The 71894-nt window shown below is 39.7% G+C and overlaps 6 protein-coding genes and 1 long non-coding RNA gene across 8 annotated transcripts in view; 4 read left to right on the forward strand and 3 right to left on the reverse strand.

Moving 5' to 3' along the window:
* Positions 1 to 11521: 11521 nt before the first annotated feature.
* Positions 11522 to 16428, forward strand: LOC145450687 (uncharacterized). Of its 2 annotated transcripts, XR_013918565.1 has the most exons (5): positions 11522 to 11785; positions 13128 to 13224; positions 13463 to 13613; positions 15262 to 15434; positions 16328 to 16428. It is a non-coding gene; the product is annotated as an uncharacterized LOC145450687 (long non-coding RNA). The 2 variants fall into 2 exon arrangements; XR_013918564.1 differs by lacking the exon at positions 11522 to 11785 and having other exon boundaries at positions 12842 to 13224.
* A 1585-nt stretch (positions 16429 to 18013) lies between these two features.
* Positions 18014 to 23197, forward strand: LOC145451162 (uncharacterized). The gene is made up of 2 exons (XM_080329660.1): positions 18014 to 21899; positions 22244 to 23197. The coding sequence occupies exon 1, from the start codon at positions 19052 to 19054 to the stop codon at positions 21806 to 21808; it is 2757 nt and encodes a 918-aa protein (XP_080185786.1). The 5' UTR covers positions 18014 to 19051; the 3' UTR covers positions 21809 to 21899; positions 22244 to 23197.
* On the forward strand, positions 23195 to 26176 carry LOC145451172 (ubiquitin recognition factor in ER-associated degradation protein 1-like). Its single transcript, XM_080329670.1, has 10 exons — positions 23195 to 23297; positions 23354 to 23489; positions 23735 to 23767; positions 23832 to 23953; positions 24013 to 24143; positions 24844 to 24918; positions 24973 to 25105; positions 25168 to 25245; positions 25784 to 25942; positions 25998 to 26176. Exons 1-10 carry the CDS (start codon positions 23295 to 23297, stop codon positions 26076 to 26078), a joined length of 951 nt encoding a protein of 316 aa, XP_080185796.1. The 5' UTR covers positions 23195 to 23294; the 3' UTR covers positions 26079 to 26176.
* A 3567-nt stretch (positions 26177 to 29743) lies between these two features.
* Positions 29744 to 34312, reverse strand: LOC145451165 (cytosolic endo-beta-N-acetylglucosaminidase-like). Its single transcript, XM_080329663.1, has 8 exons — positions 33850 to 34312; positions 33321 to 33442; positions 32651 to 32949; positions 32400 to 32591; positions 32225 to 32342; positions 32007 to 32155; positions 31527 to 31718; positions 29744 to 30921 (listed from the first exon to the last, which is right to left on the reverse strand). Exons 3-8 carry the CDS (start codon positions 32923 to 32925, stop codon positions 29913 to 29915), a joined length of 1935 nt encoding a protein of 644 aa, XP_080185789.1. The 5' UTR covers positions 32926 to 32949; positions 33321 to 33442; positions 33850 to 34312; the 3' UTR covers positions 29744 to 29912.
* LOC145449904 (histone H2A-like) lies at positions 33370 to 36047 on the reverse strand. The gene is made up of 3 exons (XM_080328344.1): positions 35938 to 36047; positions 35262 to 35555; positions 33370 to 33442 (listed from the first exon to the last, which is right to left on the reverse strand). The coding sequence occupies exons 1-3, from the start codon at positions 36045 to 36047 to the stop codon at positions 33370 to 33372; spliced, it is 477 nt and encodes a 158-aa protein (XP_080184470.1).
* Positions 36048 to 38158: 2111 nt separating this feature from the next.
* LOC145450789 (proteasome subunit beta type-4-like) lies at positions 38159 to 42739 on the forward strand. The gene is made up of 7 exons (XM_080329296.1): positions 38159 to 38371; positions 39998 to 40204; positions 40786 to 40932; positions 41007 to 41088; positions 41154 to 41273; positions 42377 to 42465; positions 42630 to 42739. The coding sequence occupies exons 1-7, from the start codon at positions 38253 to 38255 to the stop codon at positions 42637 to 42639; spliced, it is 774 nt and encodes a 257-aa protein (XP_080185422.1). The 5' UTR covers positions 38159 to 38252; the 3' UTR covers positions 42640 to 42739.
* A 26740-nt stretch (positions 42740 to 69479) lies between these two features.
* The window catches only part of LOC145450303 (MAP kinase-activated protein kinase 5-like), a 7200-nt gene continuing 4785 nt past the window's right edge, over positions 69480 to 71894 (reverse strand). The window contains exons 9-11 of the mRNA XM_080328815.1: positions 71662 to 71795; positions 70828 to 71026; positions 69480 to 69727 (exon numbers count right to left, since the gene is read on the reverse strand). Of these exons, the coding sequence (XP_080184941.1) occupies positions 69614 to 69727; positions 70828 to 71026; positions 71662 to 71795 (447 nt within the window). The 3' untranslated portion in view covers positions 69480 to 69613. The remainder of the gene's footprint in view (positions 69728 to 70827; positions 71027 to 71661; positions 71796 to 71894) is intronic.

Consider the following 71894-nt stretch of genomic DNA (forward strand, 5'->3'; position numbering starts at 1 on the left):
CAATATTGTTCAGCCATTTCGCAAACTTATGCTGAGCTCAAAAACCATGTTGTAGGCCTATTCGCCACCAAGCAATTATTTCTGGGATGATGTCTGGGATGAGGAGAGCTGAGCACCGATCATGCGACAGAAAAACGAAATTGGACAATGATGTCGAGTCGTCAGCTGGTTACGAAAATATTTCGTAGAGTGTCATAACTAGTACCGCCTTGAGAAGATTTCGGAATGAGATAGAGAGAGATTCTTATTCACCTGTACCATCGAGATGCCTTGGCGACGGAGATGAAATACGGCCGTAAGGTCATCTAGTCTGCATCCCCGTATTTTTCCTCCATGCTATCCGTGGTTGCTGAGCGCCTAGCAGGATAGCGGCGGATATCAATTTTCGAGACTTTGGTATGACCCGGTCGGGGATCGAACCCACGACCTACCGATCGAGAAGCCGGACGCATCACTATTATACAATCTCCCATGGTGCATTTGATGTAAAACTGCCTTTCCAAAATCGTTTTCCCACGCTTTCCGAGTTTGAGGAAGTGTTGGAATGACTCGAGACACTCTGCAAAAAATGACCTTTGACTTGACTTGACTCGGAGTATCATAAATGTGGATTACAATACAATACAATACATTGGGTTATAATACAATGCATTGGGTTATAATTTTCATCTGAACAAGCTACACATACAATGTACAATGCGATAAGACACAATGCAATGTAACGAACAGATAGGAGGATGTCGAACGACACGCATCAGTAGCGATCCTTTACTCTAACATCCACATCGGCCTAAAGTGCCCGATGTCACAGTTCTTTTTCGATGTTGATCTTGATTGACCCGTGACTCGGAGCAAAATTCACGAGTCAATTTCAAATCATCAAGTAATCGTTGCCGATAAAAATCACTGTATCTTCGTATGTTAGGATTGTTCACGACACGCCCTTGTAACCCGTGAGAGCGACCAATCATTCAATGATTGTGCGTTTCATTGATCATCCATTGTTCTCTCACAAAGACATTGACGGGTCAAAATGTGCAATGACTCGAAATGACTTGTAACTCGAAGGTAGTGGATAGATCCCAACACTGGTTTGAGTATCACCGAAAGGGACGAAGTAGATCTTTCCTCACGCATGATTGCTATATTCGTTGCGCGACGGTGTTGGTAATGGGCAATTCCAGGCCTATAAGACCGATGTCATTATCTGATTCTGCTCGGACAAAACAACGATCTTTCGACTCTAGGGAAAAACTCACAATCATAGTAGATCAGGGGCGGGCAACATACGGCCCGCGGGCCGGATCGGGCCCGCGAAGGGATTTTGACCGGCCCGCCGAGAGTTTTTACTCTGAAAGTGAAATTTTATTTTGAAAGTATTGACAAATTTAAAGCGTCACAGAATGAATCCAAGTTTGTTAATCTAAGAAAGATGTATGTTAAACTACTTGCTCTATGCTCGGGTCTACATACACTTTCGACCATGAACCAGTGTTATGATGCCTCGAGTCACCTTTTTCGTATGAATTGACTTGACTCGAGTCACCTTGTAAAAATGACTTGACTCAACACTTCAGAAATACAGATTGACTCGTGACCCGAAGCAAAATTTACGAGTCAATTTCAAGTCATCAAGTAATCGATGTCGACTAAATCGCTGTAACTTGTATAAGTTCGGATTGCCAACCAATGAATCAATGATTTTACGTTTTACCGAACCTCCATTGTTATATCACAAATAAATCGATCGCAAAGGAGCTTATACAACAGCTCACGTTGTCGTAAACTTGCTCACCTCAACCAACCCTCCTGTATATAATTTAAATCAAACGAATATCGCTCATACGTTTATAATTGTATATCAAGGATATGTAGGTGGGTGGGGTATTGAACTATATCATTTTAAAACTTTCTGAGGTTTCGTATGTTATCCTGTATTTTCTGATATTTGAAGACTGAGGCTAATACCGCTATACTTGCGTAGTTGAGCATTTTTACGTATGCGTGACCGATACAGCGCTTTTTGCGCGTTTAATCAACTCTTTATTCGTTCCTCGATTCAGAATAAATGGGTACTTCATCTGTATCTGAAACAGTTAGCAAAATGTAATGACTTTGAATGCTTTGAATCATGTCTAGTACTTTGAAATTTCAACTTGGACTTGAATCGTGACTTGACTTGACTCGGCTCGACTTGACTTGACTCGAGGACTCGAGTCACCTCCAAAAATCGAGTGATTTGACTCGTGACTTGACTTGACTTGACTCGACTTGACTTGACTCGAGTCACTTCCAAAAATCGAGTGACTTGACTTGACCCGATGAGTCACCTTTGAAAATAGTGTGACTTGACTTGACTCGAGATGACTTGTGACTCGAAGGTAGTGACTTGATCCCAACACTGCCACGAACATTAACGAGGAAGGCTGCGTTCCAATATAACTGATGTTCGCGTACAGTCTTTACTGAGGGTTTTCGCATACGACATGCAACCAGAGTTCAAATAACTAGTTGACCGTATTGAACGACCACAGATGTTTGATTGACTTCAATAGCTGTTGTAAATGAATTCAATAAATACTGTTTTTGATATCCATGTTTCAAACTTAGATTTTACATTAAATACAATTCATTTCTTGTATAGGTGGATAAATACGCGATTAAGGTATAAGGTATATATTCTGTAATCCGGCCCGCCAAGTGCTTCATTTTCCCATATCTGGCCCGCCGACCGGAGAAGTTGCATGCCCCTGTAGTAGATTGACAAAGTCTCAAAATAATGATCATTATGACTTAACAATGCTCTCTATATGTCCATGTCGCATAATATTTAGCCATGTTCGTAACCGACCGCCATGCACGGACGGAATGGGGCGCGGTCGGTCAGTAGAAAAGAATGCAATGCTGCACGTATTCACCAGCGAGCAAAAATACTGTGGAATACTGTAGAACCAGAGTGGGTGGCTCATTTGCTGGGAATATCCCTTGGCGGATTAAAAGGAGAATCTGCTAAGCAACTACTTCGCGAAAGCAAGGTGTGAATCATCATGTTGATTACTATTACAGGACAGCGCAACCTGTTCCGTCGAAACTCTTAATCATAGACTCATATTCCGTCGTATGTCGGAGAGGATATGGCGTCAGTTGCTCTGTTGTAAAGAAGATAGTCGTAATTAATAATCAGGAGACGATATATCATTGCTGAGATGCACATCAAGTGGAGTATCGCTATCATTGACTGTACGTATCTGCGGACGATTCATAATACCATGACTTATAATATATTTTCAAGGATATATAATAATATACATGGCCGATTCATGCCTATACGTGGTCATTCATTTTATTATAGCGGAATATAGCCTATGTCTGACACATTTTGTTGCATATATAGGTATGGCCATTCTACTACTACGCGCTGAATGATTTGCGGGATTGGGACCGATTTCCAAGCGAGTTGTTACCTCGCCGTACCACTGCAAGCGAGCAATATCACGAACACAAAGTACGATCGAGAAGAGACACGTCGCCCTATTCAATCAAAACACACGCGGACGTGTGTGATAAAGAAAAGCAAATCTATTCTCCAGCTATTGCAGAGAACTCCAGTGAAATTACTAGCACACGAAAAAGGCGATTTTCGTTTTCGCGACTGCTGAAAAAAGTCTTTAAGAAAAGAAAACTGCCGTGTTTATGAAGATATGCTAAATCTACCGAACGTACCAATGGGATATCCTTATTTGTTTTAGCAATTCCTGAAGTAAGGCAGCCTTTCGACCCAACTTTTTTCCTGTGTGCGAAGTCGATATATAAAATTTAAATTGTAATACTATGATTTCATGGAGGCAGACAGACGGATTGGAGGTTATTGGTTTATTTAGGCTTCCCCTCGCCATCTGATCCGCGTAAGCAGTGTCTTACAAAAAAACAGAAGTGTTGGCCGTGCTACAAGTTAGCGGATACAGAATAAGAAATAAGGAATGTCGGCCAGGTGTAAATGACCGTTGGGTGGTCGACAAACACCATTAATACCACAAACAACAACAACACAAACAACAACAACACAAACAACGGATTTCATCATTCAGGGTCATAAAATAAACACATACGCAAGGATTTTCCTTGGCAGTCTGGCACGATACTGGGTGTCCAAATATGCGTTTAGGAGAAATGTTGAAATACCCTCTAAAGATGATTTTGAAAAATTTCCATCAAGTTTTTGTTCGTGTTTCTTGGTTGCAGTTGCAGTGCTTCTTTCATTCTTCGCTTCGCTAGCATTCTCATTTACTCCTAACTGAGCCGGACTTTCATATGTCAGGACGTATAATTGCGTATTCTGTTCGACTAAATTCATTGGCTTTTTGCCAATTACAGTTAAAACGATGCATTACAATCACAATATATACAATGCGCGATGCCATGAACAAGTCACAATGCGATGTGAATGAACAGATAGCAGGATGTTGAACGGTCGTGTAGCCTACGTTATTTCAATCTGACATCGCCTGTATTTCCTAAACCGTTTTCTTGCTCTTTTCATCAGCTTTTGTTTTCTCGTCCCTCATCGGCCCTTTCTCTGGGCGTTCCTTGATCCACAAGAACAGTGACGAAGGGAAGGAAGAGATTAGATTATAACCTCAGAATCAAACCGGATCTCTCGCGTCTAATTTAGCCAATCGTATATACTGCGAGCTACATTCGTTAATAATTGTGCGGTCGGTCGGCAATCTGATAACATTATGTGTGACAAAAGCTGGAAACTCGTTGTATCAATGTAGTATGAATAAGTTATAGCCTATGCCCAAGAATTCGTATATAGGTGGTTGTGGCTGTGGTCTAGCTAAGGCCCTGTCAATTCAAATTGCATAGGATCGGAATTGTATTTTTCATTTCCGCTTGCCAGTTCATTTGACATGCCCACTCATAGTCCTCCTGTTCTGGCCTTCTATAAATCCAAATCCGTATCCGAAGGCGACTCATACTTACATACACATCTATGATGAATCGTAAATGACATCTTCGATTTACTTTGAATGTTAAATCAAATGAATGACTTGCTGTTTTGAAACTCGTTATTTTGAACGCGAGCCCTGAAAGTTATGTCTCCTGATGGTTGATGTCATCTTATTTTCCAAATTAGCGATACCTCTGGGTAGTCGTTGGTGATACCAAGTACAAGTAGAAGTAAGAATGTCAATTTCTACATAATTAATTAGAAGTAGCGTTTTTGAAGAGGTACCAGACTATATACCTGAGATCTAATTAAAATTGGATATGAAAGGTCTCAAAACTACTCAGGTAGATTTTGGAACGAGTCATCGAAGTCTTTCGTGATGTCAGTCACCGGTGATAAACTTTAAATTTGCAAGATGGATCTTTGTGACATCGAAAGCATGATTACACTGCTACCACGAATTTTGGTTCAATTTTCCACGAAATTAAAATCTGTTATCGCAAATTCGAAGCTATTTCACGGTTTTATGACGTTGCTAATCATAATTGTAATGTATGCCATCCAGAGTTGGATCAATTACAATAATTCAGTTCAATTACAATTATAATTACAATTACTCCCTTGCATATTAAAATTACATTACAATCACAATTACCCAATGCTAAAAATATCAAATTGCAATTACAATTACAATTACTGTTAAAATGCAATTATTTACAATTACAATTACAATTACAATTTTTGTTGAACATGTAATTGATTCGGTAGAGAGGTGTTCTTTGACAACCGTAGCGACGTAATTAGCAACAATCTCAAACTATTCATTCATGTTTCATTCATGATACGTAGAATACCCTTGAATTAAAATAAAATCGAACGTATTTGAACTATTCCTAATCATGAGTACTGAACACTACAAACACAGAAAAATGTTTCAAGCGACTGTTAACAACCAAAAGTTTGAGCGACTACCGCAGCGAATAGGCTACAGGACAGTCAATGAAATGTAATCAAACGATTAGGCTACACAGAGCTGAGTGAGGATAATGAAATGTAATTGGTAAGGCGTCAGCGATAAGAATGATAACGATAAGATGTGTAAAATTAAAATAAATGCAAAAGGAAAGAACCTCCTGATAACTACGAATTACAACATTTGGTTCGCATTTACATTTTCACTTGCTCGGAAACTGTTAGATTGCATTTGATGAACATTGGGGTGCGAAAATTTCTGGCCCCAGTAAATTTGGCCAAGATTGGAGGTAAGATTGGGATAACATCTCAACAAATGCGTGATCAAGTTTGATGAAGCCATGGTTCGAAACTTGAATTTCTTTTTGCAATTGTTGCAGCAAGCTTCGGTACTGGTCAGAGATTAAAAATAAAACTCTGACCGTGGTGTAGGAAATGGTTCTGCACATGTTTCAGAAGAGTTTATTTGTTGTTCATTCATTTTTGAAATATTAAGATTTAGTTTATCCCACTGATTCTCTAACTTTTTAGACACGTCCCCAATGTTCCCTCTAATTTTTGACGAGTCTGCGCACACTCGCCAACTCACTGCGCAGACTCTAGGAAAACAGTGCGTAACGACTAAAAAAAAGGTCATCACTTCGGATTTTTCGTGCGCAACTTAGATTTTCTGTGCGCAGAGACCGTGAAAGCACTGCGCATTTGCGCACGTGCGCAGCTTAGAGGGAACATTGCACGTCCCCTTTATGGCAGTGCAATATTTCCTACCCCACTTATCGTCATATCACACAATGAAACCGGAATGTTAGCAATTCTTACAGATAGTTTAATGGTATGGGAGGTTATGACTGTTGATGAGAGAATTCTCCAATATGAAATTCGGACTATACACATAGCAATAGCTATAAAATAGTGGTGAATCGCGCCAAGCGCGGGAAAAAATTTCAGTTCACCGGAGCTTCCCGCCCCCCTTCAGATGCTTTCACGCCGCCCAAGGAAGGCACGCCACCCAGTTTGAGAACCAGTGGTTTAGCCTACATAGTGTAATTCGCAAAGTTTTCTGTTGCTACTGAAGTATGGGAAACAGTTTAGCATGGCTGAATAATCTACTTATAACGCGGCACGCATAGAACACCGATGTAAATAGGCTTATTATTCCAGGTGGCGACTGTGTGCCAAGGCCTTAAGGCCTCTCGTCATTATCCTGATCCGTACCGGATTTTCACTGGTGTGACGAATAAATGATTGATTGATTGACTAATTTATGTTGTGATTGTCAGGTTTCCATAACAATGTAATTGAAATTGTAATTGAGCGAAATTTTCATCAAATTACAATTACAATTAAATTACACATGATCGAAATGCTTCAATTGCAATTACAATTACAATTACATGAAAAAATGTAATTATTTACATTAAGCTCAATTACAAATTACAATCGATCCAACTCTGATGCCATCTATATATCGTTACACATTAGTTTTACTTGGTAAAATCCAAGATTGAAAATCTGTAAGTAGTCTGTTTTCGATAAGTGTTGAAGGTGTTAGTAGAGTAGTGCAACAGTAGAGGGATTTGGCGGCATTCCTGTAGTATTAGGTTAGCTTTGCTGGCTACATAACCTGGAAGTCCTGTACTGAGGTTTGCGACTTCTTCAATCCACAGATGTTTACTCAAACACGAAGTATATTTGGAGAGAATAAGACGTTGTTAGGGTAGCGGTTATAAATGAGTGTGCGAGTATTTCTCAGTTCTCAGTTTCTCAGTTTCTCAGTTCTCAGTTCTCGTTAAGTACTCGACAATCGATAGAATGACGTCATGACATGCATTGCGTGAACGATAGCTGGGCAATAATATGGCAAGTGTTGTACGTTGTTGAGATATATATCGGGATAATAATCCGAAGTCCAATTCAAGGTGACACAGTCAACTACAGTAGGTATGCAGCGCCAAGGTGAGTATAGGGCCTACTACAAAAGTTAGTAGTTTGTTGAAGTCGATTATTGCGACGAGGAGTCGCAGACCGCTCATGATAGTTTTCAAAATTGCATAATGCATCTTCGCGATGCACGATGAATATGAAAAGAGGAATGATGTTTGACAGTTAACTCTGACACAGTCATACTATAGATATCTAACCTTCGTAGGTTGGTTATTTATAGTCACACCGGTACCGTATTCTCGACCGGTTACCAACACAGCACAAAATTCCAATGTAATCTTGGAATCATCATTGGTTTATTAGCGATTTTTAACAGTTCAAGGCGCCACAAAAATGCGATACAATGAAAAGATAGGAAGGTGTCGAAGCGACTTGGAGTAGTCTATGGAATCAGACACTCACCTTGGCCTAAGCGATGTAAAGAGGAGGCATGCACATTACACAACACACTGAATGAAAAGTAAAAGAAGATCGTATCAGAAAAAAAGCAAGCCAAAAACATGGGGTGGCATGTCATGGAAGGCGAGATCGATAGATCAGGTCGTGGCAGTGTTGGGATCAAGTCACTACCTTCGAATCACGAGTCATTTCGAGTCATTGCACATTTTGACTCGAGTCAAGTCAAGTCAATCGATTTTCGAAGGTGACTCGAGTCAAGTCAAGTCCCTCGATTTTTGGAGATGACTCGAATCAAGTCGAGTCAGTCAAGTCAAGTCACGAGTCAAGTCACAATTCATGTCACGTTGCCTTTTCGAAGTATGAGGCATGATTACGTCATTGCATTATGATAGCTGTCTGAAATACATAATGAGTGGTCATTGAATCTGAAGCTATGAAAAAATATAGAGTTAAATATACACGCAAGAAGGCGCTGTATCGCTCACATATACGTAGAACTGTTAAACTACCTATGTAATTGCATAGACCTAGTTTATTACCAGCCAAAATAGAGAATAGAGAAACGAATTGATAAGATGCAATACATTACCCAATTCCATATTGATATGATACAATACGAGCCTGCGCCAATGGTTGAGGAGTATATAAACTATATTGGAATTCAATTTCAATAAAACAAGAGGTTTGGCTAATGTAAGAACAGAGAACAGAAATATATATTTTTCTATTAAATTACTTTACTACAACTTAACGGCAACTTAAGGTAAGTTGTAAGCTTCGATCACTTCGTTCTTGGTCAATTTAATTGTGAGAGAAAAATGGATACTCAGTACAACATGATCATTGAATGATTGGTCGCTCTCACGGGTTACACCAGCGTTTCGCGAATAATCCGAACATATGCAAGATACATTGATTTTTATCAACACCGATTACTCGATGACTTGAAATTGTCTCGTGAATTTTGCTCCGAGTCACGAGTCAATCCACATTTCTGATACGCCGAGTCAAGTCAAGTCAAGCCATTTTAGCAAAGTGACCCGAGTCAAGTCAAGTCATACGAAAAAGGTGACTCGAGTCTGACTCGAGTCATCCCAACACTGCCATGTGGTCGTAGAGAGGATAAAATTATATAGTACTATATGGAAGAACCAATATTATTGACATAAGTCATTCAAATCATTTAACGTCCAGATGCATATAGTAAGCCCCAGAAGTTGCATCGATTATGATGGGCTCAAGATCAGTGATAATTTGGGCGGGAGGAGGCTGAAAATGTGGCTTCGGCCCTGGTTACAACCTACAACACAGAACAACATACTCCTGAACCGGATCGTGACCACCTCTAGTCAATAGACAAAGCTTTGCTGGTGTGACGTCATATTATCCACAATGTGCTCATACCGCATTGTGAAATCCGCTAGTGGGCGCTAAAGAGCGTCCGCAATTTCGATTACAAAAATATGGTAACCCCTAGAACAGCGGTCCTCAACCGGGGGTCCGCGAAGCAATTTCAGGGGGTCCGCGAGACCTCTAAATTTTTAAAATGGTTGATAAATTAATTTTTATTTTATTTTTTAATTTGAGAAAGCATGAGGCAGTTTCGCACCACAACTGCTAAAACCTCATGACTCATATCACCATAATAATCCTCTGACATGGACTGACGTAGTGTGGAAACTCATTTTCATTGCCAATTTTCCAATAACCTGCTGATACAAACAAATTGCTGCTTAGAGATGTTTTGTTGGGGTTTGTGGAAAAAATAAAAATATGGAGATAGTAACGTCAATCAGGGTGACTTCGTAATGTCTGCGAAACCTTTTCGATTTGAAGTTAGCAGTCTCATCAAATTAGTGAACAGTCGTTTGAAATAAAAATTTCCGAATTATTTCCATAATTTGGCCCAATGCAGGGAAAAGCTTCTTGGAGGTACAGAACTTTATCATACAATTGAATAGCATATTCATATTGAAATGAACCCGAATATTTTCGGCTTACACTCGTCATAAATCGGACAATGATATACCTATACTCTTAAAGCTCGGCTATCAGATTTTGAGCATTCTTATTGCGGATGCCATATCAACAAGGCTGATTTTTTGATGAACAAGGAGTGTTTCGTTGCTATCAAAGCATTACGCTCCAACCCTGAAATTCATATCACCAGTTATATTGGTATGCAGCCTTGTCTTGTTAATGTTCAATTGTTCTTGGTCGAAAATGTTTGCTCGTAAATATATATGTAAACCCGAACAGAAAAAATCGTTTCATGACAGTCTTTCTCTGGTTGGAAACATGGATCCATTCTTTGGTGCATAAAATTTGTCTATACTTCTAGATTAGGATTTCACTTTGACGGTAGGAACTCTCTGCGGGCCGATCAAAATGTCGTTGCAGGCCGAATCCGGCCAGCGGTCCGTATGTTGCCCGTCCCTGCGCCAGATGCTGGACGTGATATGTTCATGAAATATGTGTTTCTTCATTGTGGTGCCATAAATGTTGCGATCACACCAAAAGTATCATCGGAAGCGTTATGCGTTAATATTGCATTAGCCTCCATCTATCTTTGTGGAAATGGTTTTCGGCACTCCTCGTTCATATCAAAACGAAGACGCGGATTTTCAAGACACGACCACGTACTTCAAGAAATACGGCAGCAAAATTAGCTTTGAAATAACAAAAGTCCACCAATTTCTACATAAATAGTATGATGTTATCTTCAAGAAAAATCAATATTTTGCTGTTTATCACAAGCCTACAGTTCATATTTGCACAAGACAGATGAAGGTTGCACCATCCCAGCAAACACAAAACCGTAAAAGGATCATCCGGGATCATCTCGATTAGGTTCTGATTTTCTAAGTGTCGAGGGAATGTCTAAAATACGTAGTAGGATGGTCTTGTGGTTATATTCAATCAGAATAAATTCATACTCGGTGTTGTTCCATCTCATGCATTAGGCTTCGTTATATCCGGTAGTTAACCTAATAATGCAAATTTTCTATCTCTCGCTGGTATGACTAAAATACGTAGAAAGGATAACTTTGTCGGTACATTCAATCACGATGAATTCCTATCCGGTTTTGTTCGATCTCATGCGGTAGCTTCGTTCTATCCATTAGAAAACAATGTTCTCCCTTCGTTGTATTGCGTGAGGATGTCACCGGTGTTGTATATTCGTGTTGTTGCTCTAAATTCGAACAGTTTCGTTTTCTTCTTATATATATGATCTTCATTATATATATATTCGTTCTTTCGGTAATCTTGCATGTTCAACGAGTATGGCTAATAGTTTTATTCAGAGAATAACTAAATAAGTGAGATGTTGTACGTTTAGGAATATGATTATCGATGCGTGACTTCTAGAATATTTCGGCGATTCAAATTTTACGTCATCGCGCCGGACAAAGATTTGACGCGCAACAGGTCGCAGCCAGGCATAGTTCGCTCTTTCTGTATGGTAAATGCCGTAAATATATAGGAATTGTGACTGACTGAGGTAGCGGGTTAAAGGTATATATACGCAGTAGCATATAGCTTATGGGGTATTTCGAATTGCCTGTAGTATATGACGCCTAGAGCTGTTTGACTTTCTGCAAAACAGGTGTAGACAACTATAGAAAAGTTTCAGCTTTTCCAGGCTAGAATTAGAGCTAAACCGTTTTTTCCGAATTAGATTACAATTATATTGCTGGCATTTCGCTCTAATTTAGTGAAATTAGACCACTATAATTATCTAGTTGTCCAAGTCGCTTCAAACATCTGAATTACCGGTACCTATACCTACGGTATATCATAATATTTATGCTTGAATTTTCTAGGTATATAAGTCATATAGATATACATACCTGTAGAACACTGATTCGTGATTTTATAAAAGTTGGTGCAAGAATGGACATTTTCAACTTGATGTTGATTAATGGAGCAAAATTTGATATTTGAGTGCAATTATACCTCGAATCCAGTGACAAGATTATTAATCGTTGAAACCAAGCGCAGCTGGTTTATGTTGGCCCAGAGAATTTGGCTAGCCAGACCATATTGATAGAATATGGTCACAGTAAGATAATATTTTGGGCTAATTTACATGAACTTTCCAACATTTGATTTGATATGTCCGCTAAAACAGTTGTTATTCTGCTTTAATTTATTTTGACTTGATCATGCGAAACATTTGTTGATGAGGAACACTGGCTTGTCGTGATCGATAAACGAAGAAGCGCCGCTTGATCTTCCACAGTTTCGATCTCACATACAACGCCAAGATCCATCTTCTCAAAACTTACACGACACAGGCCTGTCACTCACGCCATCGATTCCAAGCAGACCGCGCGTGGTCGGTATATGAGCGCTGCGTTATTTCCCGCGGCTACGCACTCGTGATCTAATCACGCCGTGACTGCGTGATCTACGGATGCCCTGACCTCCTTACAAGATTGACGAATCACTTGATAATACTATTATTGGTTTAATAATTCATATTAATAGCTGTTAATACACTTCATTACACAATTTCCCGAGGGCCGAATTACCCAAGTGCCGAGTTCATCGGCAACCATCTGCCCACTTATAGCACGGCCCACTCCTAGGCTTTTTAAGACATGGCTATGCGGAGCAGATGGCGAGGAGGAGCCTAGATAAACGGCCAACACTTCGGTAGGAATTATGGAGTCGACGTGTCAGGCTCGAACCCGCAATTCATTGGTGTTTAGCTATAATGGAGGGTACCACTACGTTACCTCGCCATACCTTGTAAAATGGGACCGTAGCATTTGGCATTTCGTGTGGCAATTGACTTTTGTGTGGAAAATTGTGTTCGTTTCAGAAATTATCCGAAACTTTTATTCCGCCATAGATTGTATATGATAAAACGAAGCCACTCACCACAAAGGAGGATTTAAAGAAGTTTGATGACATATTGAATGAAAGCAAAAGCCTTTGCAAGAGATGTGGTATGTTGAATCTGTTTTTTATTTTCAAATGCTTGCCGATAGCAGACGGTATATATAAACGTAAGATGTGGAAGCTATCAAGGTGTTATGTTTATTATTTTAGAAATTCAGTCAGTCAAAGTGGACGATCGTATTGCTTGGATTATATTTAGGCTTATTTTGGCATCTTTGAGATGCAACTCTGAACGTGGACGGTCATGAACAGTCAACTAATTCTGTTCCTAGATTGACATATCAGACATTTGCACTCGTACCGTTGGCGGCGACAATATTGGTCAGTCAGCAAAAAGCATCATGAAGAAGGTTGCCAGTCTGGTGAAATTATAGCAGAGTCGGAAAGAATGGGAAATACGCTTTCATCAACCTCCATTTGAACAAGATCACATATAGTAAGAGACATTCATGATATGCTGCAAATGTCACTGTGTTCTTTGTCTAGTCACCCCACTCATGTAACTATTGAGGCTTCATGCAAGGGTTGTAACCAAGTCACAAGGCTCCGAGTCGCAAGTCAATCTCACTTTTATAGTTTTGACTCGAGTCATATTCAATTCACCACCGAGTCAAGTCCGAGTCCAAGTCAGCGAGCAGAGGGCCGAGTCCAAGTTATGGTATTATGACTCAAGCCAGAGTCATTGTGTTAGCTGCTCAGTTTCCAATTTAAGTCTTGTTAAACCAACTTTTTATATATTTTTTGTGATATCGAGTGGGTCGCATTTATAATATACGAATTTTCCTTACTTTTAGCAGTTTCTGGCCGCATTTTCAAATACCAGTATCAATAGACAAAATCCCAATAGCGATTTGCTGTACTATTCTTTGAAATAATCATGAAATGTCGGTCTTGGCCGTCTGAGTCTCAAGTCATGCGCAATGAGTCGAGTCATTTCAGTACTTTGAGAAGATGACCTGAGTCAAGTCGAGTCAACAGAAAATCCTGACTCGAGTCTTACAACCCTGCTTCATGCAATGAGCATTTACTTTGAAGATAAATAGTAATTAAATAACTGGTTGGTGGTACAAAATTTTAATACTGCTTTCAAAAGTACCTTCATGATAAACGTTATTGAAACCCGAAGAACTTTCGCGTGCCTATTAAAGAGCTACCGGCACGATAAAGGAAGCAAAACAGAGTTGAATTCAAAACCAGATGGAGAATTATGACGCATTAATGTCGAATTTAGAAATAACATCAATGGAGCCAGAACACAGCAACAATGCAGTGCATAACAAAGGTTGCGTAAAACAGTATGACAGCGTGACACAATTCTTTAATTATTTATTATAGTGGTGCCCACCGTAAATACTATTTTATTAAAATCCGAATTTTTCGATGGCAATAACTCCGCTTCCACTTGTTTGAATCGAACCAAATTTGATGAACATCGTTTCTATACATAACCTAACACTTTCATGGGGTGAACAGAAAATTTTCAAATTTTTTTCATTTATTTTTACATAATAAATACAAACTTTCTTTTCCTGTAGCAATGCGGCTACTGGTTGGAATTGAACCAAATTTGGTGTGTAGGCTTGAATTAGGTAACCTAACAATTTTATCAAGTAGCCAGAACGATTTGAGAAAAAAGTCATTTTTTAAGAGCCCTAATGTCCATGTCAGAGAAACGTTTTAGGGTAGGCCTACTCGCATGTCTCGCAGCGTTCTCTACATAATTGTCAATTGCGATACAAACTGTTCGCTTGTATTGGTTAAGCCATCCAACTTCGAATTGTAAAATGTTGGGAGTCTTGATATCAAATTTTTGAAAGGTGCACTTTGAGAAGATTTCGGAATCTGTCAAATTATACAAAAAAATTTAGCAAATTCTATGACATATTTCATCCATTTGGGACTCGATCAACGTAAAAGAATTAGTAATTATTTTATACAATATATTGTATTTGTAGTTGAAGTATAGTAATAATTCTTATGGTTACCGCACTTGTAACGATTCACGGCCATAACTGGAATAATTAGAATGATGTAACTTTCAAATTGTCATGCATTTTGCAACAACATTGTTCTCAATTTTCAAGGTGCTGACCATTGGAGGAAGAATCACCCTTAAGCCGGGAATTCACGATCCGGAAACGCGGCCGACTGTTTCTCTCCTCAAGAGGAAGGAAGAGAAAAAGGGAGCAGAAATAGCAAGAGTGTGACAAGTCGCGTCCATTCGCTTTAATGCGTATTTCCATCCGCGAAGTAGTAGGTGGGAAAACTAATGGGCGTTTGGTTAGCGCTTTATAAGGTTGACTCCGGCGCTGTATTTGCTAAATGTTGCGGTGAAATAGGGGTGGTGTCATTTGGTATCAATATTGACTATTAAAAGACCATTTGTTAGTGGTCATGGATTTGTTCGGCCAGTATGCAGTAATTTCTGATGGTCACTTCCCGGGCTTCTGTTCTCTAACCCCTCATGATTGTTATTCTGCTTCTAGTAAGACTGTCGATACTAATGTTTTATCGTATCATTTGTCGGAGGTTTCGCTCGCTTTTTTTACAACGTTTTGCTCTCTGCTAGGTCAATTACTGGCTGAGTATCACTACAGCCTAAGAAACTGCACTAATTCTCATTTTAATGTCTTGCTGGTTATCTTGCTGTCAATTCTAATAATTTGTTAATGTCTATACCAGTGCCGCCACTCAAATGTTTTGTTCTCTGTACACAATATTGTTAGGTCTTCAGCTTTCCAGGCAGAGTATCATTCCACTTTCTAGACTTGAGTATATCTCTCTCCAACTAGCTGCCAAATAATTGATTCATTTGGATTGTTGAATTGATCATTTTTGACAGAATGTGAAGAAATTTTAGTCAAGAATTCTTTTTGTGTTAGTGGCTGTTTTCAAAGATTGCTGAAGTAGTCATCGTTGATCTTGATAATCAAGTAAAAGTGGCGATTGAAGTCAGTTCTCTAGACATATAATAATAATAAATATAATAATAAAAACTTGAAAACTTGAGTGGAAATAGTCCAGAATCAAATCCATTTTAGTAAGTATGGGTGAAAAAAATGTAGGAGTCATTCGTTACTCGCTACCTCTGCCATTTTCGCAGTACGAATGTCTTGGCTAATAATCGTCATTTTCATTTTATTTCTACAGGGTGTTGAAAAGAAAACGCCAGAGGGATTATCATCATCAGACGATGAAACCTTCTGATTACTGACTGTTCTCATAGTTTCATTCATTGCTACTTGGCTCTAATTAAATTACCGCAAATGTGATTAATATGTAGTAGATAATGTGGTGTGTGTGTGTGTGTACGCAGCCGTGATCAGGTTATGCCCAGTGGTAGAAAACAGGTTATTATATCAGGATGTTCTTTAAATGTAGGATCTACATTCTACTCACCATGTTTAAAGGCTGTAGCATCTGCATAATATTTACATTATTGAAGGACATGGAAAAGACATTGAATTGAGTCGACACAAAATCCCCCTTTCTACGACCTGCCGAGATCTAATATCTACTATATCGGGCTCGGCTTTCTACATCTTTGGTCTGTACTGTGTTTACTGGGATAATAGAGCTAAAATTGTACTAAAACTTGAGGGGGTCCGTGGCGGTCAAAAGGGGTCCGCGAAGCCAAAAAGGTTGAGAACCACTGCCCTAGAATATCGGCCTGGTGTAAATGACCATAGTAGTCGACAAACACCATGAATACCTCAAAACAAACAAGAGAGCTTGGCGATTTGTAGTTTCCGCATATCTTCCATGTTCAGAACGCCGAATCTCTTCAACTGCGACTTGTTGGACGGTACAACGATTCAAGGTTATTACGTTCCCAGGAGTAGAAGTATAGCTAACCAAAGTATTATAGGTTAGCTGGCTGACTACATAGATATTACACAAGACATACGAATATATTTCAGACGATGATACAAGTAGGTTTATCAAATGAGTCTAGCTGATTCTCTCGAATCAGGGTTTTACACTAGAGGTAAATTACTCTAGGACAGGATGTCTATCGGTTGCCACAGTACGGCACTATAATATACGAGGTATACAATTATACATTTCATGGTTGGACCATAACTCTTAGATACCAAGCGAGATAGGTCGTGGGTTCGATCCCCGGCCGGGTCATACCAAAGACTCGAAAAAAAACTCCCGGATAGCATGGAGGAGAAAAAAACGGGGGCGCATGCTAGATGACCTCATGGGGCCGTATCGCAACTTCGTCGTCAAAGCATCCGGCTTCTCGAGCGGTAGGTCGTGGGTTGGATCCCCGGCCGGGTCATACCAAAGACTCGAAAATTGGTATCCGCAGCTATCCTGCTAGGCGCTCAGCAATCACGGATAGCATGGAGGAGAAAAAAACGGGGGCGCAGGCTAGATGACATTATAGGGCCGTATCGCAACAACAGGGGACGGGTGCTGCAGGGGACGCCTGTTAAACGCCTGTTAACAACCAGGATGAAAAAAAACAAGTTAACACCCCTTGAATTAATACAGCGTCGATCAACGTCTGATTTTTCTAATAATTGCAATAAAATGCCTTATTGATTATTCTTTCATCATTCATTCATCAATATCATTCATTCGGCTATGGATCAATTTAAAAATCCGAATCCAGTCCGGTTATTGCTAAAAATTGCGCCAGATCCTGAGTCCTGAACTTATTGTGATCATCTCTGCTTCCAGTGATGAGACTGTGGCGGATGTTCGGGAACAATGAGTCGTATATACAATATACATACATCCTATGGTCAGTATAATGAAATGACGATTAGTATTGTTTGACAGAATCAATCACAAAGTGTAGTTGAAAACAGTTTGGTCCGCAGTTTAGTATTGCCATTTCTGTCTACCGCGGTCCGCTCAATCAATCAGCTGTTGAGGAAGCGTTGCCAGCAAGCAGCAACACAGTTCCCGGACAGTGGGCGGGCGGACAGACAGGAATGTTGTACCATATTTTGCGCACATGTAAAAGGGCATCGCTCACCTCTACATCTGCATGAACAGGGTTTCTCTGAGGTTAGCATTGGTAAGTCATGCAGTCAAGCGCAGGCAGGGAAGCTTGTTCCTGGTTCCACTTCGGTTGACGGTTGTGTTTCTTTCTAACTCTACTTCACTGTTCAGTGTTCACTCCATAATACTTCCACTTGAAACTTGAAAAAGCCGAAAGGGGCTTCTTCCAAACATTCATCACGTTTGCCGAGAAGTGTTAGAAGTCATATTCAACACTGTCCGTGTGACCGTGTCCAGTGTTCAACACGTTTTGCTTATGAATTGTGATAGGGGCTACAGGGTTATTGTGATGTGTGATTGATCAAAGTAGCTGAAATTGCCTATGCTTGAAAACCGCAAATATTTTTAGTGGCTCGGGCACAGAGTTCTGTATGAAAAACCTATAATGAACATTAATTGATTCCTTTGATATTAACAAAAATGAGAATTAGCAAGCAAACTACAGAGTAAAGGCCTGACACTGTTGAATTTCACTTTCCTTTTGCGTGCATGTGACCCTATATCTTTTCTCTGATATTTTGACTGGATATTTCACAAATTGTACACACTTTTATGGCTGCTAAAGTGCTTGGTATATCCGTGGTATGCGGCTGTTGCGTTTTTCATTCTCCTACTAAGATTTAGTCACTTTCTTCTTGTGTGGCGGCTGCTGTGCCACCGTGGTCAAAAGATGTATTGTCAACCATAAGGCTTATGTTAGCATGTCTTGTGTTCTAGCTATAGAGTAAATCGCGCAAAAGCATTCCTGAATATGCGACTTGATATTTATACTATAGTTCTAATATTTTGTGTTTTCTAAAGTTTGACATTATGTTCTGAATATATTCTTGAATTAAATTTTTTAGCTCAGTTATTATGTCATCTCGAAAATACGGAAGCGGTCGACTGAAAATTGAATCAAAAGAAAGTGCGACTCAATTTAAACAGGATGGAAATGCGCAAGACGAGCCATGCGTCGCGTGGCTATCAAAGGAACCTATACATCCCGGGGATTGCGTTGTGATTGCTGGACCGACCAATAGCAAAAAATACATTGGAAGAATATCCAGCTTTCACAAAAAGGACTTCTCGGACGAGGTGCAAGCCAATATATCATGGTTCTTTTCTCAGCACGAAATCCCAAAAAAATTTCGAAGCAAGGATTTTCACAAGAAAGAGGTGTTCTTAGCAACACCAGTCAGAGTTGATAGCATTGATTTAGATAGTATCTTATGTAAGTGCTCCGTTAAATGGATACATCCAGATAGCACGGAACATCGTGACTTTGATGTGAATGAATTCTTTTATCGGAGGTCATTTGACGGTAAAACGATGCGGTATATCACCTCTGCTGGAGCGCACGAATTGGAATCTCGAGCAGAAACCACGATCCAAAGTCCCGGGAAACGCGCGAGGCAAACACCTTTGCGACATGGTGATTACGCGACTGATGATTTGAAAATTGGAAGTCCCCCCAAAAAGTCCAAAACTCGCCAGCTTGACCGTGAATTCTCTGAAGCTGCTAAAAGAAGTCCAACCGGAGAATTAAAAATGCATCAAAATGTACGTCAGCCATTCAAAGCCAAAGTCTCAGCACCGTCTGCTTCTGCCTTTGGCAAAGTTGATGCGTCCGCTGTCCTTGATTTCTTGAATTATTGTGATGAGAATTCATTGCCAATCCGTGGAGTAAATGCTTCTGAATCATCAACGCCTACTTCCATAAAGCCACGAAAAAGCAGTGTAAACGTTCGACGTAGTGCTGCAATTCCGATGGATACCGATAACAGTGACGACATCAGTAAACCTACCCATAAAGTTTTGACTAACCCAAACTCAAACGATGTTCAATCCTTGACTTTGAAAACTGCCTCAATCATGTTGAATTCACCGCCAAAACCGCTCCAATCGAGTTTGAAGAAGTGTGGTGGGGGAAAAGAAAACAATTTTCATTCAGAGATTAATGTACCTTGCGAAACGAATCAAAATACCTCGTCTTTGGCAGTGAATTCGTCAAAAAAGAGCAAAGTCAGATCCAAGTTACGTCGTAATTTAAACGATGACTATTCTGTAAAGCAGACCAACAAAAAGTCAAGCAAAAAGAAAATAACTTTCTCCGCATCGATGACTGACTCCCCCAAAAAATCACCCAAAAAAGTCGATTCGGGCACCGATGATGATCTTTCTTGCGTTGTCTCGAGTTCAGAACTATCTGAATCTGTTCGAAAATCGTCTCGGTTGAGATCGAAAACGTACAAGAAATTAGTAGAGCCTCTGTCTCCCGATGAGGAATCTCTCGATGATGCCTCTGAATCTGACTTCTCCGCAGATGCGTGCGATGCATCAAGTGACGAGGATGTTGATTCCGATACCTCCTATGATGCTGTTATAAATACGCCGAGCAAACAACAGACTGAAAGAAAATCGATGACCAAATCAAAGGCCGCGATTACTCCTATCAAACTCAAAGCGATAAAGCAGAAACATCTTCTCATGCCTAGTCGGGTCACGCCAGTGAAACACGCCAAAGGCAATCTCGGGAAAGCGAGAGGCTCCCTTCACGTGTCTGCGGTGCCCGATTGTCTGCCGTGCCGCGAAAACCAATTCGAAGAAGTGTATTCCTTCGTAGAAGGGAAAATTCGATCGGGCGGAGGTGGCTGCATGTACATATCAGGAGTGCCTGGCACTGGGAAAACCGCTACTGTGCAAGAAGTCATGAAGTGTCTACGAGACACGTCAGACGATGGCCAGATACCGGGATTTACGTTCATAGACATCAACGGCATGAGATTAACCGAGCCGAGGCAAGCCTACGTGCAACTCCTGCGTCAGTTGAACGGTCAAAAAGCCACAGCCGATCACGCCGCGGATTTACTGTCGCAGATGTTCGCACAACGTAGAAAAGTGTCCACTGTGGTTCTGGCGGATGAACTAGATCTATTATGGACGAGGAAGCAGGACGTGCTGTATCATTTGTTCAACTGGCCCACACACAGGCACGCTAAATTGATTGTGGTTGCGATAGCAAACACTATGGATCTACCTGAGAGAATCATGATGAACAGAGTGTCGAGCAGGTTAGGTTTAACGCGTCTCACGTTCCGTCCTTATAATTTCAAGCAACTGCAAGAAATTGTGTCGTCGCGTTTGAAAGGACTGAATTCTTTTGATGAAGACGCCGTCCAGTTGGCATCTAGAAAGGTAGCTGCCATTTCGGGGGATGCTAGGCGTTGTTTGGATATTTGCAGGCGTGCCACGGAATTGGCTGAGTTCGAGCATAAAACAGAAGTTGGAGTTGAACATGTTCATGAAGCGTTGAAGGAGATGTTCGCGACGCCAATGATACTTGCGATTCGCAGTTGTTCAAAGCAAGAGCAGTTGTTTTTACGGGCAGTAGTCTCGGAGTTTAGACGTTCCGGCGTGGAAGAAGCGACGTTGGGAATGGTGGTGCATCAGCACGCCGCTTTGTGTCAGTTAGAAGGGGCCGCGCCTGTTTCTGTGTCTACCGTAGTTCAGATGTCTCAGCGCTTGGCGGAAAGCAGATTGGTGTTGTTGGAAGGCGGACGGAGGGACTTGTATTCTCGCGTGAGACTGAATGTCAGCGCGGATGATGTTTTGTTTGCGTTGAAAGAATAGAGTTTGTTTTGTTATTTCGTTGAATTTGTGCGTTACCGTTAGGACTAAGCATATCAAGTACCTGAGTAATTTGATTTGGACTAGAGCAGTGGTTCCCAATCTTTTTCGAACCATCGCCCCCTTTTCAAGCTTTACACCGATCATCGCCCCCCAGATTTTGTGTACCGAAAAATGGGCATACAAACTGTAATCACTGGCGGGTTGACTAAAAAAAAAGAAAAAAGGTCATTTTTCCCCGCTCGGAGCTCAAAATAACGTTTTTCTCTCCGCATTGCTAGGTGAATGACTAAAAAAAAAAAGGTCAGCCGATTTGGCGCGTCATCGCCCCCTTGGCTAATTTCGCCCCCTGTCGCCCCCTTTGTCCATTTTCGCCCCCCTATCGCCCCCCTGGACCGCCAAATCGCCCACGTTGGGAACCACTGGACTAGAGTCAAGTCAAATATTCCAGTATTACACATGAAGTCAAAACAGCATGAATGATATGGAAAGTTCAAATGAGACCACAAATAAAATAATGCCAGTTCTAGGATAGAGGAGGTAAAGACACTTTTTTGATATTTCAACGCCACTCAAAGAGTAATGCCTTCTGAGCATCAAGAAAAAAATTTTGTCTATTGCTTTTGACAGGTAAGTACATGATAAAGCTGCTGATATTGCACTTTACCAGCTCCAGTAATGTCGTTTTATAATTTGCAATATTATGATTGGTAAGCCCTTGAAAACATGAATCCTCATAGTCATAACTTACAAGGGGATAGTATACTCATATTCATATGAACCCGGTTATTTTCGGCTGACACTCGTCAGGGGTAATCGTCAGCAACTAGTAGAGAATTTGAGGGAACATTGTACAATCGTATCACAATATCGTTTCACGAATACTCAGGTTCATTTCAATACGAATATACTATTCAATTGTATATTAAAGATCTAAAAAACTCACAAGGGCTATAAAAATACCTTTACTTGGCATTTTTCTGTCCAGCCTCAAATATATTTGGCTTGTTAGTATGGTAGGACTATAGAATGACATTATCAGAACAACATAGTTGAATGAATCTGTCCGTTAGAAAATTGTACGGAAAAATAGCACGTCTCATCTTTGCCTCCTCTCCGCGGAGATCATATGAAAGATTATGTGGATTTTTTCAATCATACCAGTTTCGTTACATTTTCTGACATTGCTGTGGGCCGATCACGTGCATAGCTTTCTACTACCATGTTTTGTATGCTGCCATGTGACCAATCGTATTCGAGTACTTTTAAATCATTGTGCCTACCCCTAGTTTCCATACTACCGTCTTGTGATGAAAATGTTGAAATATGGTGAAGTGCGCGATACACTGCCTTTTCTTAACGTTTACCTTTGATTACGAAATTGTTCATTTTTACAGTTCGGAAACTTTACCATAGAAATAGTTGCTAGCTGCAACTGCAGCCTTCGTACTACCCAGTGCAATAGTCGGTCGCGACAGAACTTCTGACAATGGTAAGTTTTCCTCGCGTTTGTTGAACTACAGGGTGCCGACTCCGATCTTAAAACAGTTCGATTTCGGGAGGATGTTCAACGACAATATGGGTCTCGGCCCGCGGATGTCAAATTTCAGTACTCAGTACAGGTGTTATTCGATACTGATGTTGCCGGGACAGGAGAGAGAGGATGTTGAGAAAGGGGGGAAAAGTAAGTCGGATTGTGTCGTGCCCTGGTAGGTCGATGAATTGATGATATGTACTTTTTGATCGTGGTCAAATGTCCTGTGGAAGATTTTAAAGCAAAAGTCGCCCACCTTTGTCTGTAGCTATGGGCAGATGATTTGTAGCGTCGTCATGATCACTTGAGTTGGATAATAGTACTCGGTTACACCATCACGGAACTGCTCTTGTTACAACTCCTAATCTGAAATAAAAATATCTTCTTTCCTTCAGTTATAATGCCTCCGTCTGCCCTTGACCAACTGAGTAAGTATTTATTTTTGCTGACATATTAACAAGAATTTCAGAATTTTTTTGTCATATCAAACAGGTCGCCTGCACATATCGTACCCGATGCTTTTCAAATTAACAAATGTCAAAGGCAACCGTACAACGCACTGTGGAGTCCTCGAGTTTGTAGCGGACGAAGGGAAAATCTATCTTCCCTACTGGGTGAGGATTGCGAAATGGCTAGTCTGGCCTTCACTTGACATGTATCGATTTGTGTTTAGATGATGGAAAACTTGTGTGTGAGCCAAGGCGATTTGGTTGGAGTGCAAAATTGCACGTTGCCTGTCGCTACTTATTCAAAATTTCAACCTCATTCGCCGGATTTCTTGGATATTACGAACCCGAAGGCAGTGTATCCTTTTCAACACAAATTTAATGCCTATATAGCTCTGAAGCTAACTAGGAATGTTTGTGAAACCAGTTTCTTGTAGAATAGTTACCGTCATTACTCGCACAGAAGACACCATTGAATGTTTCGATGGGTTTAACACAAGTTCCTTGTATTTGTGGTCAGTGAACCAGTATTTTTAAAATCTTGAAATATGCAGAATTGCAGATGCAGTAAACATGTATAAGACATAACTTTTAAATTGATGTAAGATAAAGTGGGGCGTGGACCAGGACTGAGCATGCATTTGGAATTGGGATTTTTCTCAGAACTGATTTTAGTTATGGACTTGAGATTTGGACATGCTATGAAATAAATTATGATTTGAATTTCTTAATAGCTGTTCTCTGTCTGACACCTAGTAACCACAGCAATATCAGAACACAGTGCTGGTAAAAAATATGTTCACATGTCAATCTGAAGTGTGCCTTGTGCAATAATTTTCTTTTGCAAGCATATTCATTACTTATCATTGACATAACATGTGCTAGGCAGTGTTGAGATAAGCAATCTTTGTGATGGAATATATGCCGCATTTATAACACCTTATCAAATTCAATTCGGGTGTTGGACTATATGTTTCTTGTAACTAATCCCAGAGTGATGCAGTGCAAAAGTCTTGAACACGGATGGAAATAGATTTGATTCCTTAACAGGATTCTAGTTTAGAAAATGCTCTGCGAAATTTCGCCTGCTTGTCAAAAGCCGACGTCATATCGATACAGTACAACAACAAAAAGTAAGCGTGTTTGCTTGGCTTGTGCAATATCAAAAATCCGTTTTATGAACATAGATACAATCTGAGCGTACTGGAAGTGAAACCGGGAGACGCGGTTTCCATCATAGAGTGTGACATGAGTGTGGAATTTGCCACCCCAATCGGTTACACTCATCCGGAGCGTGAAAAGCCAAAAGAAGAAGAAGAGGTTTGTGAGGAACTGATGGCGTCTTGTTAATGGTGAATTTTCATTGCTTGTCATATTTCAAGGTTTGTGGTAGCATCGTTGGGACGCCCGATGTGAAAAAAGCGCTGGAAGAATATATTCGGGAAAACAGAGGTTTCCAGGTGACATATAGTATTGCAGTATATTTCTGCCGTAATATATGGTAGCACCTACATGCGTCTGGTTTGTTGAGCTGGTATTTTTCATAGATAGGATGATCGTGTGACTCGTGCGTTTTGATAATATACGTCATAAACTTTAGTTGCATCATTGCGGGTATGTCACGTCAATTCCTATCACTGTGCACTTCCATCTAATAATTCTGGTTCCGGCTTCATCTGAGGGAGTCACGTTCATTTATCGTGGGCATTATAGTAGGCACAGAACTAATTCTGACATACCATGACAAGCCATGATTCATTCTGAATTTGAAACGACAAAGTCGAGACTTATCAATTATGTTCTATTGGCCTACGCCAGCACAACATACGCGAGGATCGGGATAAAAAGCGTAGGCTTGCTGGAAGATGTGTTCAAAATTGAGCGCCTAATTCAATTGTTAATGCTGCTCTACTCTGAGTCCACCCAACTGCTATTCTGAGCTACTGCATGTTTTTACCGTCCGATTTTCATATATTTAATCAGATTAATTTTATGCAGGGCTTCCAGGGTAAAGGAGTGAGGCTAGACGGCAAGAAGAAGAACGTCCATGACCCTAAAGTCGATATCGACATCAACGAATTTGAGCGAGGAATACCCAACTACAATTGGGCTTTTGGAAACTTTCGCTATATCAGGAACAACACTCCGACCGATAAGGTATATTTTGTCATTTCCAGTCCGCCCTTATGTTGTTCGTAATTCCGCAATTTAGAAAGATCAAGAAGTCGCCGGTCCTTCTTTTTCGGCGTTTGCTGGCGGCGGAAACGCTTTGCGAAAGAAAAGGAAGTCCTAAAATTCTATATGGATTGCTTTTGTGTTTGTGTTTTATGGTTTATTTATAGGCTGTTTGTCCAACGAATAAGAGGCGTGTGTATCTCTTGGTTACGGAAACCCGTTGTTGCAGATGGAGAAATGTAGTTTTTTGCGCTCGAGGCCGGCGTGTGTTAAAGAAACGGTTGGAGACTCAACTCGTACTCTGTAAAGCTTTAGACCTATACTATTTGTTTCTTCTGTGTCAGGGGCGGCCAACTTCTGTCGGGGGCCGGATCACAGAGTATATACATTAATCACGTATTTATTAGGGCTGGGCACAATGATTCGAGTACTCGAATCTGAATCGAGTATTTATTGTAATGATTCGAGTCGAGTAGTAAAAGATGAGTTTTTCGAGTACTGAAATTATGCGCTCCTCACACCTAAAAGTTAATTTACTATCGAGAATTATAGTTTTCATACCATTTTCCACTGAGGAAACCTTGATTGGCCGTGTCGCAGCCTACGAGACATAGTACAAAGCTACGAACGTTACTGGAAATAACACATTTTAAAAGTCATCATCATCACACAACATTGTCAACAAGAGCATTGAAATCGGTATGGTCGAAAAAATACCAAAGTATCTTTAATGTGACGGATAGCAGGCATTATATTCTTTGTGGTGGGATAAAAGGTACATTTTTAAACTTTGACATATTATATTCTGTTGTGACGTCATAATGAGTGATACTCGACTCGAAGCGTTTTACGTGATTCAGAATCGAATCACTCAGGTCCTCGGTTTTGCCCAGCCCTAGTATTTATACACCTATGCACGGAATAAATCGTATTTAATGTAAACTACAAGTCTATAGCGTAGATCAAACACTATCTAATATTCATTAACAAAACTTTTTAAAGTCAATCGGACATCGATCAAAGTTGTCAACAAGTTATTTGAATTCTGGCTGCATGTCGTATGTAACGAAACTGCACGAGTGCACGCTAACATCAGTTAGATTGCAATGCAGGATGCAGCCTTGTCTCGTTAATGTCGATCCATGATCGCGAATGTATCCGGACAGGGCAAGTAGTTTCATGTCCGTATGTCTCAGGTTGACAAACTTGGATTCATTTTGTGACGCATAAAATTTGCCAATACTTCCAGGGTAGAAACTCAGCGGGTCGTATGTTGCCCGTCCCTGCACTGCAAAGTCAACTTAGTGAATGCTTATGCGCGTTGATGGAAATGACATATCTTGGAGGCATTGTAACAAAGTGCAATGGAATAGGTATGGTCGAAAGAATACCAAATGAACCTCAATGTGTTGTAGAACTGGCAATATATTCTTTGGTGGTCTTATGAAATGTAGCCTCCCGATTTGAACATTTTCAATTCATACTGACGTTTCGTCATAATGAGGGATACCTCGACTCAAAACCTAATACAGTTAATACACGATACAGCATCGAATCTTGCGGGTAGCCTACTTGATTTTGCACAGCCATGCTCGCTACCCATTCGTATTGCAGCTGTGACACCTAGTCACCTACCGTCCACTACGCTATCTCGAAACCATGGAAAACGCGTATTCGCTCGCCTGACCAGCGCACACCGCACATGTCGAAATCTATGTTTTCTCGCGTCGCCTGATGTACGATTGTACGTGACGTGTCGCTATAATTAAATTCAATAAGCATATGCCAGTGGTTCTTGAACTTTTTAGAGCGTGACCCAAATCTGTATTTTGTTGGCATCTCACGCAACGTAATAATGGCAAGTTTAAATGTCAATACGATACGTATTTACGGGTATGGCATGAACTAAAGAAGTTGCAGACAACCAGTTGCACGCAACGCAGTTCTATAAAACGTATGTGACGCACGCGATTTCGAATCGGGGTGTATTATTGTTCTCCTCTGCTGGCCGCATTTGTACTGCAGTCATTCTGAGCCAAGGTTCCATCTCCACCGATCTTTGTGGCGCTGCATATAGTTTGTCCGAACGCGCGTTGGTCAAACGATTCTAGATATAGGCTACACCGTACTTTCACATTTCACAATTGCGAATTCAGTCAGATTCATTTGTTTGCGTATTCAGTTACGACCGAGCTCTTTACCTCCCTCTACACTGCCCGAGTATTACCCATGCAAATATTATATTTGCAAGAAATCCAGCAAATCTTGCATACATATTAAAAGATCGCTATCATGGGGTCGCGACTCAAATTTGCACCCTTCGCGACCCACAGGCTACTTTAAGAACCCCTGGCATAAGAAAACAGTTCGGTAACAGTCAGTGTTGAGTTGACTCGAGTCAGCTTTTTCGTATGGCTTGACTTGACTCGAGTCGCTTTGCTAAAATGACTTGACTTGACATGACTCGACGTATCAGAAATGTGGATTGACTCGCGATCGTGACTCGGAGCAAAATTCACGAGTCAATTTCAAGTCATCAAGTAATCGGTGTCGATAAAAATCACTGTATTTTGCATATGTTCGGATTGTTGGCGAAACACTGGTGTAACCCGTGAGAGCGACCAATCATTCAATGATCGTGCGTTTTACTGAACGTCCATTGCTCTCTCAAAAATAAATTGACCGCGAACGAAGTGATCGAAGCTTACAGCTTACGTTGTCGTAAACTAGTATAGTTAAGTAGTTTAATAGCAAAATGTATATTTCTGTTCTCTGTTCTACCTTAACTTAGGGTTACCAATGTCAAAAAAGAGGGCAAATCCTCTTAAAAGAGGATTTGTCCTCTTTTTTGACTTCTTTGAAAGTGTCCTCGGAGGACGCCCTTTTGTCCTCTTTTTTGAGATTTTGTCCTCTTTTTTGAAAATTGAGGTCATATTTGGAGCAAAGTGCGAGTGATATGCCGTAAATTAGCACAGCAGCGACGTTCAAACGGTATTTTGAGCGAGCTCTAAGCGAAAAGATGACTTTTTTTTTCAGTCAATCACCCGGTAATGTGGAGGAAGAAACGGTATTTTGGGCTCTGAGCGGGAAAGTTGACCTTTTTTTGTAGTCAACCGAACACAAAGTGGGAAAAATTCGCTGAATTTTGAGAATTTCTCTCCGGTTTTGCAAGTCTCAAACCAAAACCTCTTGTTTTATTGAAATTGAATTCGAATGTAGTTTATATAGTCCTCGCCCACTGGCGCAGGCTCGAATTGTATCATATCAATTTGTAATGATGGGTGATGTATTGCATCTTATCAATTCGTTTCTCTATTTTGGCTGGTAACTAAAACTGAGGCTATGCAATTACTTACTTGGTTTAGCATTTCTACGTCTATGTGAGCGATACAGCGCCTTCTTGCGTGTATATTTAACTCTATAATCGTTCATCGGTTCAAAATCAATGACCAATCAATCTGTATGTCAGAAAGCTAGCATACTTCGAAAAGGCAACTTGACTCGTGACTTGAGTTGACTTGAATCGAGTCACCTCCCAAAGTCGACTGACTTGACTCGAGTCAAAATGTGCAATGACTCGAAGGTAGTGACTTTGATCCCAACACTAGTAACAGTTCACGCCACACAACTGGCCGCAAGCTTGTGGTGCCACACATCCATGCGTTTAGCGAAATTGTGAGTATGCCGCATACCGACGATGTTTATAGGACATGCGCATATCCTACGTCTTTAGTTTTGTCCCTATTTCCCTGCGGAAATTACGCATCAACGTCATACACAACATAACTCGCAGATCATATATTTCAACTTAATTTGAATCGCAATATATTTGTGAATGCTGCTGCACACAGTGACAAAGAGTGAAAAAAAGATATCTACACATCTTGAGTCGCGCCACGTTGATTCCGATTAACCAACTTTGGCAAAACTAGAACAAGATTCGAGACAAATATTATTGGAAACCTCGATCTTCCGACCACGCCGAACTATAAAAAGCCATTTCCGGCGGTGTTTCGCCGTAGATCACCACAAGCTCGCCGCACTTGCAATTCAAAAAGTCAAGCCGGCCCGAGCTCAAAAACTCCGGAACGGGATGTCTCTGTTCAGCTTTGATCACGAATACCCAGTACAGGCCGCGACGGATCGGATTCGGCAAGCGCAAGTTATGAATTCTGTACTTGCCACAGTACGCTATACCCAGTTGCTCAAATTTCTTTTCGTCCAAGCTAAAAGACACGGCCACGGGCAAGGATTCGTCTATTCCTTCGAAACAGACAGTAGAGCTGAAGAGTAAATATTCAATATCGTCCGATTGCTCCCAAGTCACGTCCTCAAGACGTATATCGATATCATTGCCTTCAGTCCCGACGTCTACCCACTCTTCTTTCCCGCCGCCTCCTGGACCCAACTTCGGAAACTCTTGCACTGCGAATTCCAGTATTTTGACTTTTTCGTTTGACGTGGTACATAGGAAGTCTTCCACCGAGCAAGGATTCACGAGGAAAAACTGTTCTGTACGTTCGGACTCTGCCTCAGACTCCTCACACTTCGCAGTGATTTTAACCGAAGTCTCGCCAGGATCTTCAACTAAGACGTCAATTTGAAAATCGCCACCCTCGTATGGTTTAGCCCTCATTTTGGCTTTGAAAAACAGTTGCTCACGACACGCCGAAAGCACGACTCCGTTAGTTTGACTCGCGACAGAGACAGGCTGTAACGCGCCAGCCGTCATGTGAGGCAGCAAAGACTGACGGCTGAGATGTAGGAAACGGGAATCATTGCGGATCTCCATGCCGGGATGAAAATCCGTGTAAAAATGCGTACGCGGCACGTTGACGGCGTGGCGTTTGCAGTACGGAGCTAGCGCTTTCCAAAATTCGGCTTGGTTGGTTTCGAAATTTTCCGAGCCGAGAACTTCCTTGACCCAGGCCGGAGCGAAGATTGCCGCCGATAAGGAATATCTGAAATTTTGCATCCGTAATTCAACATCGAGCAGTGCAGGGTGTAAGAGCTGCGGAATCACACGAAAATCGGATTGTTGATATACTCGCTAAAAGCTTTGAGCGACTCTCATCAGCGGCCAACTTCAGCAATACGGTGAATCAAACTTCATATGTATGGATTGGATGATATCTTCATATTGAAATAAACCCGAATATTTTCGGCTGGCACTTGTCCGGGGTAATCGTCAGCAACTAGAGAGTTCAAAAGAACTCTGTATATTAACATTAGTATATTTGATGATACGACTGTTGACATACAAAGTTTTCTTGAAATCTCTACTAGTAGATGACAATGGTACACAACAAAATATTCGATGACCGTAATTACATTTTTTGTTTACTATGACTACGTCACCACACTGTATTGAATACTACATATTCACGTTCGTTATTATCAATAAGTCACAAACAAAATATCCTACATTTCGAATTAGATTCTTCTTATTACCGATCTTCGCTACTTATTATGAGTGTCCGTCAAAAGCTTCAAGTTAGATATTAACAATGCCAGATATTGCTTCATGTAATTTAACATGAAACGAAATTAAGCAAAAGAGACATACTTTCTGGATACTTCGACGGCGGCACAACTGTTCATGCCACCCCCTCCATAACAGCCTCTGCCGAACACATCCACCCCCACATAGACATCAGTCACCCTGGACGTAACCATCGCCAACTCCGCTGACTTCTGCAGTTCGACTTCATTCCAGGTGTAGTTTAGAAGAATACCATCACAGCGGTCGAAAAACAGTCTGTAAAACGAATGGTAGCAAGCCAAGTCCTATTGCCCAGCAGTTTAGCTAGAAGTGTATGGACCACGATGGGTCTTATACGATAAGGCTTTATTTACTGCTCGAAATTGGCCAATACATTGACAGCAAGCAAGCAAACTCAATATCAACATTTGTTAGCACGGAAGTAGATTATGGTAGGCAATGAACCAGTCGAAAAGCATTTTACCAAATCATATTTTGAACATTTCCAAGCAAGTCCTTCAAATTAACACAATCAGAAACAAAAATGTCTAGCGAAGTACTCACTGGTTTTGAGCGTTGAGTTCATCCTGCCACGCCAGCACTCCGTCAACAGTGACACTATCATACCAAATAACTTGACTACCAGCGACAGCATGGTGCATTTCCTCCGTGAGATATTTCACAAATTCCTTCAACCTACCCATGTTTTGAGGCTGTTAAAAACGACACACAATGCGCATTGCACAACCACGACTCATGATAATTGCGAGCATACAACTCACCCGTATATTGTTTTCAATATTCAAAAGCCAACCCTCAAATTTATAATACTTGGCAATTTTGACGAGTGCATCTGCTACTAATTTCCATACAGAGTCGTTTGAAAACATGGCTTCACATCTACAAAGCCAACAATTTGCATAACTGCATCAACAAGAAATGATGAGATTTCGGTACCTGTCGAAGCCCGTGTCGCCCTCAGTTATGAACGTACCCAACACAGACACACCATTCGTGTGAGCACAGTTGATCCACCCTACTGGCGGTATGGTCACAAAATGATGACTGAAGTAGACAAATGTGTCAACCACATCCCAATAGGCCATGTAATACCATTCGTCATCCCCACACAATGTTCCTTGTACGAATCTGCATAAGTACAAATTAACACAATATAACCCATTGGAATTTGAAACCTTTTCAATTACCTATCATCCAAGTATCCTCCGGCCATATCATGACACACCATGGTTTTTGGTTCGCCATCCGGTATGTATTTTCCATGATACGCCACTGACGCAATGGAGAATGACTGACCCTTGTCATGACTACCATCTACTATCCAAGCCAACAGTTCTTCTAAACTGTAAAGTGGTTTGGTCACTGGAAGACCATCCTCGACGCTTCTTCCTCGGAATCGTGTGGGAACATCGAATTTCACTTCCACGTGAGTCTGTTTTGTCCTTAATGGTATTTCTTCCATCTTGTTTCAATCGCTAGGATTTTCCTGAAAAACAGGAGAGTGATAGTGTATAATAATTTGTTCACAGCAACAAGCACAGAGTCATTGAATGCGTTTCTTTTAACATACATGTTGTTCATTCTCAAAAGATTCAACACCCACTTCAGATTATTTTTGTATCAAGATACATTGTAGAGAGATTTGTCCAATGAACCACATTGCACCGCAACTTCACACTGTATAGGTATAGGCAGCAACAAACCATTACTATTTCAAGTAAGATTGGATTCATCATCAAAATACAATTGTAACGGAACAGTTTTCGACTTTCATAATTATGATTGTTTCATTTTAAATTCTCAAGACAAAGACAGTAACAAAGACTCATTTAGGAACTTTCAATCTAATCAAGTTACCCACTATCACCAGTGAAATGATGGAACACAAAATAGTGATCAAGTTCAATTAAGGGCGGTGCAAATCCAAAACTGGTGGTCTCAATTGATAGCTTCCGAGGGATTTTCGACGTTGCTGTGATCTGAAAAGAAATAAATGGAATGCTTAGGTTAGAACGTCTCTCGTGTCAAGATCAGAACAATGAATCCCCTTCCCTATGAAATAACACCAGTATCGCTTACAGTCAAGGTCTGCCAGTATGGAACTGGTTTATCGTGCAAGTACACACATGTAAGATAATAGCTTGGTGTAATTGTCTGACTAAGACTATTGACTATACATGTACTACGTTATAGGATCAGATGGCTTCTTAACAAATGAGCAGGGCAAGATATTGATTCTTAAATCTTGCTTACACACAAATGCCGCTGAATGCGCTTGCTTTAATCCATTCATTATTCCATAGATATCATCAGATATCAGATATTTAAATATGAAATCTTACTCAATATTTAGGCAAATTAATTGAGAAGATATATGACTCCATACTTTTTGGTAAATATGCTAACCCGATGTCCTTCGGAATTTGATCAGTAACATACGCCCGAACGAAGAACAGACTGCAACACAAACTATTCGGAATTCAGCTATTCAACATATCAATTAACTCAACAAACGAACTGTAACTTGACAAGTACAAAACGAAACCAATCGTTGACCCTTCCATAAAACGTGATGGATTAGGCTGCGACATGCGCATCGCACATATAACCAGGATATACAAAGAATATGTAAGATCAGAAATATATCAATCCACAGATTCAAAATCTGTGAGACCAGTTCTGAATTCTTGATGCTCCATCAGCATGAAATGTCGAGTACAGCAATTTGCAGTAAAAGCTCCATCCGTACTTATAGTAAAGAATCCAAGTCAATTTGAATAACTTAAGTCTGTTTTAAACTGCGTACGTACGGTACCGCTACCATATGACCCAAAGTCGAACAAAAGCTCCTTCAGTGTCTGCGATAAGTCTACCTCTACAGACATACAGACACCTTGCTTCAATGAACTACCTCAATCCTCATTCCTTTGAGATCCACCTCGTCCACTTTACATCTCAAGTACATGTAATGATTAGATTCTATGACAGGAAATACTTGATTTAGCACAGCGACTGTTATAATAGATTAGGTCACTGAGCTACGCTACTCTGGAGCAATGATTGCAAATGTTTTGATTGCTGCTTACTCAGGCGTATCGCAATATTTTTCGAATGTAGGCCTATCTCAACACCGTTCTATCATAGCAATTTACAACGTGGCGACGTTGTAAATTGCTATGGTTCTATGATCTGCGAAGAAATTTATAGCTATAAATTCCTACCGACATGATGCACTGTTTGGATTCACCAAAGGTACGAGATAACACAATCTAGCCGGTACAGAAGGTCCGAAAGATTCACGCAGTTGCCGAAAGTTTTGACGACGACGACGGGATTTTAAATACCGCAATGGCGAATGAATTAGGCAAAGAGTTGTACACAAGTTGCAAGATTCCGAATCATAAGTTAATTTGACTTATATAATTTTCGCTCCAGTCAAGTCGAGTCATTTTCTATTCACAACCGAGTCAACGCCAACTAAAGACTCTGCAGCATTGCTTTTCAATAACCTTTTTGAGTACCATATACGCACTTTTTTTTGCAAAACTAAATTCATCCGACAACTGTTATACAAAGAGAAAATGGAGATGCGTAGCAATATTTGTTCATATGTGCAACAAGTAGGCTACCAGTTTAGGCCATCAAGTGTCACATTATAAAGAAAACTCTTTTCTCCCGTTTTCGCATAAATTAATTTGCTGCAACATACGTTGCAGTACAATCCTACAATCCCATACAGTGAAGCAATACACTGAAGACTTCTCGAAGCGACGGTACAATATTAGGGTTACCATATACGTCCCCTTTTCAGGAAATTGAAAATGTGATGATAAAGGGTTTTGCGATGCGCTATAGCTCTTTCCGGTCTTCTTGGGCCTAAGAATGGCCCGGATGTTGGGCAAGACGCCGCCTTGCACGATCGTCACTCCGTCGAGCAGCTTGTTCAGCTCTTCGTCGTCTCTGATGGCGAGCTGCAGGTGACACGGGCCGTCGTGGGCCGCGTTTCCGACCAATTCGAGAACTTCGGCACTCAGGTACTCGAGCACGGTGGCGGTGGACATAGCGTATTGGTAACGATAGGCGCCCACCAATCTGGCGGATCCGAATCGATTCCCGTCGAAGGTTTATCTGGGCTCCTCTTCCACCGCCGTTGCCGTTCTTACGGTGAAAAAAGCCCAGAAAAAGACTCGACGAAAGAAATCACTCACAAGGAGTGGAAAGAACTAGTAGAAAGGGCCACGGCTTCAAAAAGATCAACATTGAAAAGAACTGTGACATCGGGCACTCTCAGGCCGAGGTGGATGTTAGATTAATAGGTTCGCAACTACATGCGTGTCGTTCGACATCCTTCTATGTTCATTACATCGCATTGTGTCTTATCGCATTGTACATTGTGTGTGACTTGTTCAGATGAAAAATATAACCCAACGATGATTCTATTAAGTACGTGAGCTCCAGCTCCCACTCGCTGCGCGTCGCGTAGTTGCCCTTTCTCAGCAGTCGGCGAACTCTGCCGACGGGGAACTGCAGGCCCGCTCTCGGGGATCGGACTTTGCCTTTGCCCCCTTTGCCACGTCCTGACATTTTCATATATCATCACGCTGTGGTTACCGTCGAAGAATCCCAGGTGGCTGTCTGATCTGATCTCAAAGACTATCACCTAGTCGTTTCGGCATCTTCCTGTCATTCACTATATTGCTGTCCTGTGATGTTTTGAAGTGATGAAATTTTATGAATAAACTTGAACTTGAACTGCTCCGAGGACGCCTAAATGCCCTCCTTTTGTCTTTTGGCAATTCGTCCTCCTTTTTACAGCTTTAATAATGGGCAGAGTCAACTGAAAATCGGCATAAAGACGTGAAATAGAAAATACGGACCTTCGAGCGGGTCATTTGGGAGTCGAATGAAAGTGATGACCTTTCTTAGTCAATTCAACAAAATAAACGTAAAAAGTAGGGTTCTGGTTTAAATCAGGTTTTTTTCGTTGATTTTTGATTTTAATTTTACCATTTTGATTTTATTGATTATTTTGTTTCTTTTCAAATTTTCCAACGAGATGCGTGAATGTGGTGTATTATCGGACAATCATGTGCATTTTATATAAACCGGAGATAGCATCTCGCCACCCGCACCGGTATAGTTCATTTATTCGACAGACAGACGGGAAAAGAGCAAAGAGCTATAGTCAATCATTATGTTAGCGTTTTGCTGTGGACACTAAGTTAGCTGTCTGCGACATGGTGCAGCCATTTCCGAGTCACTGGTGGGATACCGCAACGAAGCGCAATTAGGAGTCTCTATCGAATTCGAAAGCCTTCCTCATCTCTGATCCAGTTTGCTGGCAGAAACTAATCCATCGATCAACATGTTTCCTCGCTATTAGAACAGATCAGTCATGATTCGGGCGACCCGTCATTAACGCATAGGTTAAACGTCATCTATCATTACCACTATGTTGAACGTTTTCAGCTATCTGGATGATGATTCACAGCCCCACATTATTAAAGTTTAAGCGTTATCCTTAATCACCTTGATTGACATGGTTGTCATTCATCCCATTTTCTTTTGTTGATGTTGTTGTTATTATTAGTAAAAAAAAAAAAATCATGATTTGAATTAGAACCCTAGTAAAAAGTGGTATAGCAACTCTATAAAGTTGCGCTCCTCTAGATTGATCATTTGATTGGTTGATTACCAATTACTGATCCCATCCGTTGCCTTTTCAATGTGTTGTAGACATGTCGCTGTGTTTTGGTCGCAGTTATTAACTTCGCTCGCAATAAACGGACATCTCGCTTCATTGGTGACCCCGACGTGATTTGAACACGCAACCATCTTCATTTGTGACACTTCCACATGCATGCCACGTCCAGTAGTTCCTCACCCTTGGCGAAGGAAGTTAATCATGGACTTAATCATCCATCGATCCGAACCACGCGCAGGCTGGTAGCAGCGAAATTCGTATTATAACAATTTACGGCTAATGTCTCCATGAAGTATAACTCAGAAAGTAGCTGCATGTCCAATATTAGGCTGTAAGCTGTCTGGTACTTAACCGAGAGACTTTCCTGGTTTGCTGTCGTGATAGTTTTTCGTACGATATATTTGTCCATACACAGTTTATTCAAACGTTTGCAAGTATAGGTTTACATGAATCTCGTCTCGAGTCAACTAAACATGAGCTTATAAAGACTCGAGATCATTGCAATAGGAAGTCATATTCGTATCCGAATATGGGCGTGAAATACACAATTACAATATAGGCTACTCCCGCAGTATGGCATGGGTTGCGTAAAGAATTTGCAAGACAATGCATCGCATGCCAACGCTCTAAATTTCACACACACGTCCGCGCACGGCTAGAAAATTATAATGGTGGCTGTTCTTCCAGGACGCACGTGTGTTGTAGCCTACTGTGCGGCTTTGATTCCGAGGTGAAGTAGACAGTAGTCGTTGAAATCAGGGATATGTAGACTTTTTGTGGAATTTGTGAAATAGTGACAGTGACGCCGCCAAACAAGTATGTGGTACATTACAGAAGCAAGAATATGTAGCAAGATTAAAAGAATTGTTTTTTCAAGTTTTAAAAACATCCAAAGGCTTACTGAACGATCGTTATTGCCGTATGATGGCGTGTTTTGTTCAAGAATTGTCGAGTCATATACATGAAACTGCTGAAATATTACAAAGCATTTCTCGCTCAGGAGGGGTCCGTTCATTGTTGTTACTGCTGCTACTTGCTGTTGCTGTAAATTTGCTTTATATATTCATTAAAACAGAACTTTTATTATGGATTCGATGCATGCTCCGCCTTTGTGGACTGGTGGTCCATCTCCAGGACAGTTCTACAACTTTCCTGGTAACAACGTTCCGACACAAGTGAATAATGAAGCCATGAAACGAACGATGTAAGTGGAGCCTAATCACATTTTTAACTTAGATCTGGTACAATTCAGGATCATTGTAAACTATTCGAGTGTATGGTATTTCATGTAGCTTTTCTGTATCACTTTTGAGGCCTATACAACCCGTTACTGATCCTATATATAATGGAACAACATTGCTGCATACTCCGTAATATATATAGTCATGAATGCTGATGAATAAAGATTTTGAATGGTGTTATGATGAATGAAATGCCCGCGTAGCCTAACTTTGATCAACTCGGCACAATATTTATCGGCCTGTCTAATGTCCCTGTCATAACATGTAGGCCTATGATTGCTCCAATATGGGGTTTGATTTGATTGATTGACACCCAGCCAGTGGTTTGACTCTTCATTGTCTCGCATTTTTTATAGTGTCCTTGAGTCGAAAAAAATTATTTTTCAAATCAATACTGCCACTGGTAAAATTTAAGTTGAAATAATGTCACATTTTAATATTAACAAAAATATGCTATGTCGGTATTTGATTAAAATTCTGATATTGCTGGGGCTCTACTTTTGTGAGAAAGTAATCCTGTGATCTCAGTTATCGGATCACTGCGCTCAAAATAAGTGGTCTCAGATTAAAGTTGAAAAAATTTTGGGCAGCTAAGCTATTTTTCCTCAAAAAGCCACATTATTGGACCTGCATCTAAAAGATTTTCAACAGCTGTGCCATTCCACTCCGTCTGTGCGCGTGCGGCAACTATGGGGCTGGGCAAAATCGAGTACCTGAGTGATTCGATTTTGAATCATGTAATATGCTTCGAGTCGAGTATTACTCATTAGTCATTATGACGTCATAACATAATTTAATACGTCAAAGTTCAAATATGTACCTTTTATGCGACCACAAAGAATGTAATGCCTGTGATCCATCTCATTAAAGATACGTACTTGGGTATTTTTTCGACCATACCGATTTCATTGCACTTGATGACAATGTTGTCGGATGATCATAACTTCGGAAATGTGGTATTTCTACTTCTAGTAACGTTCGTAGCTTTGTAATACGGTATATGTTTCGTACGGTATGCTACGATACGGCCAATCAAGGTTTTCACAGTGAAAATTGCTATCTAAACTATAATTCTCGTTGATAAATTAACTGGCTGGCGGTAGCGTATATTTTCAGTACCGGTACTTGAAAGAATCGTCTTTTATACTACTCTACTCTCTACTCAAATCATTAAAATTATTACTCTATTTGGATTCAAGTACTATAATCATTGTGCAAAGCCCTAGTGGCAATGTATCTGTCGTAACATAGCTTATTAACCCTTCACGAAATTTCCACCTCATTTCTTCATCAACGCCTTGGCCCTGGACGAATGATATCCAATTCTGCACGTTTGTGTGTCGTTTTATGCAGTCTTGCCTGAACACCACTCAGAAAAGTTGGCTCCCTGTCTTCATCAATTGTGCCAATGTACCAATGTTCCAGTCTCTTCAGATTGATCTCACCTTGTGAATTTTGGTCCATTTGGTCAATATAGCAACAAATTTTCCATAATTTCTAACCACCTTGTTTAGCAGGGCAGAATTTTTACCTGCGATTCCATGGTGTCCAAAGTTACCAGCGTTACTAATATCACCACATATATGCAGGCAACCGATTGTCACTGGAACGTCAGTGCTTGGAATCAAGTTCGATGAAGGGGTGATGATTGCTGCTGATACTCTGGGATCGTATGGCTCACTGGCACGATTTCGCAATCTGTCGAGAATTACAAAAGTCAACGAGTCCACCATTTTATCATCATCGGGTGATTATGCAGACTACCAATACATCAAAGCGGAAATAGAACAGATTGTGTAAGTTTCTCTACTCTGACGTTTATGTAGGTCAAGTAGAAACGATTTCAAAGTAAATATATTAAAAAACATAATCGGTAATTTCCTTGTTACAATCGAAGAAATTCCATTGAATTGTACTGGCCATTTGATTAGGTTCAATTGACGTGAGTGTTGAATGTAATCTAGAAGTTGCATAATTAGGCTATATGTGTTGATTCATTTTTATTATATTGGGACTAGCGATTCGATGATAACATATTGGGAAAAATAATCTGTTTCTGCTTGAATCTAAGATATTATGACATTGACGTCATTTATGGTAGGCCGTAGGCTTTTTCTTTGATGATATAAGTAGCCATGAATTTTACTATAGAATTATTCTTATTGGCAATCTTGAAATAATGTTACTGATATCCTCATTAGAAAGAATTACGATTGCTAGTTTTGATCATTTTTGTAATGTTCGGGACCTAAATCGTAAATTGTCAACAGATTATATACATTACCACTTGAAAAGATCGGTATCAATAGTAAATTCCAGTTTTTATCAATATGACATTTTCTTATATTTAAGTAATTTACATAAATCCAAAATGCAGAATCGACGAAGAGTCATTGGACGATGGATTCGCACTGACTGCGGAAAATGTCTTCTCGTGGATGACTCGGGTTTTGTACGGCAGAAGGAGTAAATTCGACCCCTTGTGGGCTACTGTAGTTGTGGGAGGATTTAATGATGGGAAAAGGTGATTATTAAATGACCATTGAAATCGACCATCAATTCTAACGTATATCTACTGTAACTGTTACGCTTGCGTAGCTTTCTAGGTAGATGCGATAAGATTGGAATTGCCTTTGAAGACGATTCCGTTGCGACAGGATACGGAGCTTACATTGCTCAGGTAATGGTTTGAATCTGTGAAGCGCGAAGCGAATGTGCGAATATTTCCGATGCTACTTGTCATAGCCGCTATTGCGAAAAGCACTGGAAGATAATCAAGGTGCGTTTACTGAAGCCAAAGCCAGGAAGGTGATCGAAGATTGCCTCCGAGTCCTGTACTACCGCGACGCGAGATCCTATAATCGGGTATGTGATTCTTTTTTCGAGACATTCGTTCACAGGTATTTTGTTTTCGATTTGCAGGAGTTGTAGTTCTCTTCTTTTGAATATATTAAGTCGGTGGCGGTGTCAAATGAAATATATACCAATATCACTCTCCATGATCCTGGTCTCTCCTGTTCCAGTGTGGTACAAACAGCTTCGAGATATTCTGTCAAGTCCTGCTGTGGAGTCTAAGAAAATGTCCAGTTCCTTCAAATTAGTTTTCCCTGAAATCTTCCATGATGTGCTTGAATACACAAGTTATGCATGAGCATGCGACACAATGGAAAACGACAGTTTAGCATGGGATACTTCAGCATGTGACTTGATAACCCCAAAACTATCCCGAATACTAAACATAGCCTTTATATTAACCCTTATATATGTCCTAACCCCAAGTCTAAATCTAACCCAACCCAACCATAAATAACCCCTAACCCGTAATTTAACCCACATGCTCATGTGTCGTATGCTATAATGTCGCATTTTCATATGTCCACATTACACAAAATGATGCAAAGATAGAATCTTGATGATATTGCTAGCGTAAAACTGCATTTTTGAACCTGCGGTTGGTGTTGCACATTAAAACTTGGACATAAAAATACCTAATCAATTCTCTAGGATAAAGAGATTCCCCTCTGATACACCTGTCATGACCGCTTTTTATTACTTATTGCGGAATTCGGATGCTAGCAAAAACTTCAATTTACTTCAAAAGTCTATAAGCCGAAATAGATGAGTTAAAAATTGCAAAATTTTGCAACCCAGCAAACATTAGTGCTGTTTTATATGACAACTGTGAGTTGCATTTGTCATCACGTCACAACGACGAAGTTCTTTTTCTATTATTTGTTGTGAAAAACTTGATTGACAACGGTCACGAAATGATACGAAATATGGTAGTCATGATTCATAAATACGAAATTATTTTGAATGACATGTAATGGCAGAATTTTACATATTTCAAATTTTCATGTCTTCATTTATAACTATGATGTCATAATAGGTGGTACTCCCTTTAAAAGTTGTTGCCTGCTAGGGGGTTTCACGGACATAACTCCTACTCAACCTTTTACCGTGTTTAGTATGAAATAGCTGTCGCCACGAACGATGGTGTCAGAATAGAACAGCCGAAGGCGTCCGAAACGAATTGGGAAGTCGCTCATTACGTCAAGTAAGCACAGTCTTTGATATTGGGATAATTTCCCGCATATAATGTAAGCGGGCGTGCAAAGCCGCGTAATCCAATAATAATCAGCTACTGCGAATCTGCGACGTTGATCAATAGGCCCAGGTGGCGATGATCCACAGCTTTCGATAACGCTTTGCTTCTTTCAGGGGATTCTAGCGACGTGCGGGAAGAGACGGCGTTCGCGGAGTTACAGCAAAGGCGCCGGATATTGTCGTGTACCTTTCTTATTTGTAATAAATTTCCTTAACTCACACAACTTGTCGCGTTCAGCTCAGTTTGGTTAGTTTATAAATAGTTTCGTATTTGAAAACACCACGAGATTGCGACAAATCAGGGATGAGAGGTCGTCGAAAAAAGGGGAAATAAGTCCGGCCTTGTCTCTTGCGTGGATTAGCGAGAAGTAGCCTACTTTTTCATCTGCTTGAGTGTAGGTTCACCATACTTTTTTGATCACAATTTTATTTGTAGTTCAATTTCTTAATAATTTCATCAATTTAAAACACAACACTAAGGTTGCGATAAAATGAATAGAGTCGGATGCGACTTAAAATCAGAGATCCTCGTTGTCCTAGCTAGAACACGTAAATTGAGTCGTGTGCTTGTAACTGAGCTACAAGTTTCGGAATATAAGATAAAAAGGACAAAGCGATGGAGATGAAATGGCATACGTCGGTAGACTAATGGACATATCAGATCATGGTCCGATATTCTCGAGCACGAACCAGTAGGCTGTACGACGTACGTTTAGTAAAATATGCTTTTATTTTGACTTGAATGCGGACAACCTGGCGAATGTCGTGTAGCCGACGAAATACTGCTCCACAGTAGGGCTGTTCAAAATAACTTTTTTTTCCGGATTCCAGCCGTTCACTGATTAAATTGTCAGGTTACCGTAAAAAACGCTGCACACCAAATTTGGTTCAATTCTAACAAGTGTAGGACACCGCAGATCCAATTAAAATTTTTAATTTATAAGGGAAAATTAAAATATAAAATATTTCAAATTTTTCTGCCAACCCCATGAAATTGTTGAGCTGTCTTCAAAGACGATGCAAAACAAATTTGACTCAATTCCAACCAGTAGAAGCGGAGTTATTTGAGTTTTTCGTTGAAAATTCTCGGATTATCCTTGATTGGTGATTTTTGAACAGCCCTACTCCACAGTCGTAATTAGGCGGTGCGTTCTCTTGTTATTCGTGCTGGACATTGCGATTGACCATTTGCGACCGCACTGTAATCGATCATGCGATATTGGCAATTGGCCAGTGAGTTACGTGTGGCCGGGTGTGGGACTTCGTTGAAGAGATGTCTCACGCAGAAGGCAGAAGAGCGGGTCTCGATGGTTAACGTCAGTGCGTTAGCGTTAGTCACTTCTTGTAAACTGACATTTTCCGCCGCGCCTGCGGCGGGTTGTCTTTGCTGACACTTCCGCGTACGTTTGCTTGCGTCTGCTGTGTCAGATCCGACCTGATAAAGTCCATTTGTCGATCGCTTTTCGAGGCTGATTCATGGCCGACGGCGGGAATAGCTTGATTCAGAAATCTGTGAATTACTGCCCCACGAATTCTCAGCGTTCGTGAAGGCGGGTCGGCGTACAGGATGGACGGCGCGTGCTGCAGTACATCCGTGTCCTGTAAAATAACTCCCCCCAGACGCCGTCGAGGTATTATTCTGTTGCGAGTGTCGCCACGCTCTGCGCGCAAGCGTGTTATCGACGTGCAGATAAGGCTGGAGAGCTGTATTGCCAGGAAATGGATAATGTCACACGCTGACGATGTGAGTGCAGCCACCTGATTGTAAGCAGTTCTGGACAATGACGTATTTTCAGGATTCGTCCATGTGTCTAACGGCGGCATTGCGACAAGAACTTCAGAGTCAGAATAGTGAATAGGCGTATTTCCTCTATGCTACAGGCATAATCAAACACGTAGGCTACCACGACAAGATAATTTGGTTAATTTTTCCATGATATATTGCAGCAGTAAAATAATTTGCCCCCTCTCCTATCTATACGTTTGCTAAGTAGGCCTACTCTGAAGACCATTAGGGTCACCTCTGGCTCATACGGCGCGACCACCAACACGTCAAGCTGTAGTAGGCTATGTTAGCATTTGCACCCTTTGCGCGGGTTTTCCCACTCTCCGCCTGTACTTTAACTAGCAAAGACAATTCGCCGATAGTTGCGCTACGCAGATATTTTGACCATTCATCCCAATCAATCAACTTTTGCTTTCATGGAGCCGCCTCACCTGTTTCGGTTTTTCGTTTGGTTTGTTCGGAGATTGATTGATATGGTAATTTGTCAGCTTGGATTGAAATAGGCTGTCGCTGTCTCTGTCTATTACAAACAAAACTGAATCGAATTTCCATCGATTTTGTGATTTGCAGCATTTATCCTCAATCCACCTGCTCCATATGTTAAACAAACACACCGATCTGCTTGGAAGATATTTAAAATATTTAAAAGGCATTCACAGAGATAAATTTGGAAATGCTGGCGAATTCATAATGAGCCTGTGAATAAATAATTGATGGGATTTCGGATTTGTATTACGCCTGAAGAGACTGTGCGGCATCTTGGTGACGTCAAAATAGCAATGGATCCAATATACGCTAAAGCTTGAGAAAATCACTTTTGCTCAGCTCACGTCCTCCAGGCTATTGCAGTACTCAGGTCTAACTAAATGGTCTACTAGTATTAATAATGTCGATTTGTTTGTCTAGCTAGCATGCGCGTCATATCAGTTTTCAACAATTATTGGTACTAGTACTATAGCTTCTTATGCAAGCCGGAACAGAATACAGCACGACTCGCAAATAATTGCAATTAGCTAAAAGGCATCGCAATTATATGAGTTCTTATTGGCTTACATCCCATTGTATTTGTAGGAGTAAAGTGATTCCACCGCTCCTTGATACTATAAGAATGTAAAATATACACTGCATAGTGCACAATGTAGCCTACATTTGGAACTGCAGAAAGCTGCAAGATGTCGATGCATTTCCCGCTACACGAAGTGAACTCTAGCTCATTCATTCTACAATGTTCATATTTTATAGCAACAATGAATCATATTTTAAAATGCATTAAATTTAAAGAAAGACTACCATAATAAGTCTACTTCACTCTCATTGTCGGAAAGGACGGCGTTATCTTTTCATGGAGAGTTTATCTCCCGGGCTCTTTCAAAAGCCAGTTATGTATACAAACTGCCTGATGCATCACCTGTTTCCATGAACCGCTTCACAATCACTTGAAGCACCCGATTCAGGAGTGAGATGCAGCGACGTTTTCTCAAACGGTTATTTCCGGAAATATGTAATTTGAAGCTATTGTGATTTTACATGTACAACCAATATTTCATCATTAAGATTAGCCTGTCACCAACGTTTGCTTCCAAAACGAGCCCCGCGACTGGCATGCTCTTGTTTTCAAACTATAATATACGCTCTTGCTATATATAGATTCACTACTTCCTCGAGTGGTTATATTTTTAGACTAAGTATACTTCCACTTCCACCCGAAGACTTAAAAGGCCCTATTTTTGCACCATTCCTTGTCCAGTGGCATAATGCACATGATGCACTCTTGGTACAGCAGTATATGCAATAGGCCTCTACATACGGATCATATTTATGCAGGTCGCAGGACCGCAACAGCACTTCGTCAGCCCCCCCAAAAACGTTGGTTTTGGGCCCCCATAGGGTGATAAAGCGAACACCCCAGGCCCCTCTCAGGCTATCCCCCTTGTATAACAGCTGTCCCAGCAGGGTGATAATAATCCTCTCACGCACCCCTGCTCCCAACCTCGTTTCTCATGACCTTAATCTTATTGACAAAGTAGTCTGCGAAGCACATGCTTTGAGAGATCGCCAAGTGTAACGGGCGTGCTCGCACTTCAGCCGCAGCATCGTGTATAGACAAAAGACAATTAGATTCATTTCACTTTGTTTTTTATATATTTGTTATTATATTGCAGTATGATTTGATCAATCAATCAATCAATCAGGTATATTAATATTTTCATCGTTTCAAAACATCACAAGACTGCGATGCAATGAAAGGATAGGAAGGTGTCGAAACAACTTGGAGTAGCCATCAAGATCAGACACCCACCTTAGCCTAGGCGAAGTAAATAAGAGGCATGCACACTGAATGAAAAGTAATGCAGAGAAGAATATAAGACGCAAGCGACAAAATGAGGTGGCATGTGGCGGAGGGCGAGGTCGATGTTAGGTCGTGGTCCGGTAATCCTGAAGACTGGCTAGTATTGATTTAGAAGAAATTGCTTGTATTTCGACTTGAATGCGGACACCGGACATGCTCGACGACTGTCGGATAGTCGGCGAAATGCTGTTCCACAATTGGGGTCCGGAATACTTGATCCTGGTCAATCTACAAGTTTCTGACCACTATTACTACTATTTGGCTGTTCTGTGTTATTAAAGAAAGCTCCTTGGATCTATGTGTGTGATCAGGATTGCAAGAGTATACTCAGAGCGGTCATTAGTCAGTTGACTAGTGCGAACAACAGAAGCTGTAGCCGTATAGCGTCGACTCCAATCAAGCACTATACCAGCGTGTCTTGCAACAAGTCGTTGCACCCACCGCTACACACCTTTTGCCATTCTAGTTATCAACTACATTGGATGTGCTGTGTAGTGAGTTATAGCTGTGATTGCCTAAACGCGCCAAGCGCGAAAATTTCTATAATTCATGATTGAATCGGTCAATATCATCGGGAATTGCATATATTTTGCTAACAATTTTTTATCCTCTCTCTGTTCACATTATCAGATTTACCGTTACAGCTGAGTGAGGTGTGTTGGAAAAGCCAGGACCCCTGAAAACAATTAAACATCTTCGGGCGGACCCGTTGGCATAATGACTTCGATCGTTACGTGATGCTATATTTCGTGACCTCCTATCTGCTATGTCAAAGGATATTGGTATCGCCCAAACGTATACTAATTAAAAGGCGTACACGATTTCAAATTGGTTACTGGCTAATATCTTTCCCTGCGGGATGCCATTTGTCTTGTGGGGTTCAGATCACTAGGACAGGAACATTCGGCGTCAGCCATTTAGGCACATATGGACAATTTAACATTGTTTATAAATCGAAGTTTTCTGTCAGCACAAGGGCAGTTCTTTTCGGCCAAGGTCTTCTCGCTTCTGATCGTTCTGGCACACTTCTCGGAGTCACATGTTACATGGCCTATATCTTCATATGTCTTGGTGCGTCGTGGGGCGGCAATGCGTATTTTTATTGGGGCAAGGGTACCCAATATTCAAGATATCTGTCAACATGAACTCGCGCCAAGCGCGAAAAAATGAAAATGTTGCATTTTCGAAAGAACTACTTCATAATTTATGTTGATTTTGGGCCCCCTTCGAGCTCGCCCTCCCCATTTCGAGGGTTTGGGGTGCGGCAGTTATTACGGTCCTGTATTTATGTTTATATCATGAGTCGGTGTATTTTCCGCAAAAACACCAATGACAAAGATATATAACGCCCTATCACTTTACTTGGTTTTGGAAATGTAACTATAATTAGCCATTTTGCATTAGTCGCGAAACTACTAGTCCATGAGCGGCCAAACCATGGCCCACGAGAAGGTTTTGAGGGGCCGGCGAGGTCATTCTCGAAATTAGTTATAATGTAAAAAAATAAATTATCCAGGTAATTTATTGTGAACTTACAAGGCCGAATAAAAATTTGATTAGTCTGATCGTGAAATTTGGGATGTTGGTGAATATATAGTATCAGTTCCAACGCAATGGCGTAGCCACACAAAAAAACACAATTTCTTTTCAAAAAGACATTTAAAATACTGTTTGCAACATGTTTTAATCCAGGGGACACCAACACGCGGCCCGCGACCTATAATTTGAAGAAATTTCGAAATAAGGCTTAGTATAGCATTTTGAAATGCTGAAATTGATTTCAGTTTAAACATATTATTGTTGTTGTTCAAAGTAAGCCATTTTCCTGTGCCCAATATCACTATTCCTCACTAGCTGATGCGGCTTCGGCGATGGTAATATCATTTCATGGGGGAATAATTTTATGATATGAATGGGTAATGGGTATCTTGCCTTGGCGTGCAATGGCCACCACTGCCATGTCCGAGACGCTTGAAAAACGACTTCGGGCTCACCAAAAGACCATGCGTTATGTGGAGATATTTTTCCAGCCAAGTACCGTGTCTAGCTAACCTCAATATCGATTCTCTGGTTCAGGGGTGGCCAAACTGCAGCAGCAGAAGGAAATTATGCGGCCATCGATTAGGATATGTTGGCGGCCGTCAATATGCAAATTGCATTTACGAATTGACTCCCTAATTAATGAGAGGTTTGAATTACTCTCGAAATTTCTTCGCGCTATACGCGATTCAATGCGACTTGATTTTCGGTTGTAGTGTAGTATAGTAATGACTTTTGTAATCTGAGTGCCACACAGGACACATGCGAACAGCAGAGGAAATGATGCGCCCCATAAAGCAATACCAATTTGATATCGTGTTCTCTCCTCACGAAGGAACTTTGTTTCTGGTAGGCCTACGTTTGGTAGGGTTACCATATGTTGGAAATCTGAAAAGAGGACACTTTTCCAAAATTTCAAAACTTACAAAACCGGAGGAAAATCCTGCAAAAATGGTAAATTTTCCCACTTCGTGGACACTTTCAAAAAAAGTCAAAAAAGAGGACAAATCCTCTTAAAAGAGGACGTATGGTAACCCTAACGTTTGGGCGAATCAAATATACTTCCACTATACCGACAGTCCTGATGGAAGGTCAAGAAATAACAGCATGCAACAAACAGGGGACTAATAACAATTGTCCCACGCAAAGATGCAGCACAGCATTAATAACTTCCCTAAATTTTTGAAGATACCCCCTGCATCAACTTTGCTGGCGAATCGGATCACATGTGCTGAGAAAGGATAAATATTTAATAGTAATATGTGAAACTCTATGACATAGAGGTATCAAAATGTGGTTGTTAAACTGCGTTTATCTCGATATTGAAGTCATGCGGCCCGCGGCCTCCACGAATTTTCAAAAGTGGTCCGCGACCCATTTCGAGTTGGCGACCCCTGTTTTAAACAAGTGTTTTGAACACCATTTGCCTTAAACGCACTCTAGTTGTAGCTAACAGAATAGTAAATACTTTTCGCAGCTTGTGTATTACTGACGTTACTGTATAGTTTTGCCGTGTTACATTTGTATTAGGGATGCTGTGAACCCCTGAAAGGTTCAGGTTCGTGTAAACGCGAACCTATGACGTCACGTGACGTCATATTGCTAATTGTATCCTTACAATTAAGTGTACGCGATGCCTATTGACGACTCAAGCCAAACTATACCACAATACTGAAGTATATGCTGACTTTTTAAACGTCACCAAATGTGTCGACTGGGGCAAGCAGATGCAATAATAATCCCATAAAATCAGTCCGTCGCTTTGCCAACAATTTCGATGAGGACTTGCAAGGGAATAAGCTTACGGTTTCGGCATCTGACTATTGGTACATTGATACTGAACAGAGTGTAAAACGGGTTTCTATACTTGCTACTGATATTACTCAATGAACAAGTTAGCCCACACCCCAATCGCTTGGATTTGTTTTTATGACACAATGAACATATGAAATCAAGATGGATCCAGTACGTCTGCTATATTATTTTTACATTAGACAACGACTCTTGATGCTGTATGATAGCGGGTCAAGCTCACAGCAGACAGTCGCTAAATATTCACACACGGAAAGCTGAATATTCCGAGAAAACTTTTGTAACAAAGCAAGTAAAATTCTCTGGATTATGAAGGTGCAATGGTGCATGCTCGATTAATGTTGATTTTTGTTACGCTGCCAGCGTCATGAATAAAAGTTGTCCGAAGTTGAAATGCAAAGAATTTCAACCGAAGATGTTATAATGACGTGAAAATTTGTAACATATGAAAAAGGTTCACAATGCAGAACCTACCAAGGTTCGTTTCGGAACGTGAACCTCACATCCCTAGTTCGTATGACTGTGCATTATTTATGAAAGCTAGAACCAGGGTTGTAACCAAGTCACAAGGATCCGATTCACAATCACAAGTCAATGTCACTTTTGTAGTTTTGACTCGAGCCAAGTCAAGTCATTTTCAATTCACCACCGAATCAAGTCCGAGTCGTGGAGTAGAGTGTCGAGTCCGAGTAATAGTGTTTTGACTCGAGTTCCAGTCCATGTCATTATGTTGACAGGTCAGTTCCGAGTTATATCGAATGCTTCGCCTTCATTACATACTAATTTTCCTAACTTTTAGCAGTTTATGGCAGAGAGAGAGAGAGAGATGTGGTATTCTTTTTCTCCTGCACCATCGAGATGCTTTGACGACGGAGATGCGATACGGCCTTTATAGTAAGAGTAGTAGGGTTTGGTCAAATCGGTACGCACCAATCACAGAAGGCCACGTCGCCTTAATTGCCACGCCTACATTGCCACATCATCCGCCCATTGCCGCACCTATAGCACACCTATTGCCACATCATCCATCCATTGCTATATCATCGCTGCATTGATTGCCGCATCTTGATACTTTTCTCAGAAATTGTATTATGTGTATTTAGGACTAATATCATCCGTCCATATTTTTTAAACTTGATTTTATGTGTACAAGTTACGGTTTCTGCAGTTTCCACATTTTACGACTTATGATTGCTGCGTCAAAACTTACCTTGGCTAGAATCGACAGATTTTCTATTATGTGTATTTAGGACTATGTATTTAAATTCCTATTCAGATTATACATAAATGCGAAAACTATGATGTCTATGTAAGGTTATATTCTCCAGATAATATTATTAATATCAAAATTCTACACATCATCACTAATTACTTAATATAAAATGCGACTTTGAGCGCTGTGACTTGATAATATGAACCCCTACGCTTCTGATGCATGATTTTTTGTGATAAGGACCTAGGTAACATTCAGAGTCTGCAACGATTGTTTGGATATACATTATAGCAATACCCCACTAAACTATAGGCGGTTATATTACTCTATTGGTCAGAGATAACTCATCCGTCCATATTTTTAAACTTGATTTTATGTATACAAGTTACTGTCTCTGCAGCCTCCACATTTTACGACTTATTTTCATTAGACGCAGGCAAGCGATTCTCCAGTTCGGAGCTACGTAAACCAATCACTGGCATGTGCGCGTTCCGAATAGTCTTGTAGAATTTTCTAAAGTCGTAACAGCTTAATAGCATATACGCGAATCCCGAGGTGAAAATAATCGAACGAACTATAGCCGTAGGCGTGCGATTCGCAGGGCTTTATTTATACAAACTCTATCGATGCCTGTACGCGAACCCCAGCGTTAAAACGATTAGGTCTAATTAACACGTTCTGAAGCCGAAAATTTAGTCAACATCATTGAGATAGCCATGATTTGAAGATGGTGATCGAGTGTGACAATAGCACTAGCCAAGGTTAGACAAACATAACCTTAAACTACTCTCTACTTCACAAAATATAAAGTTATAAAAGTAAGCAGATTTCTATGAAAACCCGTGAAATAGAAGTAAAAGTAGCCTAGAAACATAACTACTTAATGAAAAATCGTGATTCTTCAAGTGACCACATTTCATACGATTCAGTCCTTTTCATGTCACTAGAATAAGGTGATTAAACTAACAGTGAAACGGCGCCGGCGTCTTATAACGTAATAATGTAAGCTGCGTCGGGTGCTGCTATAATGTTAGGAGCGAATATAGTAGAAAGTTCACGTCTGGACATCTGTAAGCAGGTGCGCATACTACCGTAGTAAAACGCATAACAGAATTCACGCAAAAGTCGATATTGCTTTGTGATGCTTTTGATGTTGTTCCATACCGATTGGGAAGATAGGACTCCTAATTTCCTAACTAACTACATAATCCCTAGTAACGTAGTCAGACGCATAACGGAATTTACGCAAAATCGGTATTGCTCTGCGATAATTTTGACCACTATGTTTTGATAATAACTTGCTTCCGAGAAATAAATAACATTCATTATACGTTAGATGATACTTTTCTTTGATATTCTATTATGTGTATTTAGGGCTAATGCGACATCACTATATTGGCGACAGGCCTGATTTGAACACACTAATTTTGCGAATTAAACTTATCGCCCAACACGGACACTCAATGAAGAGCACCCCGGAGACCCGCATAAATGCTCCACAATTCTCGACATATAATATACTGAGCATATAATAAGCTAACAAAACCTATACTATTCAGAGTTGATATCCGGATCCGGTTATTTGTAAAGTGGATAGAAAACTACACTATTCCGATGCAGTAAAGACTCTTACACTCTGGATTTTGTGCAGTATATACTAATTTTACATTGCGGAGTATTCCATAAACGTTAATCCAGTGATCCTCCTTCTATTTTCAATCACGATCCGCTTATTATTCTAGGCTTCGAACCCCACACCCAGTACGTTTTATGGGGAATAATATTTTTAGATTAAATATAGCGTATCGAGACTTCGTGAAACTTACTTGGAAATAGTTATTTCTACCCTAATTTAATAGATTTCTCAGATATCGTAGCAACGGAACTGGCTTGAGCGAGCGGTTAAGGCGTTGGACTTAAGTTTCAATGCACAAGTGTTCTAAGTTACTCATGTTTTCAACACAACCTAAACGCAAAGTGCACTAATTTCCATATTGATCAAATACCACAAATTTTGCTGGCTTTCAGAGTTAGTAACTAAGCTCGTAAATGAATTTATCTAAAAAAGTCAGTACTCCAAAAATTTTGTAAAGTATAGCTTTTTGGCGTTGGACTTAAGTTCCAATGAACAAGTGTTCACATAGGTTCGAATCCCACACCCACTACGTTTTACGAGAATTAATATTTTTAGATTCAAATTTAGCGTATTGAGTACTTTTTCTGCCTTTTTCAGCGCATTAGAGACGTTTACACTATGGATTTCGTGAGCTTTACTTGAGTTTTATAAATTAACGTAAAAGTAGTCATTTCCGAGTAAGTAAAACGTTCGTATTGTAGGTTCATTTCTGCCTAATACTATAATTATCATGGAGTTGGAGCAGTCCAATATCAAAAACACCCGAAAGTATTTGTTGCATATAGCTAAAAACCTAATTGAGTACCCTGAAGAAGTGCAAGTAGCACAGTTTGTGGTATTTCTATGACATCGAAATTTAGCTAACCAGAACTTATACTTGAGTACTCCGAAATGTACAAGTACTTTACCTTTACACGACGTTTCTGTAAAACGAATACTGATTTTATTAAAAAATAAAAAAGCACGAAAAATTACATTTCATCCCAAACCATCAGAATACTAAAGTAGCTTATTGCGTATATGGACCTAATATTAGAGTACTCAAGTATTGGTTTGGCCTTGGTAGCAATATACTCAATCAAGTGATTATCTATTTACAGCGCACTAAAAATTTACTGATACTAAAATGTTAAAATGTACTTTTTCAATGCCCTCGATGAGCAGCGCCAGTTTCAACTATATCCTATCATGCATTTTCGCGCTGCAGAATGACTTATCGCAACGAAAAATAGCAAAAATACATCGAGAATCTGCAAACTCTCACTGCGAAATATTTGACTTTTGCGAATTATCCATCAAAGTGAGCTTACATATGGGATATTATCAAAACCCTCTCCATATCGAAATAATTGTACATTTGGAGTACTCAAGTATAGGTTTCGCCTGCTTGCGCTATACTTAATCAAGTGATTATCTATTTAGACTTCATCTACTTCTATTTATATTTCAGAGTTTTCAGTTATCAGACAAATAATACATTCAATACTTACTTTTTTATTCGCTCGGAAATCAGCACTTCATGTACTTCAGAAGAAATTTACTGGTAATAGAATGTTGAAATGTACTTTTCCATTGGCCTTGATGAGCGGGCCCAGTTTCATCTATATTGTACAATGCATTTTCACACTTCAGAATGACTTATCGCAATGAAAAATAGCACAAATACATCGAGAATTCGCGAACCATCACTATACGATAATTGAGTTTTACAAATTACCCGTCAAAGTGAACCTACATGTTGGGTATTATCCAAAACCTCGTAGAATTTTGCTCCGAGCGACAAATCCTTTGAATTAAGGTGGAAGTACCTATTTCCGACTAAGTAAAACGTCAGTATTCTAGGTCTATTTCTGCTCAATTCTGCAACTATAACGGATTTGAAGCAGTACAATATCATAAACAGTTGAGAGTATTTGTTGCATGTACGCAAATAACGTACTTGAGTACTCGGAAGAAGTCAATACTTACTTGTTTAGCCGCTCGGACATCGTCACTTCTTGTACTTTAATAGAAATTTACTGCTGATAAATGAGTAATCGACTTTACTCGATATTCGCGTACTATGAAACTGAAGAATGAATAGACGCGTTTTCAAACTAAAGAATGATATAGTCTCTACAAAATGTTTTGATATCAAGATAACTTTTTACATGAATGGTCACGTATCCTAATATTCAAATAACCCAACACAGATCTCGTACTTACAGGAATATCGTAGTTCTTGTAACAAAGTTGTATGTGCACAATATATGTTTAAGGTAAGTCCTACAATTCATGATTTCGTCCGATGAATACACGCGTTTTCAAACTATAGAATGATAGTCTCTACAAAATGTTTTTGATATCAAGATAACTTTTTACATGAATGGTCACGTATCCTAATATTCAAATAACCCAACACAGAGCTCGTACTTACAGGAATATCGTAGTTCTTGTAACAAAGTTGTATGTGCACAATATATGTTTAAGGTAAGTCCTATACAATTCATGATTTCGTCCGAGTTTGTATTTTAGAAAATATTATACAACAATTTACTTTACTAACGAGAAGTGTCGAGTTATCGAATGATTTTCCCTTCCGTCAAAACAAATAGAATGTGAAACTATATTGCTAACATTTCTAACCCTTTGCACACCAGTGGTAAATCACACAAGCAACAAGTTTCGAGAATCGAGTTATTGAATAACGTGAAAGCGTTTTTCCAGTGTCAAGTCGTTATTTTGATTAAACCGTATATTTTAATATCCCGAAGTGAGACTTCGAAACTATCGTTAGTTCTCCAAGAGCAAATATCGTGCTCTACAAGTGTTAAGTTGTTGTATTATGTAGCTGGTAATTGGTGCACGTAAGCCAAGGATCGAACCAACTTGTGTTAACTTGCGTTATTATGTACCTAGTAATTGGTGCGAGTAATCCAGCAACTGCTACTGTTCAATGGCTTTACCGCGTTCTTACCAAGTACCTTAATAAGGATAGACAGCCCCAAGCAGATAATGTAAGTATGTATGTATGAATGACGGGTCTTATGGTGCTTGATGATAGAAGCTGGTCTTCTATTCCATATTCCGAAATAATCAAGCTGGTGGTTTTACCAGCACCGCGCCACATAGAAACTTTAGTAGAATCACTTATTATAACTCCTCACGTTCACTCAAGTAAATCTAATTTGATAGTCGAGTACTGAACATTAATTTTCCAGCAGTGTGATAAACGCCGTCAGATGGCACTCAACATCGCGCAATTCCGCTCGAATACAAGTAAAAGTACAGATTTCAAAGTAAGTAAGTAAGTGAGTTCAAAGTATACTCAAGTGGTGTTTTGCCTACATGCACCAACTACTCGAGTGTTTATGATATAGGCCTGTTTCAAATTCAAGACAGTTTCAGTATTAAACAAAAATGGACCTTCAATATTAACTTTTACAATGTGAAATTTTATATGCGTAAACTAAGAAACGTCACTTTTACAATGGTTCCGTATGATTTCTATATTATTCCACTCTCGCTATTGGACCGCGGTGTGACGCCGAGCTATATCTCGATGCCTATAGGCTTCCGCATTTATTGTTTTTTCGATTTATTCTGCCCTATGTAGATTTGACATAAGGAAGGTTATTTCACTCATAAAATTCGGAATACGTATTTGCTCGAGTTAAAGCCATAACGTTTGGAGTGAAATTTTACGTGGTTTTCGTTGATATCCAACTGGGCTAATTTCGAAATGTAATTTGAAAAACTCAAATATCGCATAGTAGGACTTCCCAAATTTTCGGTATATTTTTACTATTTTTTTACGGTGATGATAAGTCATTCATGACAGCGAAATGCATTGTAGGAAATAGATGAAACTGGTACAATTCATCGAGACCCCTGAAAAAAAGTACATTACATTTCAACATTTTATTAGCAGGTAATCGAAATACCACAAACTGTGCTAACCTTTGGAGTTGTTAAGTAAAGAAGTACTCGTACTTTTTCAGAGTATACCAAGTAGGTTTTTTGCCTACATGAACCAAATACTCTCAAGTCCTTATGATATCGGAGTGCTTCAACTTCATGATAGTTATAGTATTAAGCAGAAATATATCTGGAGTACTAACGTTTTACTTACTCGGAAATGACTACTTCTATCTTATTTTGAAGGATTCCTCGCTCGACGCGTAATTTTATGAGGTTTTGAATAATATCTAACATATAGGCTCACTTTGAAGGGTACTTCGTAAAACTCAAATATTGCACAGTGAGAGTTCGCAAACTCTCGATGTATTTTTGGTATTTTTATTGCGGTAAGTCATTCTGCAGCGCGATAATGCATCGTAGGATATAGATGAAACTGACACCGCTCACCAAGGCCACTGAAAAGAAGTACATTTCAACATTTTAGTAGCAGTAAATTCCTAGTAAAGGACAAGAAGTGATGATTTCCGAGTGAGGTAAAAAGTAAGTATTGAAGGTATAGTTTGCTCGAAAAACCGACAACTCTGAAATAGAAGTAGATGCAGTGTAAACAGTTAATCACTTGATTAAGTATAGCGCAAGCAGGCCAAACCTATACTTGAGTACTCCAAAATGTGCAAGTACTTCGCTATCGACTCACTCCACGTAAAAAGTGACTTGGTTTTAGAGTACTTTATCAGTTCTTAACAGTTTCAGTTTTAGACAAAATTTGGAATAAAAAACTAGCTCATTCACCCATTCGGAAATCTTTTCTTTAACCTGTACTTGAGTGTAGCAAGTAAATCTCATTTATTATTAATTCTACATGTACTTGTACACTTGCCCATGTAGTATGACTTACATAATTACTTTTCGCTGTATTTGAAGTCTGTCAAATAGCAGTATATGTTACGGTGAGCTTCTATTCGTTCTGTTTGATCATCTTGACTAACGATATTCATTCGACGAGCTCTTCAGTCATAGTCCTGGGACTTGGAACAGTGTTATATGACATCATAGCGATACGAAGTTACGACAGTTTAAAATTATCTACCACGACACCAAATTTCGTTATTTCATCTCCACCTTCAAATATCGTGTTATACAAATATTGTGTATACGGGATAAATACATATATGGCTATGTTGTTGCAATCTTCAAAAAAGTACCTCCCTCAGTAAGCAATTTCTCGTAGGCTATGCATACAAATGAGGACAGTTACATCAACGAGTGGTAACTTGTTGTATTATGTAGCTAGTAATTAGTGCAAGTAAGTCCGCAACTACTGTTCAAGGCTTTTTCCTCGTTTTTACCAAGCATCCTCGTAAGAATAGACAGCCCCAATCAGCTAATGTAAGTGTGTACTGTGTGTGTATGTATGTATGAGGGGTCTTATGCCGCTTGACGAATGAAGTTGATCGTCTATTCTATTCCGAAATAATCAAGTTAGTGGTTTTTGACAGGACCTCACCTCGTAGAAACTTCAGTAGAATAACTTATAACTCCTCACGTTTACTCAAGTAAATCTAATTTGATAATCAAGTAGGCCTACTGAATCTTATTTTTCCAACGAATTCAAATTTAGCTCTAACTTATGAGATTAAATATAATAACTTTTTACGTTGCAGTGTAATTTACAGCGCGAGCCAAGTGATTTCATAATTAACACAAGATAAATAAATGAATTACTAGAGTATTATAAGATAATCGTGTCATCCTCCTTCGTATATCATAAAAGAATACCTACTGCAGGCGATTTGTAATTATTTGCGCTGTGTTTGATTAATTCAATCATGTTACAGTGTTTTTTAATAGCGAAACTCAGCATAATCCAAGTAATTTCATGATAAACACAAGCTTATTGAATGAATTAACATTAAAGTAGCTTGAACTTACGTTTGTATCACCTTGACAAGTGGCATTATCAGACATGAAAATGATATTATCACCTAATACCAGAAGTTAACACACGTCAATGTGGTTCGGAATTCACGAGAAATTGGTTACTAAGAGAAGTATATTCTTGTATACACAATAGCGGAGAGAATCTTTAAAATGTAGTAAGCAGACCGATGGGTATTTGAGTTGTACAAGCATAAAAAACATTCCCGCGCGCTCATAAACCTAATTTTTTCTAACCCTACCACCTAATCCTAAGACGCGCGCGGGAATGTTTTTTATGCTTGTACAACTCAAATACCCATCGGTCTGCTTACTACATTTTAAAGATTCTCTCCGCTATTGTGTATACAAGAATATACTTCTCTTAGTAACCAATTTCTCGTGAATTCCGAACCACATTGACGTGTGTTAACTTCTGGTATTAGGTGATAATATCATTTTCATGTCTGATAATGCCACTTGTCAAGGTGATACAAACGTAAGTTCAAGCTACTTTAATGTTAATTCATTCAATAAGCTTGTGTTTATCATGAAATTACTTGGATTATGCTGAGTTTCGCTATTAAAAAACACTGTAACATGATTGAATTAATCAAACACAGCGCAAATAATTACAAATCGCCTGCAGTAGGTATTCTTTTATGATATACGAAGGAGGATGACACGCTTATCTTATAATACTCTAGTAATTCATTTATTTATCTTGTGTTAATTATGAAATCACTTGGCTCGCGCTGTAAATTACACTGCAACGTAAAAAGTTATTATATTTAATCTCATAAGTTAGAGCTAAATTTGAATTCGTTGGAAAAATAAGATTCAGTAGGCCTACTTGATTATCAAATTAGATTTACTTGAGTAAACGTGAGGAGTTATAAGTTATTCTACTGAAGTTTCTACGAGGTGAGGTCCTGTCAAAAACCACTAACTTGATTATTTCGGAATAGAATAGACGATCAACTTCATTCGTCAAGCGGCATAAGACCCCTCATACATACATACACACACAGTACACACTTACATTAGCTGATTGGGGCTGTCTATTCTTACGAGGATGCTTGGTAAAAACGAGGAAAAAGCCTTGAACAGTAGTTGCGGACTTACTTGCACTAATTACTAGCTACATAATACAACAAGTTACCACTCGTTGATGTAACTGTCCTCATTTGTATGCATAGCCTACGAGAAATTGCTTACTGAGGGAGGTACTTTTTTGAAGATTGCAACAACATAGCCATATATGTATTTATCCCGTATACACAATATTTGTATAACACGATATTTGAAGGTGGAGATGAAATAACGAAATTTGGTGTCGTGGTAGATAATTTTAAACTGTCGTAACTTCGTATCGCTATGATGTCATATAACACTGTTCCAAGTCCCAGGACTATGACTGAAGAGCTCGTCGAATGAATATCGTTAGTCAAGATGATCAAACAGAACGAATAGAAGCTCACCGTAACATATACTGCTATTTGACAGACTTCAAATACAGCGAAAAGTAATTATGTAAGTCATACTACATGGGCAAGTGTACAAGTACATGTAGAATTAATAATAAATGAGATTTACTTGCTACACTCAAGTACAGGTTAAAGAAAAGATTTCCGAATGGGTGAATGAGCTAGTTTTTTATTCCAAATTTTGTCTAAAACTGAAACTGTTAAGAACTGATAAAGTACTCTAAAACCAAGTCACTTTTTACGTGGAGTGAGTCGATAGCGAAGTACTTGCACATTTTGGAGTACTCAAGTATAGGTTTGGCCTGCTTGCGCTATACTTAATCAAGTGATTAACTGTTTACACTGCATCTACTTCTATTTCAGAGTTGTCGGTTTTTCGAGCAAACTATACCTTCAATACTTACTTTTTACCTCACTCGGAAATCATCACTTCTTGTCCTTTACTAGGAATTTACTGCTACTAAAATGTTGAAATGTACTTCTTTTCAGTGGCCTTGGTGAGCGGTGTCAGTTTCATCTATATCCTACGATGCATTATCGCGCTGCAGAATGACTTACCGCAATAAAAATACCAAAAATACATCGAGAGTTTGCGAACTCTCATTGTGCAATATTTGAGTTTTACGAAGTACCCTTCAAAGTGAGCCTATATGTTAGATATTATTCAAAACCTCATAAAATTACGCGTCGAGCGAGGAATCCTTCAAAATAAGATAGAAGTAGTCATTTCCGAGTAAGTAAAACGTTAGTACTCCAGATATATTTCTGCTTAATACTATAACTATCATGAAGTTGAAGCACTCCGATATCATAAGGACTTGAGAGTATTTGGTTCATGTAGGCAAAAAACCTACTTGGTATACTCTGAAAAAGTACGAGTACTTCTTTACTTAACAACTCCAAAGGTTAGCACAGTTTGTGGTATTTCGATTACCTGCTAATAAAATGTTGAAATGTAATGTACTTTTTTTCAGGGGTCTCGATGAATTGTACCAGTTTCATCTATTTCCTACAATGCATTTCGCTGTCATGAATGACTTATCATCACCGTAAAAAAATAGTAAAAATATACCGAAAATTTGGGAAGTCCTACTATGCGATATTTGAGTTTTTCAAATTACATTTCGAAATTAGCCCAGTTGGATATCAACGAAAACCACGTAAAATTTCACTCCAAACGTTATGGCTTTAACTCGAGCAAATACGTATTCCGAATTTTATGAGTGAAATAACCTTCCTTATGTCAAATCTACATAGGGCAGAATAAATCGAAAAAACAATAAATGCGGAAGCCTATAGGCATCGAGATATAGCTCGGCGTCACACCGCGGTCCAATAGCGAGAGTGGAATAATATAGAAATCATACGGAACCATTGTAAAAGTGACGTTTCTTAGTTTACGCATATAAAATTTCACATTGTAAAAGTTAATATTGAAGGTCCATTTTTGTTTAATACTGAAACTGTCTTGAATTTGAAACAGGCCTATATCATAAACACTCGAGTAGTTGGTGCATGTAGGCAAAACACCACTTGAGTATACTTTGAACTCACTTACTTACTTACTTTGAAATCTGTACTTTTACTTGTATTCGAGCGGAATTGCGCGATGTTGAGTGCCATCTGACGGCGTTTATCACACTGCTGGAAAATTAATGTTCAGTACTCGACTATCAAATTAGATTTACTTGAGTGAACGTGAGGAGTTATAATAAGTGATTCTACTAAAGTTTCTATGTGGCGCGGTGCTGGTAAAACCACCAGCTTGATTATTTCGGAATATGGAATAGAAGACCAGCTTCTATCATCAAGCACCATAAGACCCGTCATTCATACATACATACTTACATTATCTGCTTGGGGCTGTCTATCCTTATTAAGGTACTTGGTAAGAACGCGGTAAAGCCATTGAACAGTAGCAGTTGCTGGATTACTCGCACCAATTACTAGGTACATAATAACGCAAGTTAACACAAGTTGGTTCGATCCTTGGCTTACGTGCACCAATTACCAGCTACATAATACAACAACTTAACACTTGTAGAGCACGATATTTGCTCTTGGAGAACTAACGATAGTTTCGAAGTCTCACTTCGGGATATTAAAATATACGGTTTAATCAAAATAACGACTTGACACTGGAAAAACGCTTTCACGTTATTCAATAACTCGATTCTCGAAACTTGTTGCTTGTGTGATTTACCACTGGTGTGCAAAGGGTTAGAAATGTTAGCAATATAGTTTCACATTCTATTTGTTTTGACGGAAGGGAAAATCATTCGATAACTCGACACTTCTCGTTAGTAAAGTAAATTGTTGTATAATATTTTCTAAAATACAAACTCGGACGAAATCATGAATTGTATAGGACTTACCTTAAACATATATTGTGCACATACAACTTTGTTACAAGAACTACGATATTCCTGTAAGTACGAGCTCTGTGTTGGGTTATTTGAATATTAGGATACGTGACCATTCATGTAAAAAGTTATCTTGATATCAAAAACATTTTGTAGAGACTATCATTCTATAGTTTGAAAACGCGTGTATTCATCGGACGAAATCATGAATTGTAGGACTTACCTTAAACATATATTGTGCACATACAACTTTGTTACAAGAACTACGATATTCCTGTAAGTACGAGATCTGTGTTGGGTTATTTGAATATTAGGATACGTGACCATTCATGTAAAAAGTTATCTTGATATCAAAACATTTTGTAGAGACTATATCATTCTTTAGTTTGAAAACGCGTCTATTCATTCTTCAGTTTCATAGTACGCGAATATCGAGTAAAGTCGATTACTCATTTATCAGCAGTAAATTTCTATTAAAGTACAAGAAGTGACGATGTCCGAGCGGCTAAACAAGTAAGTATTGACTTCTTCCGAGTACTCAAGTACGTTATTTGCGTACATGCAACAAATACTCTCAACTGTTTATGATATTGTACTGCTTCAAATCCGTTATAGTTGCAGAATTGAGCAGAAATAGACCTAGAATACTGACGTTTTACTTAGTCGGAAATAGGTACTTCCACCTTAATTCAAAGGATTTGTCGCTCGGAGCAAAATTCTACGAGGTTTTGGATAATACCCAACATGTAGGTTCACTTTGACGGGTAATTTGTAAAACTCAATTATCGTATAGTGATGGTTCGCGAATTCTCGATGTATTTGTGCTATTTTTCATTGCGATAAGTCATTCTGAAGTGTGAAAATGCATTGTACAATATAGATGAAACTGGGCCCGCTCATCAAGGCCAATGGAAAAGTACATTTCAACATTCTATTACCAGTAAATTTCTTCTGAAGTACATGAAGTGCTGATTTCCGAGCGAATAAAAAAGTAAGTATTGAATGTATTATTTGTCTGATAACTGAAAACTCTGAAATATAAATAGAAGTAGATGAAGTCTAAATAGATAATCACTTGATTAAGTATAGCGCAAGCAGGCGAAACCTATACTTGAGTACTCCAAATGTACAATTATTTCGATATGGAGAGGGTTTTGATAATATCCCATATGTAAGCTCACTTTGATGGATAATTCGCAAAAGTCAAATATTTCGCAGTGAGAGTTTGCAGATTCTCGATGTATTTTTGCTATTTTTCGTTGCGATAAGTCATTCTGCAGCGCGAAAATGCATGATAGGATATAGTTGAAACTGGCGCTGCTCATCGAGGGCATTGAAAAAGTACATTTTAACATTTTAGTATCAGTAAATTTTTAGTGCGCTGTAAATAGATAATCACTTGATTGAGTATATTGCTACCAAGGCCAAACCAATACTTGAGTACTCTAATATTAGGTCCATATACGCAATAAGCTACTTTAGTATTCTGATGGTTTGGGATGAAATGTAATTTTTCGTGCTTTTTTATTTTTTAATAAAATCAGTATTCGTTTTACAGAAACGTCGTGTAAAGGTAAAGTACTTGTACATTTCGGAGTACTCAAGTATAAGTTCTGGTTAGCTAAATTTCGATGTCATAGAAATACCACAAACTGTGCTACTTGCACTTCTTCAGGGTACTCAATTAGGTTTTTAGCTATATGCAACAAATACTTTCGGGTGTTTTTGATATTGGACTGCTCCAACTCCATGATAATTATAGTATTAGGCAGAAATGAACCTACAATACGAACGTTTTACTTACTCGGAAATGACTACTTTTACGTTAATTTATAAAACTCAAGTAAAGCTCACGAAATCCATAGTGTAAACGTCTCTAATGCGCTGAAAAAGGCAGAAAAAGTACTCAATACGCTAAATTTGAATCTAAAAATATTAATTCTCGTAAAACGTAGTGGGTGTGGGATTCGAACCTATGTGAACACTTGTTCATTGGAACTTAAGTCCAACGCCAAAAAGCTATACTTTACAAAATTTTTGGAGTACTGACTTTTTTAGATAAATTCATTTACGAGCTTAGTTACTAACTCTGAAAGCCAGCAAAATTTGTGGTATTTGATCAATATGGAAATTAGTGCACTTTGCGTTTAGGTTGTGTTGAAAACATGAGTAACTTAGAACACTTGTGCATTGAAACTTAAGTCCAACGCCTTAACCGCTCGCTCAAGCCAGTTCCGTTGCTACGATATCTGAGAAATCTATTAAATTAGGGTAGAAATAACTATTTCCAAGTAAGTTTCACGAAGTCTCGATACGCTATATTTAATCTAAAAATATTATTCCCCATAAAACGTACTGGGTGTGGGGTTCGAAGCCTAGAATAATAAGCGGATCGTGATTGAAAATAGAAGGAGGATCACTGGATTAACGTTTATGGAATACTCCGCAATGTAAAATTAGTATATACTGCACAAAATCCAGAGTGTAAGAGTCTTTACTGCATCGGAATAGTGTAGTTTTCTATCCACTTTACAAATAACCGGATCCGGATATCAACTCTGAATAGTATAGGTTTTGTTAGCTTATTATATGCTCAGTATATTATATGTCGAGAATTGTGGAGCATTTATGCGGGTCTCCGGGGTGCTCTTCATTGAGTGTCCGTGTTGGGCGATAAGTTTAATTCGCAAAATTAGTGTGTTCAAATCAGGCCTGTCGCCAATATAGTGATGTCGCATTAGCCCTAAATACACATAATAGAATATCAAAGAAAAGTATCATCTAACGTATAATGAATGTTATTTATTTCTCGGAAGCAAGTTATTATCAAAACATAGTGGTCAAAATTATCGCAGAGCAATACCGATTTTGCGTAAATTCCGTTATGCGTCTGACTACGTTACTAGGGATTATGTAGTTAGTTAGGAAATTAGGAGTCCTATCTTCCCAATCGGTATGGAACAACATCAAAAGCATCACAAAGCAATATCGACTTTTGCGTGAATTCTGTTATGCGTTTTACTACGGTAGTATGCGCACCTGCTTACAGATGTCCAGACGTGAACTTTCTACTATATTCGCTCCTAACATTATAGCAGCACCCGACGCAGCTTACATTATTACGTTATAAGACGCCGGCGCCGTTTCACTGTTAGTTTAATCACCTTATTCTAGTGACATGAAAAGGACTGAATCGTATGAAATGTGGTCACTTGAAGAATCACGATTTTTCATTAAGTAGTTATGTTTCTAGGCTACTTTTACTTCTATTTCACGGGTTTTCATAGAAATCTGCTTACTTTTATAACTTTATATTTTGTGAAGTAGAGAGTAGTTTAAGGTTATGTTTGTCTAACCTTGGCTAGTGCTATTGTCACACTCGATCACCATCTTCAAATCATGGCTATCTCAATGATGTTGACTAAATTTTCGGCTTCAGAACGTGTTAATTAGACCTAATCGTTTTAACGCTGGGGTTCGCGTACAGGCATCGATAGAGTTTGTATAAATAAAGCCCTGCGAATCGCACGCCTACGGCTATAGTTCGTTCGATTATTTTCACCTCGGGATTCGCGTATATGCTATTAAGCTGTTACGACTTTAGAAAATTCTACAAGACTATTCGGAACGCGCACATGCCAGTGATTGGTTTACGTAGCTCCGAACTGGAGAATCGCTTGCCTGCGTCTAATGAAAATAAGTCGTAAAATGTGGAGGCTGCAGAGACAGTAACTTGTATACATAAAATCAAGTTTAAAAATATGGACGGATGAGTTATCTCTGACCAATAGAGTAATATAACCGCCTATAGTTTAGTGGGGTATTGCTATAATGTATATCCAAACAATCGTTGCAGACTCTGAATGTTACCTAGGTCCTTATCACAAAAAATCATGCATCAGAAGCGTAGGGGTTCATATTATCAAGTCACAGCGCTCAAAGTCGCATTTTATATTAAGTAATTAGTGATGATGTGTAGAATTTTGATATTAATAATATTATCTGGAGAATATAACCTTACATAGACATCATAGTTTTCGCATTTATGTATAATCTGAATAGGAATTTAAATACATAGTCCTAAATACACATAATAGAAAATCTGTCGATTCTAGCCAAGGTAAGTTTTGACGCAGCAATCATAAGTCGTAAAATGTGGAAACTGCAGAAACCGTAACTTGTACACATAAAATCAAGTTTAAAAAATATGGACGGATGACATTAGTCCTAAATACACATAATACAATTTCTGAGAAAAGTATCAAGATGCGGCAATCAATGCAGCGATGATATAGCAATGGATGGATGATGTGGCAATAGGTGTGCTATAGGTGCGGCAATGGGCGGATGATGTGGCAATGTAGGCGTGGCAATTAAGGCGACGTGGCCTTCTGTGATTGGTGCGTACCGATTTGACCAAACCCTACTACTAGTAAGGTCATCTAGTCTGCACCCCCGGGTTTTTTCTCCTCCATGCTATCCGTGATTACTTAGCGCCTAGCAGGATAGCCGCGGATACCAGTTTTCGAGTCTTTGGTCTGACCCGGCCGGGGATCGAACCCACGACCTACCGATCGAGAAGCCGGACGCACAACCATTACACTATCTCGCTCGGTTGTGATCAAGTCACTACCTTCGAGTCACGAGTCAATTCGAGTCATTGCACATTTTGACTCGAGTCAAGTCAAGTCAATCGATTTTCGAAGGTGACTCGAGTCAAGTCAAGTCACTCGATTTTTGGCGGTGACTCGAGTCAAGTCAAGTCAAGTCACAATTCAAGTCAAGTTGCCTTTTCGGAATATGAGGCATGATTACATCATTGAATTTTGCTAGATGTCTCAAATACATATTGAGTGGTCATTTATTCTGAACCGATGAACGGATATAGACCTAAATGTACACGCAAGAAGGGGCTGTATCGCTCACGTATTCGTAGCACTGTTGAACTACGTAAGTAATTGCATAGCCTCAGTTATAGTTACCAGCCAAAATAGAGAACCGAATGGATAAGATGCAATACATACCCCTTTACAAATTGATTTGATACAATTTGAGTCTACGCCAATGGTTGAGGACTATATAAACTATATTCTAATTATATTTAAATAAAACAAGAGGTTTGGAACAGAGAACAGAAATAGTCATTTTGCTGTTAAATTTCTTTACTATACTAATTTACGACAGCGTAAGCTTTAAGCTTCGATCACTTCGTTTGCGGTCAATTTATTTGTGAGAGAACAATGGAGGCGTTTCGCGAACAATCCGACCATATGGAAGATTCAGTGATATTTATCAACACCGATTACTTGATGACTTGAAATTGACTCGTGAATTTTGCTCCGAGTCACGAGTAAATCCACATTTCTGATACGCCGAGTCAAGTCAAGTCAATTTAGCAAAGTGACTCGAGTCAAGTCAAGTCATACGAAAAAGGTGATTCGAGTCTGACTCGAGTCATCCCAACACTGGTTTATGGTAGCATTTTCAAGTACCAGTATCCAGTACTGATAGACGACATAATAATAGTGGGATATCTTTATTATTCTTCGAAATTACAATGAAATGCCTTTCTTGGCAGACCCATTGTCGAGTCAATACACAAATTGACTCGAGTCATTACAACCCTGGCTAGAGCGGACCTAAGCAAATTTTCAACTTTTGTATCTGCACCTTCGCTAAAAATGATTGAGAAGACCTGACCTGATCACTACTACGTCGCAGCTTTCGGGCCAATCAAGATCAGTCATACAAATGCATTTCCGACGAAAACGACACTCTGTCCACTCCGGCGACGGAAAACGATTTCAGAAATGACGGAACATCATGTAGGAGTGTACTATAACGTACAAAGTCGAGTGTATTCCCGCACATTGTAAATATACAACCAACAATATTATAATGGATCTTCCCACCAACGCTAGTCCCAACAAAAGCAAACGGAAGCCATCAGGAATATCGTCAAGATTAGCTCTCCCAATAGGACATGCATATTAGAGAAAAAACAGGTATAGTGCATTGACAGAAATATAGAAATTCACATGTCGCCAGCGGAACATACGAACAAATTCCGCAGTGACAAATTATCATCTCCAGTCATTTAAACCGTTAAATCTCAATTCGAGCGCTGGGCGCAATGGGTGGAGTATTAATTGCAATGATTCGAGTCGAAGAGCGATAGTCTATTTTTCCGAGTAACGAATTTACTAGGTCGACATTTTCTTCCAAACATGGGAGCCTCGAAAACTATGTAGCTCGTTTCAAGTCAGTATCAACATCCTAAACACAAAGCCTATTCTAGCATAAGCCTACGCACGTTCGTGAATACAATACTTCTGGGAAGTAGCATCGAATAGTAGCATTGCCGCTGAGTGCAGTGAAATATGAATCAGCAAGAAATACCAAATTACTGTTGATGGATTGTAGCTGGCATTTTTTTCCTCGCGGGCAGAGAATGACCCATCTCCCAACTCCCTAGGTGTCTATTACCAACGGTTACCATATTTTGGAATCGGGAAAGGAGGACACTTTTACCAAATCATAAACTGACCGAAATTGAAAATAGTAGATTTTGATATATTTACTGGAAAAAGGGCGGACATTTGGGCGTCCATAGAGAACATTTCCAATTTCCTGAAAAAGGAGGACAAATCCTCCGTATGGTAACCCTACTGTCACCGCGGTGACCTCATATTAGGCGGTACTCCAATCCATAAGTGGTCAGTAAAGTAGCACCACTTCCACAAGTGATCATGACTTCGTAATCGAAGCACCCAGGTACCCGATTTTGCTCAGCCTCAAGTCTGACCAAGCAACATAACATCTACCCACACACACACTTTGACACAACAACAAGGTTACCGCGATAGCGTCCTAGCGACGCTATCAAAATGTAGTGATTGAAACGAACACATGATGACCATTGCAAGTGTTGTACCGAGTGCAGTGTGTCGATTTAGAAGAGCTCTGTGCAGAATTAGTAATCTTGCCTCCTAGTGCAATGCGTGATCATCGATCAAATAATATTGACTTGGAATTGGGCGCTATACGCCGCGCAGGCGAATGGATATAATTCGGAAGCGCTCGCGGCTGTGGATCCTAACGGCTTTTCAGGATGTATTTTTGAAGAATCCCTTTGAATGCTTTGCCGACTTCTAACAACTCCGGATCGTCGTCAAACCCGGTACCGTTCCACTTGAGAGATTTCAACACCTGAAATTTTATGCATATTTAAACTTTCAAAGTTACGAGATCACAACAGGTGATGCTCGAATACTCGGCTAGACTCAGATTCGAATCAGCGAGATACTCAATATTGCCCAGACCAAGTGGTCAAAACAATGTACTTCAACTTATTCGGAATGCTCGAGACGGCTTGCGCTACTTACTGAAGGGGCCATCATTTCAGACTGCATCCAATTTTAATCAACAGTTTTTCAGTCAAAACTACTTACTTTTTAAAGATTGGATTTTTTGAAATGTAGAAATTAATTCTAACCGGCGGGTTTTTCCAAAAAATTTTGTTTCACTTTTCGAAACCGTAAAACACGACCTTAATGGGATGTGAAACCAACAAGTAATATATCGTTGGATTCATAATTTCAACGCCTAACCAACTGAGAGGGTCAGACTGCGTGTTGATGGTGAAACGCTCTACCTGTTTTGATAGTATAGATCGAATTAGTTGAGCAAAAGCAGTCACTCATGGCTTGCTTGAAAGAAGACCTCTCTGCCTCACTAAATAGAATGTACTTATTCGCACTAGTGATACGTTGTGGACTCGATAAGAAAGTAACCAAACTTGTCTTTTTTTACAAGGTTATCTCGTCTTCCTGATTATATACACTCTCGGTTGCCTTGCTCTCGTCTAGCTTCGTGGCGTAGTTGGTTAGGCGTTGAAATTCTGAAGCCAACAACATATTACTTGTTGGTTTCGCATCCCATTAAGGTCGTGTACAGTCTTGAAAAGTAAAGCAAAATTTTTCAGAAAAACCCACCGATGCCGGCAGGTTAAGATATATTAGCATCACATTCACAAGTGAAATAGCCCCTTTTAATCACGTTAACTGCATATATCTTCGATCACACTTTGAAAAAATCATCGGTATCGGCCATTGGAGGTGAAAAAATACCAGGATTTTTCGTGGCGTAACAACATGACGGTAGGAAGTCAGGAAACTATAACCCTTGACTGGGAATATAGTATAGCTCATAAAGCTTACACTTTCAAGGTATCCAGATGCAGCCTTTCTAGTTTGTTTCATGTTCAAATATGGCAATGGGTGTAAAGCTGTTGAAATGAATGCTCTCACCTTGTGAAGCTCTTCCACCTCTGAATTCCATTTCACTGCCACCAGAATCTTCTGCGACAGCTCCATGTATGTGTCGCCGCCCTCAGACGTTTGGGCTTTCGGCAAAATGCAATGGGCTATCACGTCTCGCATGGCTTTGACGTTTTTCGGCGCAGGAGGCGGCCCTTGACTGGGCGACGGTGTTCTGTCCGTGTGTTGTCTGCCGGGTTGGAAGTGATATAAGTAGACAGAAACATCAGTGACTAGGGATGGGCACAATAAATTGAGTACCAGAATCGGATTCGTGAATTAGTTCTAATGATTCAAGTGTGAGATGTATTTTCAGTATTGAAATCGCCTTCCCACTAACAGTTGATTTATCATTGAAAATTATAGTCTCGATACTAAAAGAGTTATATCTTAGCTACTATTGTCACTAATACTTAATTTATCAACTGGAATTGTAGTTTCGTTACTAGTTCCAGTGTGGAAGGCTGTAAACCTCGATTGGTCGTATCGTTGCATACAGAACAAGTACCATATGGCTATGGACATTAGCGAAAATGACATATCTGTGGAGTCGTGATCAACCCACGGCATCGTCACAGTGCAATGAAATAGGTGTGGTCGAAAATATGCCAAATCATCTTTAACGTGACGTAGAACTGGCTTTATATGCTTTGTAGACACATAAAAGGTACATATTTGAAGTCTGTGCATCCTTCATGCTGCTGTGACGGCATAATGAGGGATACTCGGATACTCGACTTGAAGCCTGCGGTAATACTCAATTCATAATAGAATCAATCAGGTACTTGATTTTGCGCAGACATAGTAGTAGACACAGTACGTTACCTGTTTTGTACCTGGCGCTCGATAAGGATCGGGTTAAGCGCGTCTTCGATCGGTTTTAGGTTGATGGGACGATCGGGAATACGCATCTGTCTCAATTGCGATTCGAGATCTTTTTTCGTCTTGTCTCTGTGCGCCTGGGAATAAACACGGGCATAGCCAGAATGAAAACATACGGAGACGGCAAGATTTTCTATCAACAATGAGGTAGAGAGGGATTTAGCAACACAAGGAAC

The sequence above is a fragment of the Botryllus schlosseri genome, chromosome 11, assembly GCF_051294905.1.
Source record: "Botryllus schlosseri isolate E-star chromosome 11, Bs_hap1, whole genome shotgun sequence".
Lineage (NCBI taxonomy): Eukaryota > Metazoa > Chordata > Ascidiacea > Stolidobranchia > Styelidae > Botryllus > Botryllus schlosseri.

Bases quoted from the DNA above. Each gene is read 5' to 3' on its own strand.
- LOC145451162 (XM_080329660.1), top strand. From the start codon at position 19,052: ATGTCATCTCGAAAATACGGAAGCGGTCGACTGAAAATTGAATCAAAA.
- LOC145451172 (XM_080329670.1), top strand. The intron at 23,768-23,831 runs GTAAGTATTTAT...CATATCAAACAG, and splicing joins GTCTGCCCTTGACCAACTGA to GTCGCCTGCACATATCGTAC. The intron at 24,919-24,972 runs GTAAGCGTGTTT...TTATGAACATAG, and splicing joins ATACAGTACAACAACAAAAA to ATACAATCTGAGCGTACTGG.
- LOC145451165 (XM_080329663.1), bottom strand. From the start codon at position 32,925: ATGGAAGAAATACCATTAAGGACAAAACAGACTCACGTGGAAGTGAAA. The intron at 32,156-32,224 runs GTGAGTTGTATG...CGTTTTTAACAG, and splicing joins ATATTGAAAACAATATACGG to CCTCAAAACATGGGTAGGTT. The intron at 31,719-32,006 runs GTGAGTACTTCG...TTCGTTTTACAG, and splicing joins GAACTCAACGCTCAAAACCA to ACTGTTTTTCGACCGCTGTG.
- LOC145449904 (XM_080328344.1), bottom strand. From the start codon at position 36,047: ATGTCAGGACGTGGCAAAGGGGGCAAAGGCAAAGTCCGATCCCCGAGA. The intron at 35,556-35,937 runs GCGCAGCGAGTG...CGGATCCGCCAG, and splicing joins AGAAAGGGCAACTACGCGAC to ATTGGTGGGCGCCTATCGTT. The intron at 33,443-35,261 runs GTATATGGTAAC...ATTTCTTTTCAG, and splicing joins CAATTTCCTGAAAAGGGGAC to ATCACAGCAACGTCGAAAAT.
- LOC145450789 (XM_080329296.1), top strand. From the start codon at position 38,253: ATGGATTCGATGCATGCTCCGCCTTTGTGGACTGGTGGTCCATCTCCA. The intron at 40,205-40,785 runs GTAAGTTTCTCT...TCCAAAATGCAG, and splicing joins GCGGAAATAGAACAGATTGT to AATCGACGAAGAGTCATTGG. The intron at 40,933-41,006 runs GTGATTATTAAA...ACGCTTGCGTAG, and splicing joins GGATTTAATGATGGGAAAAG to CTTTCTAGGTAGATGCGATA.